Source organism: Schistocerca cancellata, chromosome 6, assembly GCF_023864275.1.
Source record: "Schistocerca cancellata isolate TAMUIC-IGC-003103 chromosome 6, iqSchCanc2.1, whole genome shotgun sequence".
Classification (NCBI taxonomy): Eukaryota; Metazoa; Arthropoda; class Insecta; order Orthoptera; family Acrididae; genus Schistocerca; species Schistocerca cancellata.
The window spans coordinates 708,161,112-708,233,200 of NC_064631.1; positions in this window are offsets into that span (position 1 = coordinate 708,161,112).

A 72,089-nucleotide genomic window follows, 5' to 3' on the forward strand; every position below is an offset into this window, starting at 1 on the left:
TTTACAGTCAAATTTATATTTTTTTTTCTTATTCTGGTACGGATTTTGCGATTTTAGGCGTCTTCGAAAGGAAACGTTCACTTTAAAAATATATGGCTTGCGATGTATTTGTATGAGGTTAATGAAATTTTAATACATGATAGCCAAATATATTGTTAATGTAAATCTCAAGTTACAACATTTTCCGATCACCCAGAAAACCACGATAGTGCAAAATAAATCAATAATCAAAAACTTTGTCATATCGTGGAAATTTCAATAAACAATACAAAATTCTTACTCATTATCTGTGTTACTTCAAAATAGGATCAAATAAGATCAAAATACAGGTATAGTACTGGAATAAACCAAGTTTAAAGGGCAATGTGCCTTCCATTTATTTTATATTGTAAATGGGTGGTGAGTCATGAAAAAGAGCTAATTCATTTCAGGGAGTGAACAGTTCTGATCCAATCTCTGAAAAGAACAGTTTTGCCCATCTCTACTGAGCACTACAGGACTTAACATCTGAGGTCATCAGTCCTCTAGAACTTAGAACTACACTCCTGGAAATGGAAAAAAGAACACATTGACACCGGTGTGTCAGACCCACCATACTTGCTCCGGACACTGCGAGAGGGCTGTACAAGCAATGATCACACGCACGGCACAGCGGACACACCAGGAACCGCGGTGTTGGCCGTCGAATGACGCTAGCTGCGCAGCATTTGTGCACCGCCGCCGTCAGTGTCAGCCAGTTTGCCGTGGCATACGGAGCTCCATCGCAGTCTTTAACACTGGTAGCATGCCGCGACAGCGTGGACGTGAACCGTATGTGCAGTTGACGGACTTTGAGCGAGGGCGTATAGTGGGCATGCGGGAGGCCGGGTGGACGTACCGCCGAATTGCTCAACACGTGGGGCGTGAGGTCTCCACAGTACATCGATGTTGACGCCAGTGGTCGGCGGAAGGTGCACGTGCCCGTCGACCTGGGACCGGACCGCAGCGACGCACGGATGCACGCCAAGACCGTAGGATCCTACGCAGTGCCGTATGGGACCGCACCGCCACTTCCCAGCAAATTAGGGACACTGTTGCTCCTGGGGTATCGGCGAGGACCATTCGCAACCGTCTCCATGAAGCTGGGCTACGGTCCCGCACACCGTTAGGCCGTCTTCCGCTCACGCCCCAACATCGTGCAGCCCGCCTCCAGTGGTGTCACGACAGGCGTGAATGGAGGGACGAATGGAGACGTGTCGTCTTCAGCGATGAGAGTTGCTTCTGCCTTGGTGCCAATGATGGTCGTATGCGTGTTTGGCGCCGTGCAGGTGAGCGCCACAATCAGGACTGCATACGACCGAGGCACACAGGGCCAACACCCGGCATCATGGTGTGGGGAGCGATCTCCTACACTGGCCGTACACCACTGGTGATCGTCGAGGGGACACTGAATAGTGCACGGTACATCCAAACCGTCATCGAACCCATCGTTCTACCATTCCTAGACCGGCAAGGGAACTTGCTGTTCCAACAGGACAATGCACGTCCGCATGTATCGCGTGCCACCCAACGTGCTCTAGAAGGTGTAAGTCAACTACCCTGGCCAGCAAGATCTCCGGATCTGTCCCCCATTGAGCATGTTTGGGACTGGATGAAGCGTCGTCTCACGCGGTCTGCACGTCCAGCACGAACGCTGGTCCAACTGAGGCGCCAGGTGGAAATGGCATGGCAAGCCGTTCCACAGGACTACATCCAGCATCTCTACGATCGTCTCCATGAGAGAATAGCAGCCTGCATTGCTGCAAAAGGTGGATATACACTGTACTAGTGCCGACATTGTGCATGCTCTGTTGCCTGTGTCTATGTGCCTGTGGTTCTGTCAGTGTGATCATGTGATGTATCTGACACCAGGAATGTGTCAATAAAGTTTCCCCTTCCTGGGACAATGAATTCACGGTGTTCTTATTTCAATTTCCAGGAGTGTACTTAAACCTAACTAACCTAAGGACATCACACACATCCATGCCCGAGGCAGGATTCGAACCGGCGACCGTAGCGGTTGCGCGGTTCCAGACTGAAGCGCCTAGAGCCGCTCGGCTACTCCGGTCGGTTTATGTGAGCAGATAAAATAACTTCACAGATGCCGTGTTTACTTAGTGGAGCTACTTTCACCTTATGAAATGAGTACCTATTTGCGGTTGTAAAGTGAGCTTTTATGTAAAAGGAGGTCTTATAAACAGTTTCTGAGAAATGTATGGTTTGTAAGTGCGATGTTGTCAGTGACCTTTGTACCGTGGCGGGAAAGCGACTGGACTGGTAAATGTGGCATCTTCCTGCTGTCTATCTTTTATGGCCACTTGATGGTGAACAAATGAATGATCTGAAAGTTGCTGCACATTAATTGTGTTACTGGTAGACTGCGTATCTCTCTTCCATTCAGGAATTCACGGATTTTGTAGAGAGAGCTGTACTGAGTGGAGTCACTTACCTCATATCAACAGTAGGTCTTTCGAAGTGGGTGTGAAAATATCTGATGGGATGGCATTGACCGTGTTCTAGTCTAGAACAGAAGTGTGTTCTGAAGCATTGCTTAACTGATGTTGAAATGACTGAAGTACCGTAACACTTAGGCGACCTCCTTCTGTTGCAGAGGGTAACAATTTAAGGCTCTGGGCGTCTTCAGATGGTGGAAGAGCCGAGACTGGGGTGATGTATTTGATTACTTTCTTGCTGTGTAAAGTATTCCAGTCGGTGATAGTGGACACAATAAAATGGTCCTAAACGAAGGCATATTGGCAGAATTCTACACTTGGGACGGGTTGGTCGGTGTTCAAAAATGGCTCTGAGCACTATGGGACTTAACAGCTATGGTCAACAGTCCCCTAGAACTTAGAACTGCTTAAACCTAACTAACCTAAGGACATCACACAACACCCAGTCATCACGAGGCAGAGAAAATCCGGGACCCCGCCGGGAATCGAACCCGGGAACCCGGGCGCGGGAAGCGAGAACGCTACCGCACGACCACTTGGTCGGTGTGGTAGATGGTTGATAGCCCCAGCTGTGGAACATTTTAACGCAATAGCTCGTTTAACAACTGCAGATAAGTACTCATTTGATAAACTAGAAATAATTCCAGCATATAAACACGAGCTATGTTATTTTCACTTCTCGGATAAGAGAATTGGCAAGGAAACTCTGGGGGGGTATAGTTTGTCTGGAACATGAAAAGCGTGCAGCGCTCACGGTGGCGTAAGTTGCCTTTCCCAGAACACAACTTCAACTGTCCTACAGGATAAGAATCAATTTCCAGTCTAGCGGTGTAGCAGAGTGCGCAAGGACATACGTACATTCTGTCCACATGCGTTTCTTGCGTTAGGACTATTACTAATTCATATCTCTACTCCATGTACTGTTAACACACTTTGTGGAAAATAAACATCCCTTAGACATGTATGCACACTGCGTCGCTAGTGATTCATAATGCGAAATGTGGAAGTTCGGCATAGCTTTGTGAAACACCATGTTGTAGCTTCTTGTGACATAGTATCCAAATGTAACGTATTGCGAATACACAGACAGAGAGACTCGTAATTGTATGACTACACGATTGCAGAACAATAATTGGGAACAGTCATTTTCGTAAAACTGTAACACCCCATCCGTCACTTATCTGGTTTTGGCGTGTATTCACCCCAGCTAATTGACTAACAGATCAACAGAGAGTGGAAATCTGCCGCAATATCGGATAACGCAAAGAAAGTAATAAGGCCGTGTGACTTCTGATTGAACTGCGGTGGCAGTGTTGACATTAATTGATTCAGAATTGATCCCTTTTAATTAAAAAGGGGTGCACATTGATGTTATATTCAGCTATTGGACACCAGGTGCAAATGTTGAACATTAAATTAATTAAGAAAGTGACTTGGGATTTCAACTACTGATTGGAAACAGATGCAGTCGATTAGCACAAATTTATTTTAACTCTCGACCTTCAGTCATCACATTACATGACTCTCCTAACAGGCAGTGGTAATAAATTGCGTTTACGTGGAGTAAAACACGATAAATCAAAATGAATTCCTATCGACTGACCCAGGCATAATGCGAAGTGGGGGAAGAATTCCACAATACACGGCCCATGAAACCCTCGTGGAAACTTTGCTGACGTGATCCAACAAATTAATCAGTGGCCTAATTCAAGCCAGAGCGGGTGCAATATCACCGAATTCAGCGTGGCGGGGCGGCGTCGTTGTGCGGACGTCGGCCAGCCTCGTGGTGCTGCAAGGCTGCTCTCGTCTATTCATTCCTAGCTATCTTGCTCAGTACATAGCTGAGCCAAAACTTTCTATCTCCAAGCTCAGTCGTTCCGTTTGCTAAGTCCTAAACTGCAGAGATGCTCACTCTCTCTCAGGCAAGCTGAGAGAAGAGCGCCACGTCCGCACTCTAGGCAAGCTGGGAAGAGGAGACCTCTACGGAGACTTCTGCCAGTACGTTCTTTGCCTCGGTTTCCCCTCCAGCAAAATCACTTACGCGAATTGCAGCGCCAGTCTCGTTAATTATGCGTCGCTTCCCAGTGCCGACCAAAACCTGCTCTGGGAAGTGAACATATTCCCACAAAATTTCCCTTCCTCTCAAGTTCTGCTATTTAGCTCCTCCCAGGCCACCCATCAAGGTTAGCGTCTGCACAAAACACCAATTTTTCTGGAATTCTGACTCCCAGGAGAGTACTTCAAATCCCTTGGTCCTACATTCCCATCAGAGGTCGGCGTATTTCATTCTGTCGCTCTTCACCTGATTTACTTCATACTTTGTGGACCGTGAATTGAGCGTGAAGTTGCTATAGTCACGAACACACGTATTTTGGCCTCTGTTGGCCGCTCCACCTTAGCTTTACGCGGCTTTCTCGCATGTTTCACTGAAAACGGGACGACGGACATTTATCGACAGGCTCCGTCTGCTTCCCGGTACACCAGCATGAGGTCAACCACCCCCTAAATACTTCCCTGGGATATAGTAGACTCCAGTAAATCGACGGGTTTCCACAAAGTTTTCACGTGGCGTGAATTACTTTAAAACCATCACCCAACATTAATTATTCCAATACATCCATACTATACCCTCTACAAGATGCATTGTGCCTTGTCAGTCATTTTTGTTCAGCCATACTATTCGCTCACCGTGAGTTCGGTGATCTTTAATGACTTCATGTAAGGGGCATAGTTCTTGCCATCTTACAAAATATGTAGGAGAATGCATACAGGATGGTACTATCACATGAAATTAATTGCGGATAACGCAGATGCCACACTGAGAATTGTTGAAAGAATCCTCAGGTAATGTAGTCCATCAACAGAAGAAGTAGATTACAAAATAGTGGTTCGGCCAATAATTGAATATTGCTCGTCAGGGTGGGATCCGTACCAGTTAGGACTGATAGAGGAAATAGAGAAGTTCCAAAGAAGAGCAGCTCGTTGCGTAACAAGTTCAGTTAATAAGCACGAAAGCGTCAGAGAGGTTATCAAAGAGCTCTAGTGGCAGATGCTGGAACAGAGGCGTTCTGTATCACGGTATGGTTTAATGTTAAAGCTTCGGAAGTGTATGCTCCTAGCAGCGTCAACAAATATGTTGCTTCCTCCTATGTATATCTCGCGGAAAGAACATGAAGATAAAATTAGAGGAATTCGAGCGCACACAGAGGATCATCGGCAATCATTGTTCCATCGAACTGTTCGCGACTAGAATAGGAAAGGAGAGAAGTGGCAGTGGTACCCAAACTACTCTCCGCTACACACTGCGAGGTGGCCTGCGCTGTATAGATGTAGATGTGGTGGGGTGGATAGGGTGAGCAATCACCTGCATGCTCTTCGGTTTGCAGATCTATGAAGGAGGGAACTGCATGACCACAGTCCGGGGAACTACACTCCTGGAAATGGAAAAAAGAACACATTGACACCGGTGTGTCAGACCCACCACACTTGCTCCGGACACTGCGAGAGGGCTGTACAAGCAATGATCACACGCACGGCACAGCGGACACACCAGGAACCGCGGTGTTGGCCGTCGAATGGCGCTAGCTGCGCAGAATTTGTGCACCGCCGCCGTAAGTGTCAGCCAGTTTGTCGTGGCATACGGAGCTCCATCGCAGTCTTTAACACTGGTAGCATGCCGCCACAGCGTGGACGTGAACCGTATGTGCAGTTGACGGACTTTGAGCGAGGGCGTATAGTGGGCATGCGGGAGGCCGGGTGGACGTACCGCCGAATTGCTCAACACGTGGGGCGTGAGGTCTCCACAGTACATCGATGTTGTCGCCAGTGGTCGGCGGAAGGTGCACGTGCCCGTCGACCTGGGACCGGACCGCAGCGACGCACGGATGCACGCCAAGACCGTAGGATCCTACGCAGTGCCGTAGGGGACCGCACCGCCACTTCCCAGCAAATTAGGGACACTGTTGCTCCTGGGGTATCGGTGAGGACCATTCGCAACCGTCTCCATGAAGCTGGGCTACGGTCCCGCACACCGTTAGGCCGTCTTCCGCTCACGCCCCAACATCGTGCAGCCCGCCTCCAGTGGTGTCGCGACAGGCGTGAATGGAGGGACGAATGGAGACGTGTCGTCTTCAGCGATGAGAGTCGCTTCTGCCTTGGTGCCAATGATGGTCGTATGCCTGTTTGGCGCCGTGCAGGTGAGCGCCACAATCAGGACTGCATACGACCGAGGCACACAGGGCCAACACCCGGCATCATGGTGTGGGGAGCGATCTCCTACACTGGCCGTACACCACTGGTGATCGTCGAGGGGACACTGAATAGTACACGGTACATCGAAACCGTCATCGAACCCATCGTTCTACCATTCCTAGACCGGCAAGGGAACTTGCTGTTCCAACAGTACAATGCACGTCCGCATGTATCGCGTGCCACCCAACGTGCTCTAGAAGGTGTAAGTCAACTACCCTAGCCACAAGATCTCCGGATCTGTCCCCCATTGAGCATGTTTGGGACTGGATGAAGCGTCGTCTCACGCGGTCTGCACGTCCAGCACGAACGCTGGTCCAACTGAGGCGCCAGGTGGAAATGGCATGGCAAGGCGTTCCACAGGACTACATCCAGCATCTCTACGATCGTCTCCATGGGAGAATAGCAGCCTGCATTGCTGCGAAAGGTGGATATACACTGTACTAGTGCCGACATTGTGCATGCTCTGTTGCCTGTGTCTATGTGCCTGTGGTTCTGTCAGTGTGATCATGTGATGTATCTGACCCCAGGAATGTGTCAATAAAGTTTCCCCTTCCTGGGACAATGAATTCACGGTGTTCTTATTTCAATTTCCAGGAGTGTACTTTCCCTCGCGCTTCTACACTCCATCCCCGACCCAACCACACTGTTACACTCTCAGAACGCAATTTATCCCTTAATACGGCTCCACTACGCTTAGACGTGCTACAACACATTTAATATTTGAAAATATCCACGGGTGTGCTGCTGGTCTATAGTGTCCAACGGCGGGAATATTTCGGCGATCATACATGTTGCCATCATCAGGTGAACTGACGGACTGAGCTCCTGTGAACGTGCCGGCACCGAGATCCGTACGCTATGGCTGCTCAGAGGGAACTGGGTTCGGTCGCGGCGGCTGCCGAATTACATACCCTCCGCCCGCGGCGCGCTCCCTCCGCCGTCCGCGCCCCGCGCCACGGTCGCGCGGTGGAACAGATTGCGACGGCGTCTGAGATGACGTCGGTGTGATGGCTCTGTCCGCCGTGGTCGTCACAGCTATACGTTTGCTCGATTTACTCTTGATTAACCCAATCGCTGGTTCCCAACCCTTGCTAAGATTATAGCCACAGTCTCGGTTTATGAGGTCGTCATTGGTGCGCATTTCGATGGCCTCTCTAACAACGCTGTCCCAGTATCTCGACGTCTGTACCAGAATCCTCGTGCGGTCGTACTCCATGGCGTGATTTTCCGACAAACAATGTTCAGCGACCGCCGACTTGCTCGGATACATCAGTCGAGTGTCCGCCCCAGTAGCTGAGTGGTCAGCGTGACGGATTGCCGTCCTCCGGGCCCGGGTTCGATTCCCGGCTGGGTCGGAGATTTTCTCCGCTCAGGGACTGGGTGTTGTGTTGTGTTCATCATCATTTCATCCCCATCCGGCGTGCAGGTCGCCCAATGTGGCGCCGAATGTAATAAGACCTGCGCCAAGGCGGCCGGACCTGCCCCGCGAGGGGCCTCCCGGCCAATGACGCCAAACGCTCATCATCATCATCATCAGTCGAGTGTGCCTCTGGTGTTCACGGCATCGATCCTCGACGGTACGCATCGTCTGACGAATATACGACTTGCCACATTGACACGGAATCTGGTACACGCCGGCCTTCCTCAAACCGAGGTCATCTTTGGCGCTCCCCACCAGTGCACCAGTTTTATTTGGAGGACAAAACACAGTTCCGACCTGGTGTTTCTTCAGAATGCGGGCGATTTTCCCCGAGAGTGCGCCTGTGTATTGAATAAATGCAGTGCCTACCTCCTCCCTCGTGACTTCATCCATCTCAACAGGTTGTGCTGCAGTGGTTGGGCGGAGAGCACATTTAATATTTGTTCTTAACCCACTTTATTTAACAGTAAACGGTGACTTTTTACCATTAAAGCATTATTTTTGAATAATGTGCGATATTTCCATCCATTGCGATGCGGAAGCTGTTAGTCCTAGAGGAAAAATGAACAGAAGAGGAGTTTTTTTTTTTTTTTTTTTGTAAAAAACTGAATGAAGTTTAATTTTATGACTGGAAACATTTTCGCTAGAAGCCATAGTTTTGGAGTGATTCAAGGAAAACATACCCCCCCCCCCCTGCCCCTCCCCCCCGCGCTCCAGTGGCAATGATTAGTAAGTTGTTAATGACACTCCCTGGTACCGCTGTACAAAAATTTGCAGTTACACGACTTTTCCCCTGTTTGCCCATTTTGGTTTTCGTTAACTGGACTGTTGGATATTGAGAGGTTGTACAACTAGGTAATACACTCCTGGAAATGGAAAAAAGAACACATTGACACCGGTGTGTCAGACCCACCATACTTGCTACGGACACTGCGAGAGGGCTGTACAAGCAATGATCACACGCACGGCACAGTGGACACACCAGGAACCACGGTGTTGGCCGTCGAATGGCGCTAGCTGCGCAGCATTTGTGCACCGCCGCCGTCAGTGTCAGCCAGTTTGCCGTGGCATACGGAGCTCCATCGCAGTCTTTAACACTGGTAGCATGCCGCGACAGCGTGGACGTGAACCGTATGTGCAGTTGACGGACTTTGAGCGAGAGCATATAGTGGGCATGAGGGAGGCCGGGTGGACGTACCGCCGAATTGCTCAACACGTGGGGCGTGAGGTCTCCACAGTACATCGATGTTGTCGCCAGTGGTCGGCGGAAGGTGCACGTGCCCGTCGACCTGGGACCGGACCGCAGCGACGCACGGATGCACGCCAAGACCGTAGGATCCTACGCAGTGCCGTAGGGGACCGCACCGCCACTTCCCAGCAAATTAGGGACACTGTTGCTCCTGGGGTATCGGCGAGGACCATTCGCAACCGTCTCCATGAAGCTGGGCTACGGTCCCGCACACCGTTAGGCCGTCTTCCGCTCACGCGCCAACATCGTGCAGCCCGCCTCCAGTGGTGTCGCGACAGGCGTGAATGGAGGGACGAATGGAGACGTGTCGTCTTCAGCGATGAGAGTCGCTTCTGCCTTGGTGCCAATGATGGTCGTATGCGTGTTTGGCGCCGTGCAGGTGAGCGCCACAATCAGGACTGCATACGACCGAGGCACACAGGGCCAACACCTGGCATCATGGTGTGGGGAGCGATCTCCTACACTGGCCGTACACCACTGGTGATCGTCGAGGGGACACTGAATAGTGCACAGTACATCCAAACCGTCATTGAACCCATCGTTCTACCATTCCTAGACCGGCAAGGGAACTTGCTGTTCCAACAGGACAATGCACGTCCGCATGTATCCCGTGCCACCCAACGTGCTCTAGAAGGTGTAAGTCAACTACCCTGGCCAGCAAGATCTCCGGATCTGTCCCCCATTGAGCATGTTTGGGACTGGATGAAGCGTCGTCTCACGCGGTCTGCACGTCCAGCACGAACGCTGGTCCAACTGAGGCGCCAGGTGGAAATGGCTTGGCAAGCCGTTCCACAGGACTACATCCAGCATCTCTGCGATCGTCTCCATGGGAGAATAGCAGCCTGCATTGCTGCGAAAGGTGGATATACACTGTACTAGTGCCGACAATGTGCATGCTCTGTTGCCTGTGTCTATGTGCCTGTGGTTCTGTCAGTGTGTTCATGTGATGTATCTGACCCCAGGAATGTGTCAATAAAGTTTCCCCTAACTGGGACAATGAATTCACGGTGTTCTTATTTCAATTTCCAGGAGTGTATTACAGCCAAGAAAGCTGTATAACATTTACATTGTATTTTATTTGTATTCTCGTGCCGGCCGCTGCGGCCGAGCTGTTCTAGGCGCTTCAGTCCGGACCTATGCGGCTGCTACGGTCATACGCTCGAATATTGCCTTGGGCATGGATGTGTGTGCTGTACTTAGGTTAGTTAGGTTTAAGTAGTATAAGTCTAGGAGACTGATGACCTCAGATGTCAAGTTTCATAGTGCTTAGAGTCATTTGAACCATTTTTTTTTTGTATTCTCCTGTTCTTATCGCCACGTAACAGTATTGTGTTCAAGTAGAAAAAATACATGTTACAAAACTGAATTTTTGTCTTTATTTTCTTGCAGGTAAGACGGCAGCGAAGAAATGGCGAAACACCGTATGTGAGTAACACGTATGTGCATTCAAAACGTGAGTGACAAGTCATTTCCTAATAGTGTTGGTAACTATGCACGAACAAGAGCGTCTGGAAAGAGAATACGCTTGAATACCTACAGTAAAGCACATTTAATTCTGCAGATGGATGCATGTGAACATCAACTGCTCTCTCTGAACGCCGACTTGAATGTTGTAAAGTTTTGTAGATAATATCAATCATTACATTCACTAGCATTTCAGACAGTTTTGCTTTTAAAAAGGCTGAAAAATTTCATCATATAAACGAAATATACAGGGTGTAAATTTTAAGTTGACAAACCAGAATAACTCGAAAAATACGCTTCACACGAAAAAATGTGTAAAATCCAAAGTTGATTATTTTCGAGGGGGACATCTGCTGGTGCAAAAATTAGCCCGCCACCCTAGCCCCCTGGGGCTGGGGCGGGAGGTAACTTTAAAATTTCAAATGGGAACCCCCGTTTTTTATTGCAGAATCAGATTCTACATAAAAAACTACGTATATTTTCTCTTAAACATTTTTTTTTCATTCTTGGTAGTTGGCGCTGTAATTCAAGAAAATCCATGTTCTCATTTTTGTGTGGAAAATGGATACGGATAAATAAAAGATGCTTATTTACTTCCTAAATTTTGATTTGCTAAAACTAAAACTCTCCCTCTCTCCCCATAGGGTGGGGTTTGAGAGAGAGGAATTAAGAGTTTTACGCATGTTGACCCAAATATTAATTTTTCCGCAGATTCGGATAAGTTTTATTTGTTTCGTGGTCATGAAGCCACACAACTTTTAATTATCAAACAAATCATCTGACTAGATAACTAACTAACCAAACATCCTATTACTAACGACTGAACTCATTTTTTATACATCCGTAACCATTTTCCACGCAAAAATGAGAACATGGATATTCTTGAATTACTGCGCCAACTACCAAGAATCAAAGCAAATGTTTAAGACAAAATGTACATAGTTTTTTGTGTAGAATCTGATTCTTTCATAAAATAATGGAGTTCCCATTTGAAATTTTAAAGTTGCTTCGTGCCCCACCCCCAGGGGGCTGGGGTGGCGGGCTAATTTTAGCACCAGCAGATGTCCCCCTCGAAAATAATCAACTATGGATTCTTCACATTTTTTCGAGTTATTCTGGTTTGTCAACTTAAAATTTCAACCCTGTATAAAGTCACAATCTGGCGGGATATTTTAATGGCTCGGCGAGGTTACTCTTTTCGAAAATTGCACCTGGTAAGTAACACCTACCGGCGGTGTACGTTACATTGTACAACATTCTCGGCTGTTTTTCCTACTGAACTTTTGGGAATAATCATCATCTTCTTCTTCTACAGTTTCCAGAGTATAGGCCTCTCCATCTTTCCCTGTTCTCCCATCGTGTTTCCTTTTCCACTGTGTTCCACTCTCTCCTCTTTTCCACATTCCTTCACTTCAAATGAACACGTGGTACTTGCGACTGTTAAAGAATCGAAATCTTCGCCGTTTTCATTTGGGTATTTATTTGCCATATTCAGATTACATCTAGAAAAGCAGGTATCTTTGTACAGATTCTGCTTCTAGCTGGGGCAGATTTCTGTGAACTATAGATCCGGAAATACCGGGAGGCAAGTTTATAAACGGAGTACCTGTATTATGTAACTTTCAAAAGCTTCAAGGCTTAGCACCTGTAGGTGCTCGTTAGGCGTTTTAATATTTGTATATACCGGGTAATATGTTCTTGGTGCGCCAGCAGGAACACCAGACGAATGGAAGCATTGTGGCCATCTGCGGTATATTAAAGGAAAACCTCATGTCACTACTCGTAATCGTACATAAGCACATTTCGCAATCTTTGTGTTCAGTGATCTGGAGGAAAGTGTGAATCTCATCGGTTTCTGTTTGAAGCAGCTATTCGTTACGTCTTCTGTGGCATCAAATGTGGGCAGCCCTAGCAAGATTCTTTATTAGTATTCATCTCGTCATTACGCAGCTGTGTGCCACCAAACCAAAGCGTGCTGAAATGATTAAACTTTAAGCCGTTCGTAAATACAGTGGCGCAAAAAAATCGCAGGACCAAAATATTTGATGTAGAATAGCGAAATTTCTGGAATACATTTGTCGAGGTAACGTGCACCGATGAGCCAAAACGCTATGACCACCTGTTTAACAGCGAATTGTTTCCCTTATAAAACAAACTACAACAGAGATTCTGCTCGGCGTGGGTCCTGCAAGTCTCTGCTAGTATTCCAGAAGTATGTGGCACCAGACGTCTACGGACAGGCCAAGCAATTCCCGCAAATTACGGGATGGTGGTTTACGAACACACAGCTGGCACCCAAAATGTGTTCCAGTGGGTACAGATCAGGCACATTTTCTTGCCAGGACATCAATATGAGTTCACTATAACGCCCGTCAAACCACTGTAGCACGATTCTGACCTTGCAACACGGATAGTTACCCTGCTGGAAGATGTCGTCGCTGCAGGGGCGGGGGGGGGGGGGGGGGGGGGGGAAGCTGGGGGGGGGGGGGCGGGACTTCAAGCATGAAGCAATGCAGGTGTTCCGCAGTAATGTATTAGTTCACTGGTGTCATGATGCCTTCTGTTACAACCGCAGATCCTATGGAAGCCCAATTAAATGCACCCCATAGCATAATTCTGCCCTCACCGGCCCGCATCTGTGGCGCTGTGCATGTTTCGTGCAGCCATTCGCCTGAATGACGGCGCGTAAGGACCCAACGATCGATCTGGTGTAACAAGAAATGCGATTTATTCGACAGGCGACTGTAAAAACTCAGAGATAGTGTGTCCACTGCAGTCATAACGGACGATGTCGTTGGGTCAACACAGGACCACGCAAAGGTCGTGTGATATATAGCTCCATTTTCAACAATGGTCTTTGACGGTGTGCTCCGAAACACTTGTGCGAGCACGAGCGTTGTACTCTGTCTTCAGACCTGCCACAGATCGCTGCCTATACTGGATTACGCACTGGGGAATCCTCTGACCTCTACGTTTTGTGGTGAGACGTCGTGTCCAATCCCATACGACCTACTTGTTATTTCACCATCCTTCAGACACTTTCCACAGGTGCTCACGACAGTAGTACGCCAACAGCCGACCAGCTTCGTCGTTTCAGAGATTCTCGTTTCCAGCCGCAACCCCACAACAATGTTCTCTCTGTAATAACCGCTTATGTCCGTGGATTTCCGCTTTTTTGGCGCGTATTTTCGCTATGATGATTGCCCATTCGTCTGTCTTCCGCTGACATTCGTTTCTTACAGCGCCACCTGTCCGCAACGCCATCAGGAGGCATTCAACCTCGCCGTGGATAGTGGTCATAATTTTTTGCCTCATCAGTGTACGCAAGTCATTAACAATGCAAGATAACAGGCTAATGTAAGCGCGAAATAAACCATTGCAAATGTGAAATGTTGGTATATTAATAACCAGCGTAATCGCAAGAATGTTGAATGCAAGCATACATGTTCTAACGGAACATATTAAAGGCTTTACTGTACCGAAGTATGCGATACCCTCCAAATTCAACCAGTTTAACGAGTATTTATGATTATAGCAAAGGTATTGTGTATGTTAACAACGATTGCATAACATGTCTGCATAAACAGTCAACCCATTAAATTATACTGAGTAACTGACCCACACAAAAGTTTATATCACTTGATCACTGATACAGCAAAGGTCATCATGTAAAAACACTAAGTTCATCTTAAATAATTAACATGAAGTACGAAAAATAGTGGACAACTTAGGTATTTTGGATCTCCTTAAATAAAAATCACCCAGTGAAACCTATTTGTTCACTAGGAGCGTTTTCACCCAGTATTCACGTAAGCAATCCTATTTTAGACGAAAACCAATGTAATTCTTAATAATTCATGTTATTTACTTATTTATGCAAATTAGAGAAGTCAATTGACAAACTTCTAAAAAACGGCCTTTTTGTAACAGAGAATTATTCTGTCAAGTCAACAAATCTGTCTGTCATTTTAATAACATGTTAAATTATGTCACTCTATGCAAATTAATAACTTTTCTGCACAAATTATGATAACAGATGTACATGTGACTTGTAAACTATATCTCTTTTTAGTAGTTCTTTGACAATGTTATAAATACGAGCAGCAAGAAGGGTCGGGAAGCAGTCGGAATGTCACTTTGGTAAAGTGTGTTTGTGTGTTATTGTTTGAGTTGGATAAACAATGCAAAGAACATGTAACGGAAGTACTACTTTGTGTTGTGTCATGGTCTTTGGTGGACAGTGGAATTAAGATGGCCACCAGAGTAATAAATATTTGAAGTTTACATATTTGTTGGTTTCGCTCGTTCTTTATCATCAAAAGCACATAAAAAACACGGGACCTCATGTTTTTAACCCTAGACAACCAGATTTAGAGCCAGCATCAGCATCGAGAGACAGCAGCGATCCAGCAAGTAGCAGCGATTTCCACAACACAATGCATTTTAATGGCGCCAACCTAACATCAAGTGCTAACAAGCTCCGTAAATGGGAGTGAAATAGTGCGATTATAGCAATTAGCAATATCTACGACCAGGCGACCATTACAATGTGCATGCACTGCTCTGTGCAGGTGCTGGATGTCAGTTTGTGGTATGGAGTACCATCCCTGTTGCATTTGGTCGTTCAATAGAGGGACGGTCAATGCCGTTTGTGGATAACTCTAGAGTTGTCTTCCAATAATGTCTCGTATATGCTCGATTGGCAACAGGTCTCGTGATTTAGCAGGCCAAGGCAACACGCCGACATGTTGGGTTACAACAGCGGTATGTGGGCGAGCGTTATCCTGTTGGAAAACACCCCCTGGAATGCTGTTCGTGACTGGGAGCAGAACAGGTCGAATTACCAAACTGACGCGCAGATTTACATTCAACATGCGTGGGATGACAACGAGAGTGCTCCTACTGTCATACGAAATCGCATCCAAGACCTCAACTCTAAGTGTAGGTCCAGTGTGTGTAACACGCAGACAGGTTGGTTGAAAGTGACCTCCTTCTAGCGAAGACATGATCATCACTGGCGCCGACCGAGCGAGGTGGCGCAGTGTTTAGACACTGGACTCGCATTCGGGAGGACGACGGTTCAATCCCGCGTCCGGCCATCCTGATTTAGGTTTTCCGTGATTTCCCTAAATCACTCTAGGCAAATGCCGGGATGGTTCCTTTCAAAGGGCACGGCCGACTTCCTTCCCCGTCCTTCCCTAATCCAATGAGACCGATGACCTCGCTGTCTGGTCTCCTTCCCCAAAAAACCAACCAACCAACTGGCGGCGAGGCAGAACCAGCTTTCGTCAGAAAGCACAACAGACCTCCATCCTGCCCTCCGGCGACCTCTCGCTTGACACCACTCAAGTCGCAAATGGCGAAGATTTGGGCTCAGCATGCTACAGGGCGTCTGGCTCGAAGCTGTCTTGAAATAACCCGTTTGTAACAGTTTGTGTGTCACTGTAGTGTCATTCCAACTGCTGCTAAAATTGCTGCTGCAGATGCATACGATGCGCCAGAGCCATCCACCGAACATGACAGTCTACCCTCTCAGTAGGGCCACATGGTCGCACAGAGTCTGGTCTCTTTGCGATCGTAAATTCTCGTGACCACTGCTACCAACGATCTTGTACAGTGGCTATGTTCCTGACAAGTCATTCTGCTCTATCGCAGGAGGAACAACCAGTTTCTGGTAGCCCTGTTACAAGATCTCTTTCAAACTCAATGAGGTGATGATAACGGCGTCTTCGTTGCCCTAAAGACATTCTTGACTATCATCAACTCATCACATGCAAGCTCCAAGATAACCAAAGCTCACGACCGTTACTGCATATACAGGGTGTTACGAAAAAGGTACGGCCAAACTTTCAGAAAACATTCCTCACACACAAAGAAAGAAAATCTGTTATGTGGACATGTGTCCGGAAACGCTTACTTTCCATGTTAGAGCTCATTTCATTACTTCTCTTCAAATCACATTAATCATGGAATGGAAACAAACAGCAACAGAACGTACCAGCGTGACTTCAAACACTTTGTTACAGGAAATGTTCAAAATGTCCTCCGTTAGCGAGGATACATGCATCCATCCTCCGTCGCATGGAATCCCTGATGCACTGATGCAGCCCTGGAGAATGGCGTATTGTATCACAGCCGTCCATAATGCGAGCACGAAGAGTCTCTACATTTGGTATCGGGCTTGCGTAGACAAGAGCTTCCAAATGCCCCCACAGAAATTCAAGAGGGTTGAGGTCAGGAGAGCGTGGAGGCCATGGAATTGGTCCGCCTCTACCAATCCATGGGTCACCGAATCTGCTGTTGAGAAGCGTACGAACACTTCGACTCAAATGTGCAGGAGCTCCATCGTGCATAAACCACATGTTGTGTCGTACTTGTAAAGGAACATGTTCTAGCAGCACAGGTAGAATATCCCGTACGAAATCATGATAACGTGCTCCATTGAGCGTAGGTGGAAGAACATGGGGCCCAATCAAGACATCACCAACAATGCCTGCCCAAACGTTCACAGAAAATCTGTGTTGATGACGTGATTGCACAATTGCGTGCGGATACTCGTCAGCCCACAAATTTACAATTTGATCACGTTGGACTGAAGCCTCATCCGTAAAGAGAACATCTGTACTGAAATGAGGATTGATACATTGTTGGATGAACCATTCGCAGAAGTGTACCCGTGGAGGCCAAACAGCTGCTGTTAGTGCCTGCACACTCTGTACATGGTACGGAAACAACTGGTTCTCCCGTAGCACTCTCCATACAGTGACGTGGTCAACTTCACCTTGTACAGCAGCAACTTCTCTGACGCTGACATTAGGGTTATCGTCAACTGCACGAAGAATTGCCTCGACCATTGCAGATGTCCTCGTCGTTCTAGGTCTTCTCCAGTCGCGAGTCATAGGCTGGAATGATCCGTGCTCCCTAAAACGCCGATCAATTGCTTCGAACGTCTCCCTGTCGGGACACCTTCGTTCTGGAAATCTGTCTCGATACAAACGTACCGCGCCACGGCTATTGCCCCGTACTAATCCATACATCAAATGGGCATCTGCCAACTCCGCATTTGTAAACATTGCACTGACTGCAAAACCACGTTCGTGATGAACACTAACCTGTTGGTGCTACGTACTGATGTGCTTGATGCAATGAGCAATGAGTCGCACGTCAACACAAGCACCGAAGTCAACGTTACCTTCCTTCAATTGGGCCAACTGGCGGTGAATCGAGGAAGTATAGTACATACTGACGAAACTAAAATGAACTCTAACATGGAAATTAAGCGTATCCGGACACATTTCCACATAACATCTTTTCTTTATTTGTGTGTGCCGGCTAGCCTGGATGTAGTTTTTAGGCGGTTTTTCACATCCTACTAGGTGAATACCGGGCTGGTCCCCACGTCCCGACTCAGTTACACGACTCGCAGACATTTGAAACACACTCCCACTACTTCACGGTTTACACTCGACGCAGACAGCTGGGGTACACTACTTCCGTCCTGGGGGGTATGGGGTGCCGGCAGAAAGGGCATCCGGCCACCCCTTCAAATTAACCACGCCAATTCCGTACTTAACCCTGCCGACCCAGCGCACAATGCGGGATAAAGGCAGTAACTAAAGAAACAAAGAAAGTAGTGGCGCTGTAGCACTACTCTTATGCGACTGGCGCAAAATCATCCACAACAGCTGCCATCGTTTGCCCGGAGAGAGAGAGAGAGAGAGAGAGAGAGAAAGAAAGCGAGCGCGGGGGGGGGGGGGGAGGAGGCCATTATTAATTCAGCGCTTTTTTCAATGACTGAGGCCGTCGGCAGTGTCGCTGAGCATCTGCGTAGCTAGGAATTCTTAAATTGAAATGTTGTTCAGATTTAACCACAGCAACCTCAAAAATTTGTGGTTATAACGATACATAACATAAACAAAGTTAGTCTGTAAATTTCTGTGTTGCGTGTTCTTTTCAAGTGTAATTGTGCTTGCAAACGTTTGATAAATAGCAAACTGCGTCACTGTCGTAAATAAAATCTTAATTTCTGAGTGTGCCTGAATCTGATATGAGCTAGGCCATTACAAATTTTTAACAAAAGATTAATAAATATGTTACTGATCTTGAGCATATGACGACGTTTATTAGTAGTTGGAAATTAATATGATGTTATCGACGTACCTATTAAAATTGATTTGTGGTCATCACAAGGAGCTAAAAATAAAGGGTATCTATATTAGCATGAAGCATGATCTTCCACATTGTACGAGAGCGTCAGAACGAGAAAAATAGCTGATCAAGTGTCATCCAAGGAGAAACTTCGCTCTACGGTACAACAAGCAAGGGAAATGTACTAAGGGGAAACATTTCTTTTCTTTTGCTTGGGTTTAATGAACCATACTCCCAACGTCTTTCTGCAAATATGAAATCATGTATACAGAGAAATCAGTAATATAACAATATACAGGGTCTTACAAAAAGGTACGGCCAAACTTTCAGGAAACATTCCTCACACACAAAGAAAGAAAATATGTTATGTGGACATGTGTCCGGAAACGCTTAATTTCCATGTTAGAGTTCATTTTAGTTTCGTCACCTACGCTTCCACCTACGCTCAATGGAGCACGTTATCATGATTTCATACGGCATACTCTACCTGTGCTGCTAGAACATGTGCCTTTACAAGTACGACACAACATGTGGTTCACGCACGATGGAGATCCTGCCCATTTCAGTCGAAGTGTTCGTACGCTTCTCAACAACAGATTCGGTGACAGATGGATTGGTAGAGGCGGACCAATTCCATGGCCTCCACGCTCTCCTGACCTCAACCCTCTTGACTTTCATTTATGAAGGCATTTGAAAGCTCTTGTCTACGCAACCCCGGTACCAAATGTACAGGCTCTTCGTGCTCGTATTGTGGACGGCTGTGATACAATACGCCATTCTCCAGGGCTGCATCAGCGCATCAGGGATTCCATGCGACAGAGGGTCGATGCATGTATCCTCACTAACGGAGGACATTTTGAACATTTCCTGTAACAAAGTGTTTGAAGTCACGCTGATACGTTCTGTTGCTGTGTGTTTCCATTCCATGATTAATGTGATTTGAAGAGAAGTAATAAAATGAGCTCTAACATGGAAAGTAAGCGTTTCCGGACACATGTCCACATAACATATTTTCTTTCTTTGTGTGTGAGGAATGTTTCCTGAAAGTTTGGCCGTACCTTTTTGTAACATCCTGTATAAGTAGTGCGAACGACGATTTAATTTTATAGTGTCCACGTAGGCATAAAGATATAGCGATAGAATCTTGACTTGGTACCAACTATAGGCAGAATAGGATATAAAAAGGACTCAAGAGATTAGCGAGCGTATGTCTGAAGATTGTTGTTTGTGCAGCACAGATAATACACCGAATTTCAAATAAATACATCAATGTCTTGTAAAAAATAAAAAAAGGTTTTCATATTTTAGTACATTCATAACACAATTAAACAGGAACACTTGTTGGAAAGAGCATCTTCAGTTTCACGAATTCTACAGTAAGCAGTTGCTTCGAAGAAACTGCAGGAAAACAGCAAGTGGTTTTCTTCCTTTAGGCAGTTGTACAAAGGGTTACCCTTGATGGCTATCCGATATAAGTGGGAAGGAGTTGAACTATTGTTGGTTCACATTCATTCCAACGTAGTCTTCAGCTTCCTGCTTGTAGTAAGTACTTGAAACCGTGGGAGCTCATAATTACTGTTTGGACTGCAGCGTAGGATAACGATCTACGAATCATTTGGCACCTCGAGCCGACTGCCCGCACGACATAAGGTTAGCTTTGGTTGCCTAACTCTCAGTTAACTTTCGTTTGCAACTCTTGCAGACAAACTGCTGCCACGCTATTAAATGTGTTGCTTAATCTTTAGATCTGTGATGAAAGTAACTATGTTGTCCAGTTTTACAATTTATTTATTCGAATGAACTTACTTGCATTACAGTAAATAAATTAAGAGAACGTTGGTGCATTACAGGCAGGGCGCTTCAACCAGCTCGGGGTTCTGGCAATCTATTACGCTAATTGGACAGAATTTAGCACAATATCGCCCATAAGGACATCTAACGACTGCATCAGTCAATGCCAAGCCGAATAACTGCTAGCATAAGGGACAGAGATGGAAGAACGCATTACCGGCTTGCTCAATTTGTGGGTCTCTTTCTACACATTTATATGAATTTTAGAAAGGCAAGATACATATGTACATTGCTGTGGGTTTCTATCTATATTACAAATATTCCTGTTTATTGGATTCGAGCCCGATTTGTAATTTACGATTATTGTTTGGGCTGGACAGGAAACGTAGCGTAGCGTTTCTTTGTTTGATGAATGTCTGTAGTTGGGGTCTCTGTCTTCCCTGCTCTTAAGAGCCTGAATTAGTACAGGTTATCGAAAGATGAAAAAATGACTTCCGGAGACATACCAACTATCAGTGATCCCTAGCACTCACCAGCTGATATTCTGTCCCAGGCATCGGATTTAGTTTCTTACAGCAGGTGTTTCGTCGGCTAATAAAGGACTGATTAACAAAAACCGGCAGCAATGAAGCTACAGACCAATGAAAGTCAGTACAGTCTGGCGGAGCATCTATTTAGAAATGGATACGTAAATGAGAGGTAGCCCTGCCACAATTTTCCTGGACTATCGCTCACAATATTGCAGCTGCTGGAAGAGCAATGGACTTGCTGAAGGACAAGCGAAAAGAACAAAAGTTCGCACAAACAGTAAACTGTGTAGAATAAATACTATTCCCTGAAGTGGGCACAAAATGAATTCACATTAATGAAAGAAATAGCCATGGGTCAAACAGTAACAGTAAGAGTTACAGGGGTCGGAGTGTAAAGCTTATCGCGCTACGTGTCGGTTTGCATCGCCGGTACCTCGCGGTGGAAACGTAACGACAGCTCAGACGGGAAGTGGCGCCTGGTCCCCGGCACGAATACGCCCGGCCAACCGGGCGGGATGGTACAGATTAGTGAGACACCAAAACACTTTGACCGCTGCCCACTACAATACTTAATTACGCCTGGTAGGCTTGCACGCACGTGTCGACGGAAGGAAACTGTATAATATTTTGACTAAAGTTCAGTCTTGATCACTCATGTAAGGTACAAAGAACATACGTCGGGTACCTCACGAACAAAGTCTGTATTTGGCCATCATATAGCATTCAATAATCATGCTGAGGGGACAGTAGAACAGAATTTACAAGTTCTGCATTATGCAAATAAAGGCTTACTTACGAATATCCTAGAAGAAATCGAGATATATGCTCATTTGAAAACCAAATCATCAGTGCTGCTCAGTGAACAATTAGATTTTCGCGAAAAATATTATTACGACCTTTTTGACGAAATTTTATAGTAAAAGCATCTACTATTTTGTTTTTTATAAAATATAAGACTAGTTATACCCATGGCAAAAGCAATGTATGTAAAATATACTGCACAACATAAAAAAATTATTAAATTGACATTGATTATTATAAAAACTTTTAGATCGATGATTAAAAAATTTAATCAGCAGTCTCATCAGTTATTCAGATATACATAATGTGGAACGTACTCTTGGCTGCTACCCTACAACTATAAAGAATATTGCTATAAAAACTGCAGTTAAAGTAAGACGATTATGCAGCATCCAACAAAGATGCAATTGTCATGCAGGCGACTCGGTATAATCGATATATACCACAACGCCAAAGACTTTCACATCTTTGATGTAACCGGCACTGTAATAGTACTAAGGTTGCCCATAGAGGGCACAACTATTACACATCGTAGTTCACTGTTTTTATCCAAAATATAAATAAGCTGTAGACATACTAACTATCTTTTAATCAGACATTTAAATGAATCAATTTTATGTTATTAGTGTATTTCCTACTTTTATACTTTGACGATGGCGTCATATTATGAACGCTGATTGGCAGTTGTGAAGTAGTGTGACAGGAAGTAGGCGGAGCCTCTGCATATTTAAGCTCGTGCTCAGCACTCATAACCATCAGTTGACTGCGTAGCAGCGAGGAGAGCTCCGCCTACCATCCTAAGGGAGCCATGGGTATAATTAATTTTATCTTATCTTGTTAAATTTTGACATCATTAGACACTTTCATTTTATTTAAAGATTGGTATATAGTATTTCTTAAAATTTATCCACAGGTCTGATGATGTTTCTGTAGAAAGAACCGAAACCGGTTAAAAAAAGACCTATATCATTAAAACATACATGAGTGATCAAGACTGAACTTTAGTCAAAATATAACAATTAATTGATCACTGCTTTCCAAAAATGTTTACCAAAATTGTGAAACTGTATAAGCGGAGCAGAGAGTAATAAGGAGTCACTCTAACGGTGATAGGGGCTGCGCAAACAGTGAAATCCACTGATCTAAGCGACTTTGGTACAGGCCTGATTGTTATGACCCGGCGCTCTGTTCAAGGAGCCCGGAAACGGGGAAGCCGGTCAGCCATTCACGTGCTGCTGTAACGAGTATCTGTGGAAACGTGTTTGATGCCTTTCCCGATGGCAATTTTGTCATTCAGCTGCGTAACTGTGCATGTCACAAGATCAGAATCCTCCTACAATGGTTTAAGAGTCATCATACGGATCTCACTTTGATGCGTTAACACCAAATTCACCTGCCATGAACCCTATGGAACTTACCTTGGCCGGTATCAGGTGACAGCTCCTCGCCGACATACAATCGGTTCATAATTTACGGAAATTGCTCATTTGTGCGAAGACATCTGGTGCCACTTACCTGTGAAGAACTTTTGTCGAATTCATGCCACACAGAATAGCGGCTGTATTGTGTTCCAAAGGTGAGCCAACATGCTTGGGCCTATAAGCAGGTGTCCATGCTGTTTTTCTCTCATCAGTGTATATCGAAAATTAAGTTGTGAAGGAATGCATATTTAAGCTGATTGGAACAGACAGAAGGCCCAAACGTAAAAAAGTTCATGTAGACCCTTTACGGCTAGAATATGACAGAAAACTGCGATAATATATCTTCAAAGAAACATGTATGGAGTTTTTTTATTACTTGCGTAATGGAATTTTTTATTCATCACTGCCTAAACCCTTCAATAAGATTTGCAAAATGGAACTTCGTTATGTCTAATGCTGTTCCAGAATTGCAGGAAATCCAATATTTTTATGTAAATACATGGTGGAGGGGAGGAAAAGAAAAGGGAAGGAACTGTGAAACGTCCCCTTAGAACAATTTATACACGACTGTGCTTAACCTGACGCACAATATTATTTAGCGCAACGCAATCTGACTATCAAAGATCGCTGCAAAAGAATGGCCCTGAGTAACATTAAACTATACCTTTCAGAAATCACTTACCTCACAAAAATCTTCATTACTCGAACTACTGCAATACAGCGAGCGCCACTACTGCCAGCTAAATAAAAGATTCAAACTACTGAAGGCACTAACTACTGATAGGGATAGTTAGCAAATGATTTCTTATTGGCAACGTTACGTAGCGCTCTGTATGAAAATCGCTGGCTGTGCTGTGTGCAGTCTGTGGCTAGTTTGCATTGTTGTCTGCCATTGTAGTGTTGGGCAGCGGCAGCTGGATGTGAACAGCGCGTAGCGTTGGCAGTTGGAGGTGAGCCGCCAGCAGTGGTGGATGTGGGGAGAGAGGTGGCGGAGTTTTGTAATTTGTCATGAACTGCTATATATATTATGACTTGTGATGATATTAAGGTAAATACAGTGTATGTTCTCTATTAAAATCTTTCATTTGCTAACTATCCCTATCAGTAGTTAGTGCCTTCAGTAGTTTGAATCTTTTATTTAGCTGGCAGTAGTGGCGCTCGCTGTATTGCAGTAGTTCCAGTAACGAAGATTTTTGTGGGGTAAGTGATTTGTGAAAGGTATAGTCTAATGTTAGTCAGGGCCATTCTTTGGTAGGGATTTTTGAAAGTCAGATTGCGTTGCGCTAAATAATATTGTGTGTCAGGTTAAGCACAGTCATGTATAAATTGTTCTAAGGGGACGTTTCATATGGCGACCCTGTATCTAAGTAGGCTGTTTAGATTTTTATATTGTTAATGCCACGTAGCGCTCTGTATGGCTGTGCTGTGTGCAGTCTGTGGCTAGTTTGCATTGTTGTCTGCCATTGTATTGTTGGGCAGCTGGATGTTAACAGCGCGTAGCGTTGGGCAGTTGGAGGTGAGCCGCCAGCAGTGGTGGATGTGGGGAGAGAGATGGCGGAGTTTTGTAATTTGTCATGAACTGCTATATATATTATGACTATTAAGGTAAATACATTGTTTGTTCTCTATTAATATCTTTCATTTGCTAACTATCCCTATCAGTAGTTAGTGCCTTCCGTAGTTTGAATCTTTTATTTAGCTGGCGGTAGTGGCGCTCGCTGTATTGCAGTAGTTCGAGTAATGAACATTTTTGTGAGGTAAGTGATTTCTGAAAGGTATAGTTTAATGTTACTCAGGGCCATTCTTTTGCAGGGATCTTTGATAGTCAGATTGCGTTGCGCTAAATAATATTGTGTGTCAGGTTAAGCACAGTCGTGTATAAATTGTTCTAAGGGGACGTTTCAACTGTTGATGTCTGCTGCATCGGCACTTCCTGCGGAATCAGGACTACGAGTGAAAATGCGTGCGGGATGGGGATTCGAACCCAGGATCTCCTGCTTACTAGACAGTTGCGTTAACCAGTGCGCCTTCCCGCCACAGTGTTTATCGCAATGGCGCGGGCTATCTCGCCACGCCTCCCATCTGACACAAACTCCCACCTAGCGTCATCTGTTCGCCGTCCCCCTTCATGTTCTCCATTATCTCTACTTTGAGATTCTCGCAGGAGGTCGAACGTAACTGTGTACTAGCAGTGAAGGTGGCTGAGTCATGACCCATCGAGGCAAATCAGTGACGTGACCGCATGGTGTCTGCTCTTTCGGACATGTCTAAAAGAACGGACACCACGCGTTCACAAAATGCAATATTTGCCAGACAGGCCTAACTAATAGTGGTGAATTAGTCCTTTCTTTTGTTTCCGCAGAATTGTAACATCTGTTTTGTTGAACTTTAATTACAATAGGGAGAAAAACCATAAAAAAGTGAAATATGTCTACCAGATAGTGGTGTCTGAATGAAATGAACAGGTGATTAGCTCAGAAAAAAATCGTACAAAAGCTGTGAGATGATCATAATTTTAGTAATTTCGTGAAAGAGAAATGAACATCTTGACGGATATCTTGCTGCTTCCCTACACGATATATGTTAAGGTAAGTCTTGCAGCATTTCAATGTGGCTAATCTTTTATCAAGACAGCTACGACATTCTCTAGATCTTTCATATTCCATATTCTACAGTACTAGTTTTTTGAAGATTGGAAGTTTACAAAATGATGGTCTGAAGAACCATGGCTTGAACAACATTTGTAAATTATAGATACACTGATAAAAGTACATGGCAGCAGGTTGTGAATATATTTTCTCTACTTTCAGTGTCTCTTGTCAGGCCGCTAAGCGTGCAAATATTTGATGGAGAAAAGTAGAACGAGGTAAAGACTCCACTATCGAATTGATATTTCGTCTTATCACGAAATAATGGGCTAAGATACTTTCACATTACTCATCAGTGTGAGGCTTACTGGCTTTAGAAGATGTTCACGTTTTGTGTCTCAGTCGAATTTGATTTATCAGTTGCAGAATTTCATTTATTTACCAATGTGACGTCACAAAACAGTAATAGCATTCAGGTTTGCTCTGAAGAAATTCGGTTGACTACCTAAGAGTGCCGGCCGCTGTGGCCGAGCGGTTCTAGGCTCTTCAGTCCGGAACCACGCGGCTGCTACGGTCGCAGGTTCGAATCCTGCCGCGTGCACGGATGTGTGTGATGTCCTTAGGTTAGTTAGGTTTAAGTAGTTCTATGTTCTAGGGGACTGGTGACCTCAGATGTTAAGTCCCGTAGTGCTTGGAGCCATTTGAACCTAAGAGTGTGTAGCACCGAATAACAGATTAGATTTTATTTGCTATCGGAAATATGCAGTTAGTACATGTGTGAGTTTTCGATCGTTCGTTTACGGTTGTCTCTGCGGTTATTCCAGTTTCAGTATAATGGCGTACTAGTTCCATTATAAACTGAATCAAAATTGACGAACTGATTACAATCACGAACACAGAATTTCTTACAAAATTGAAGATGCCTATACTCCCATATACGAGTATTATTTATTGTCTGAATCAGAATCCTATTGTAATCGTCCAGCCACCTCTGCCCTCACCGGGGTATCAACAGAAGTCCACTCCGTTGCGTGTCCAGGAGCGTGACGCTGTCTGACGACCTCGTACTCACTGCAGCCGCGAAACACGGGAACCTGGAGACGCGGCAACAGCAGCGGAACACGCAGTCGGCATCCGGGGGCCACTGTGCTGCGAAAACACCGTCGTAGTCTCCGCATCGCCATACAATGATTGTAAAAGACGTGAACGAAGATGCCATTGTAACAACCTTTGGTCCTTCTTAAACTGTACAAGACATCCACACAAGCAGAAAGTGTTACGCTATGAAGCAACAGTCACATAACGAATATTAAGGGGCTCCGGAAAGGCTCAAAATCATGAAAACTTCAATTTTTACTTTTTTGCGTTTTCTGAATCTGCAGACAATTACCTTTTAATAGATATATAATTTATTCAATTCCGAAGACTACAACTATTTTTAAATTTTTTTTTGAAATGTGTTCTACATGGGCGTGACCCACTGTGGCGCTGTTAAACTGCTGTCAAATGGTGTTATTATTAACGTCCGTGTTCATCAGGTACATTTTAGTGATGTGAGATAATGTATGTGTTGTGGCTAACCTATTTTCAGAGACTTAGCAGCACCTGAACTGTTGAAAAAGTGTATTCACGGAAAAACTCAAAACCCCAATGAAAGTGTAAATAGTGTTATATGGTCGAGAATCCCCAAGACTTTATTTGTTGGAAGAGAAACACTTCACTTTGGTGTGTATGATGCTGTTGCGACTTTCAATGATGGCAACATTGTAAGGTGCAAGGTATTTAGAAATATGGGAATGAAGATAGGTTCTAACATGGTACGAGCGATGCTTGCTTTAGACAAGGAACGCCTTCGGGCTGCAGACAGGGCTGTAAAGAGTCTAGAAATACAAGCAAGAGTAAACAGGAGGAGGAACAAGAGGAAGCTGGAGGAGGAGTTTGCAGAGGATGAAGATAATCCATCCTATGGACTTGGAATGCACTAAAAAGTTAATCCAATCTTTGTCGCTCGATTTCCAAAACTTTTATTTTCTCATACTAATTACATGTTTTCTAAGGATCTTCCAAACATATTTGTTTCAAACTTTCAGTAAATGTTACACAGTACCTTCTGCATAATTTAACACAGCCTTTTTCCAAAAAACTGTATATTTTTGAAATAAAAAATTGCAAAAAATGTTGTGAATTTTCATTACAATTGAAAAAAAAATCATCTTTAATAACTGAACTAAAATTTTGTAAAATCCCTGTGTTAAGTTGTAGCCCATATTCCAATAAATAATCTGTAAAAATTTCAACTTCCTACCTCAAATACTTTGTGAGGAAAGATGTAATTTATAAGCGTTATTTTAACATTGCAAGTATAGGGCGTTCCAGAGCCCCTTAAGTATTCATACTTTCATCCATTCGGCGCTGAGGTCCCGTCATCATGAGTATGATGTGTGACCCCAACAGGAACGAATAACAATTTCAAAAGGACGTCAATAATCTCTGCACTAACTCTCCAACCGCATGACTGGTATGGGAGAGTGTTGTGCCTTGGAGAACTTCTCAGACTTCCTACTCTAGCCAGATACGTAACTTCAAATTGGTCTCATTACAACACCTCACTGTTCTTCTGGCCATAAAATCTACAGTGGCGTTAAATCCAAATGCTCCTTAGCGGTTCGTGTCCCGACGTTTTAATTTCACAGAATGGGCATATGGTTAGTGAAACTGAACAGTTCAAATTTCTAGGTGTTCAGATAGGTAGTAAACTGTCGTAGAAAGCCCACGTTCAGGATCTTGTTCAAAGACTTGATGCTGCCATTTTTGCTATTCAAATGGTTCAAATGGCTCTGAGCACTATATGACTTAACTTCTGTGGTCATCAGTCCCCTAGAACTTAGAACTACTTTAACCTAGCGAATCTAAGGACACCACACACATCCATGCCCGAGGCAGGATCGGAACCTGCGACCGTAGCGGTCGCGCGGTTCCAGACTGTAACGCCTAGAACCGCTCGGCCATTTTGCTATTTGACCGGTACCTGAAGTAAGTGATTGACACGAAAACTAGTCTACTTTGCTTGTTTTCATTCGCATTTGTCAAATGGTATTATATTTTGGGGTAACTCTTCCCATTCTAAAAGGATATTTTTGGCTCAGAAACGGGAAGCTCGGGCAATAAGTGGTGTAAGTTCACCAACCTCTTGTCGACCCCTTTTCACTAGTCTGCGTATTTTGACATTGCCCTCTCAATATATATATATATATATATATATATATATATATATATATATATATATATATATGTGTGTGTGTGTGTGTATATTCTTTACTGTAGTTTCTTGTTAACAATATCAGCTTATTGCCAAGAATTAGCAGCTTTCACTCAGTTAATACTGCAGAAATACAAATTGCATTTGGGCCGCAGTTCCTTGACTCTTGTGCAGAAAGGTGTGCAGTATACTGCTGCATCGATTTTCGGTAAGCTACCACAAGAATTCAAAAATCTTAGCACTAAACGACGCGCTTTCAAATTGTAACTGAATTCCTCATGAGTCACTTCTTCTATTCTCTTGAAAAGTTCCTTGAAAAATTAAGCCGATTCTTATGTTATATTGTTGACTGCGTTTACATAAACTTATGACTTGACTTTTTCGGGTTTATAAACTTTTATTTTATCTCTCATCACTTTTATGTTGCAGTTTCATGTACTGACACGTTGCATGACCTTGGAATTCTGCTCCTCAGTTTGGCCCTACGTGAAGTAGACGTGTAAATAAATAAATAAAAGTATCTGCGTAGTAAGCAGGAGACTCAGTTTCAAATCCTGCCACTACTGAAAATTTTAATTCATTGGTTCGTTGTACATCCTTAACGTAGTAACCAAATCAGTTCCGTTGTCAAATTCATTGTCTCTCCATGCCATGATCACAGGTGCTAAGGAGGTACAAGTCTCAAGAATCACTGCTTCTCGTGACTTTTCACAGGTTGCCTGTAGACATTTCGACGTAGACCTGACTACCACAGCTAGAAGTGAGACGCATGGCTGAACACACGAGAATTCCATTGAATGTCCCATACGATTCCGTCTCTGCACCATGCAAGTCCCAGTTATATGTGGTATGGGGTCTGGAGTAAACAACGCATGAGATCTCAACCCAGCTTCCAGTAAACTGTCCCCAATGGTTCAAGTACCACTACCCTGTGAAATAGTGCACCACTTTGGTGTCAGTGCAATTAGCTGCTGGGTCGGAGGGCCAGACTGCAAAAAGTAAACGGATATAATATTTGAAACACCATTCACAATAAAATAGCAAATTTCAAAACATTCATTTTAAAAGATTACTTTACACATTACGTGTAATGGGGTTATTTAGATTTAGATTGTAAAATTTTTCCAAAACAATGCAAAATTAAATTTAGAACAAGAATCTCTAAATATTCGCAGTCGGTCACAACCTGGCGGACCCAGTCGCCATAACAAAGATCTAAGAGGATCCAAAGGCATGGGTAGAAGTGCAGTTACAATGTATTGCAACAGACTAAAAACTAAGATTACATGTCGAATATAAACAGGACCTCAACAGTTTATTTATGTGGAAAGCTAAAATGCTATCAATCTTAAACTATGCCAAAGCAGAAAGGTTATTTAAATATAAAAAAAAAATGTTGGATTCTGAGCTTGGCTTGGCATAAACGGCCACAAATAATTTGACTTTGAAATTTTTAAAATTCACTCTCTTTAAGAAAATTCCAATGTGCTTCCAGAAGCCCTCTAGTTTCAATGGGACTGATCATAATAACTGTATTACAAAGAGTTACAAAAGTTAGCTTGAGAAAAAATATCTGCTTGAGCTTTAGTAACTATAAGAAATTCAAGACAGCAACAGACAGCTGTGCATTAAAATTTACACTGATTTGCTTGACCGCAGCTAAATGAAAAATAGCTGAGTAAGAACCCCCTAGTGGCAACTGCCGTTTGTGAATTAAATTGCTTAATGGAACAGTTATTAAACTCACACCAATATGCAGCGTAATAACTGCAAAATCTGATTCAGCAGCTTTTCAACTTAAGGAACTTTTCTATGCTACAAAGGTGTTCTCATCAGTTTATTCGATATCGGGAAGCCACATATAAGATCCTGATAACAAAGATTGAAACAGCTCTGCTTGTCAAATTAGTGTACGAAAATATATTTCAACTTCTCTTGTTAAATCAATCAATATTACTCACAGTGAAACCTGAAAACAAACATTAAGAAAATTCGCTGAACGGTTTGGCCTCAGCTCACGTTCAAATGTTAGTTATGAAACGCCAAAAACGCAGAAACTGCCATGCATATTGCTTGCGTTTCATTCACCCAATTCCCGCCAGAAGACAAACACGAGTGGAATCTGTTAGTTTTGAAATCTACAAATCAAATGTTCAAATGTGTGTGAATTCCTAAGGGACCAAACTGCTAAGGTCATCGGTCCATAGACTGACACACTACTTAATCTAACTTAACGCAAAGGGCAACACACACACCCATGCCCGAGGCAGGACTCGAGCCTCCGGCGGGAGGGGCCGCGCAATCCGTAACATGGCGTCTTGGACCGTACGGCCACTCCGCGTGGCTGAAATTTGTAGTATTTCCTATTATGCAATAGGAAAAGCTACCACTGCAAGTTTTACATTCAGTGTAAAACTGAGTCGCGTGATAGTAGACCACATAAAAACTGTTTCCCTATGTTACACAAACAACAGAATTGCTCACCAGACGAACTGTAGTCTCGACAAATAGATAGGTGGATTAATACATGCACATTCCCAGTACGAGGTGCATTCAAGTTCTAAGGCCTCCGATTTTTTTTCTCCGGACTGGAAAGAGATAGAAACATGCGCGTTGTTTTAAAATGAGGCCGCGTTCATTGTCAATACGTCCCGGAGATGGCAGCACCGTATGACAGATGGAATTTTACCGCCAGCGGCGAGAATGAGAACTGTTTTAAATACTTACAATGGCGACGTTTTCCGTACTTGAACAGCGTGCATTCATTCGTTTTCTGAATTTGCGTGGTGTGAAACCAATTGAAATTCATCGACAGTTGAAGGAGACATGTGGTGATGGAGTTATGGATGTGTCGAAAGTGCGTTCGTGGGTGCGACAGTTAAATGAAGGCAGAACATCGTGTGACAACAAACCGAAACAACCTCGGGCTCGCACAAGCCGGTCTGACGACATGATCGAGAAAGTGGAGAGAATTGTTTTGGGGGATCACCGAATGACTGTTGAACAGATCACCTCCAGAGTTGGCATTTCTGTGGGTTCTGTGCACACAATCCTGCATGACGACCTGAAAATGCGAAAAGTGTCATCCAGGTGGGTGCCACGAATGCTGACGGACGACCACACGGCTGCCCGTGTGGCATGTTGCTTAGCAATGTTGACGCGCAACGACAACACGAATGGGACTTTCTTTTCGTCGGTTGTGACAATGGATGAGACGTGGATGCCATTTTTCAATCCAGAAACAAAGCGCCTGTCAGCTCAGTGGAAGCACACAGATTCACCGCCACCAAAAAAATTTCGGGTAACCGCCAGTGCTGAAAAAATGATGGTGTCCATGTTCTGGGACAGCGAGGGCGTAAACCTTACCCATTGCGTTCCAAATGGCACTACGGTAACAGGTGCATCCTACGAAAATGTTTTGAAGAACATATTCCTTCCTGCACTGCAACAAAAACGTCCGGGAAGGGCTGCGCGTGTGCTGTTTTACCAAGACAACGCACCCGCACATCGAGCTAACGTTACGCAACAGTTTCTTCGTGATAACTTTGAGGTGATTCCTCATGCTCACTACTCACCTGACCTGGCTCCTAGTGACTTTTGGCTTTTTCCAACAATGAAAGACACTCTCCGTGGCCGCACATTCACCAGCCGTGCTGCTATTGCCTCAGCGATTTTCCAGTGGTCAAAACAGACTCCTAAAGAAGCCTTCGCCGCTGCCATGGAATCATGGCGTCAGCGTTGTGAAAAATGTGTACGTCTGCAGGGCGATTACGTCGAGAAGTAATGCCAGATTCATCGATTTCGGGTGAGTAGTTAATCAGAAAAAAAATCGGAGGGCTTAGAACTTGAATGCACCTCGTACAAGCAATTGAAATCAAAGTGCATGAAATCCGGAGAAAAACCTTCCACCGACGAGGGTCGGACGCTAAATCCCAAAAACCGTGCAGGTGACTTGGTGGGCGACCCCAGACGACGAACCGCCTAAAATCCGCTCTCACAGCCACGCCACGACTGGCCGCAGATCGCCACACTGGGTATCGTCGCTCATTTCCTGGTTCCTGGCCGAGCCGTCACTCACAACAGCCACTGTCGGTCCTCAGACTGTCTGCCTACGGCACCTTCCACTCTCTGCGCACGCGCTCTGGGTCTCCTTGACACGGGTAATGACTCTGGTGGGGAAAAGAGATCGAGAGGAGCCCGCGAAGCTCACCTGCCTTTCAGTTGTTTTCTAAATATTTGTCAGAGCCAGTCAAACATTCGTACTATCTTCTTTCGTTGTCGAAGCAACTGCTCCTAATGAATGTCTCTGACAAGGGAACCTCCCCATCGCACCCCCCTTAGATTTAGTTATAAGTTGGCACACTGGATAGGCCTTGAAAAACTGAACACGGATCAATCGAGAAAACGAGAAGAAGTTGTGTGGAACTATGAAAAAAATTAGCAAAATATACAAACTGACAACAGGTGGGCGGTTTCAAGTACTTAGGAAGCATATTCTCACAGGATGGCAACATAGTGAAAGAACTGGAAGCGAGGTGTAGCAAAGCTAATGCAGTGAGCGCTCAGCTACGATCTACTCTCTTCTGTAAGAAGGAAGTCAGTACCAAGACTAGGTTATCTGTGCACCGTTCAATCTTTCGACCAACTTTGTTGTATGGGAGCGAAAGCTGGGCGGATTCAGGTTACCTTATCAACAAGGTTGAGGTTACGGATATGAAAGTAGCTAGGATGATTGCAGGTACTAGTAGATGGGAACAATGGCAGCAGGGTGTCCACAATGAGGAAATCAAAGAAAAACTGGGAATGAACTCTATAGATGTAGCAGTCAGGGCGAACAGGCTTAGATGGTGGGGTCATGTTACACGCATGGGAGAAGTAAGGTTACCCAAGAGACTAATGGATTCAGCAGTAGAGGGTAGGAGGAGTCGGCGCAGACCGAGGAGAAGGTACCTGGATTCGGTTAAGAATGATTTTGAAGTAATAGGTTTAACATCAGAAGAGGCACCAATGTTAGCACTGAATAGGGGATCATGGAGGAACTGTATAAAAGGGGCTATGCTCCAGACTGAACGCTGAAAGGCATAATCAGTCTTAAATGATGATGATGATGATGATGATGACACAAACTGAGTAGTCCATGCGCAAGATATGCAACATCACAGCAAATTGTGAGCTCATAAGCGCCGTGGTCCCGTGGATAGCGTGAGCAACTGTGGTACGAGAAGTCTTTGGTTCAAGTCTTCCTTTGAGTGAAAAATTTTTCTTTCTTTATTTTCGCAAAGTTATGATCTGTCCGTTCGTTCATTGACGTCTCTGTTCACTGTAATAAGTTTAGTGTCTGTGTTTTGCGAACGCACCGCAAAACCGTGCGATTAGTAGTCCAAAGGACATGCCTCTCCAATGGGAACAGAAAATATTTGATCGCAAGGTCATAGGTCAACCGATTCCTCCACGGGAAAACGCGTCTGATACAGGGTGTTTCAAAAATGACCGGTATATTTGAAACGGCAATAAAAACTAAACGAGCAGCGATAGAAATACACCGTTTGTTGCAATATGCTTGGGACAACAGTACATTTTCAGGCAGACAAACGTTCGAAATTACAGTAGTTACAATTTTCAACAACAGATGGCGCTGCGGTCTGGGAAACTCTATAGTACGATATTTTCCACATATCCACCATGCGTAGCAATAATATGGCGTAGTCTCTGAATGAAATTACCCGAAACCTTTGACAACGTGTCTGGCGGAATGGCTTCACATGCAGATGAGATGTACTGCTTCAGCTGTTCAATTGTTTCTGGATTCTGGCGGTACACCTGGTCTTTCAAGTGTCCCCACAGAAAGAAGTCACAGGGGTTCATGTCTGGCGAATAGGGAGGCCAATCCACGCCGCCTCCTGTATGTTTCGGATAGCCCAAAGCAATCACACGATCATCGAAATATTCATTCAGGAAATTAAAGACGTCGGTCGTGCGATGTGGCCGGGCACCATCTTGCATAAACCACGAGGTGTTCGCAGTGTCGTCTAAGGCAGTTTGTACCGCCACAAATTCACGAAGAATGTCCAGATAGCGTGATGCAGTAACCGTTTTGGATCTGAAAAATGGGCCAATGATTCCTCTGGAAGAAATGGCGGCCCAGACCAGTACTTTTTGAGGATGCAGGGACGATGGGACTGCAACATGGGGCTTTTCGGTTCCCCATATGCGCCAGTTCTGTTTATTGACGAAGCCGTCCAGATAAAAATAAGCTTCGTCAGTAAACCAAATGCTGCCCACATGCATATCGCCGTCATCAATCCTGTGCACTATATCGTTAGCGAATGTCTCTCGTGCAGCAATGGTAGCGGCACTGAGGGGTTGCCGCGTTTGAATTTTGTATGGATAGAGGTGTAAACTCTGGCGCATGAGACGATACGTGGACGTTGGCGTCATTTGGACCGCAGCTGCAACACGGCGAACGGAAACCCGAAGCCGCTGTCGGATCACCTGCTGCACTAGCTGCGCGTTGCCCTCTGTGGTTGCCGTACGCGGTCGCCCTACCTTTCCAGCACGTTCATCCGTCACGTTCCCAGTCCGTTGAAATTTTTCAAACAGATCCTTTATTGTATCGCTTTTCGGTCCTTTGGTTACATTAAACCTCCGTGAAAACGTCGTCTTGTTGCAACAACACTGTGTTCTAGGCGGTGGAATTCCAACACCAGAAAAATCGTCTGTTCTAAGGAATAAACCATGTTGTCTACAGCACACTTGCACGTTGTGAACAGCACACGCTTACAGCAGAAAGACGATGTACAGAATGGCGCACCCACAGACTGCGTTGTCTTCTATATCTTTCACATCACTTGCAGCGCCATCTGTTGTTGAAAATTGTAACTATTGTAATTTCGAAAGTTTGTCCGTCTGAAAATGTACTGTTGTCCCAAGCATATTGCAACAAACGGTGTATTTCTATCGCTGCTCCTTTAGTTTTTATTGCCGTTTCAAATATACCGGTCATTTTTGAAACACCCTGTATATTCTATACGACACTGGTGACGGCGTGTGCGTCACATGACAGGAATATGTTGTCGACCCACCTAACTTGTACACTTGGCGAATGGGTAAAAAGATTCTTCTACCTTGCCCGATTTAGGTTTTTTTGTGTAAAAAAAGTGATGAAAACATAAGAGTTTGTCACATAAACTGCAACAAATGAATGCAACAGTTTCACAGCCGCACAGTTTTCTCTGGGTTCTGTCAAAACATATGTTTTTAACGTTTTCAAATTTTTCCGTGCGTAGACCGTCAAATTCTGCATATGTCCAAGCAAATCTGAACATGTCCTGGAATTTTGGAGAGCGAATTTGATTATGTGTGAGTGCCTGAACTTTGATAATTGTCTGAAAATAAAGCATTAAACTTTTCACTAGAGGGAAGACTTTAACCAAGGATCTCTCGTACCGCAGTTGCTCACCCTAACCACGGGACCACGGTGCTCCTGAGCTCAAACTGTCCTTGATGTTGCCTATCTTCCCCATGGACTACTCAGTTTGTATATTTTGCTTATTTTTTTCATAGTTCCACACAACTTTTTCCCGTTTTCTCGATTGATCTGTGTTCAGTTTTTCAAGGCCCATCCACTGTGCCAACTTATAACTAAATCTGAGGGGGGTGCGATGGGAAGGTTCCCTTGTGAGCACTATGGGACTTAACTTCTGAGGTCATCAATCCCCTAGAACGTAGAACTACTTAAACCTAACTAACCTAAGGACACCACATACATCCATGCCTGAGGCGGGATTCAAACCTGCGACCGTAGCGGTCACGCGGTTCCGGACTGTAGCACCTAGAACCACTCGGCCACACCGGCCGGCCCTGCTCCTAATCTTGCCGCACTATTGTGCGTTAAGCTCATTGGAACTGTCATTGCAATATAGCCAACTGACTGAATATCAACATGATGCTCCCATTCCCTGACACTAATGATCCCACCTTCCTTACAAGCCGAAAGATGGCGAAAAGCTGCACTTGTAGTGTAACGACGCAGGTTTTGTATAAATGATTTTCTTTTGACATATGACCATGTGCAGACTTCGTCACCTCCGTCAGTTACAACACACTTTAAAATTATTTAAATTCTTTTTAAATTGTCTCTGAATGGTTCTTGAACGAAACTGTGAAACATCATCATTTGAGTCGTATGCGCAGAATTTTGTCACCCAGTCCAATTTGTTTTGTGCAAACTTTTTCCAATTTAGATGTCGTTTTGTTTCTTCTCAGAAATTATATTAATGCAAGTTATTTGATTTAACAAATATTAGAACCACATTGAATAAACTTTCCAGATTGAAACTCGCGATGAACGTTGTCAAAATTAATAATCAATTCATTCACATAATTCTTCATAAATAAATTCTCGGAACACGTATTATATATAAACGTGAACTGGAGCCTTGACAAGATAGGACTGAACATTTACAACATGATTAAACTTTCTATGACATCATTCTTGTTGTAACATTACAAAATTACAAAATCTTATTTTTTCAGTTTTTAGAAGCACGACGCAACATCTCGGTTTCAGGATCTTCTGTTGCTCTCTGGCTGTCGACCCGCGACGTATAGTGGCCAGCAATTTTCTCTCTGGTCCCGGCAGTGAAGATGCTGTCTCCGTTCGTTGCGCCGCCCTCTCCGTACTTGAAACACAAAAAAATAAATACAAAACTTTAGATTATTCACAACAATTACAAAGATTACAAAAATACATAAACAAAACACTAAATTAAATTTATGTTCGCCTGCAAACTGGGCTGACACTGGTGGATCACTTTGACGTCTTCTGGGCATTCCGTCATGCGACATACACGCGAAAAGTGCAGTAAAGACAGACACCGTCAGTAGCCGCCAAACACACCATTCTTTATGTGTAGGTATGCCTGAACGGTGCTCCGGCTCGCCTTGGTGCCATTGACAGGTTTGCGTCGTGTATTGGGATTGTCACCTCTCGTTTTCTTAGTCTGTTCACTGGCGTCACTACGTTTGTTCGCTTTGTCTGTCCGTCGGTGGCAGTAGCAGCGCTTATCGATAGCAAGTACTGCGGTACTATCTTTGGAGCGACCTCTAGTATTTCCAGGTCGTCGTGTGTCAGGCAGTTGGCTTTAGGACGGAGGAGCAGCGAGGTCCGCACAGCGCCAGTACTCGCCAGGACAGCTGGTGATACACGCACTGCCCGATGGAAGGATGTGGTCGCGAGAGTGCACGACCACGTCAAGGTCCGGATTCAGCGATTTTAAGTTGGATGGATCGTTACATTCGTGTAGTGCAACATTCACTTGTGTGTGTGTGTGTCCGTGGAAGTGACCTCATGGCGATAAGCTGTCAGTCGACGATTCTTACTGGCACCTTTCCCTTGCTTGATCGGAGACGACCGTGCATGGGGGCTTACTTATATTTTAGTGCAAATAATTTTCATGTTTTGGTAGCTGACTGTCCGGTTACGCAGCCTCGTAACCGGTTGGCCCTGAGTAGTATTAGTACGCAATCTGACTGCTTAGAATAACAACAAGGAATGAAACAAAACTTCCGTTAACACAATTAATTAATTAAGTCCCCAGCAACTATAAGACCTACGAAACAACAAAACACAAATGTAACTGTTCTGTGTGTGGGAGTGTGATTCAACGTACTCATCTGGCACGGTTCTTCCTCAATAAGACAAGATATTTTAAATACCATTTACACTGAATTAATCAAATAAAACTGAAATACTATAATTGCACATAGAAACCAGAAATACAGTCTAATACAAGAACACGAGCCAGATGCTTTGTTGACTGAACCTGTGACCAAGAGGCATTATTGTTTAAGACATTGAAATAATAAAAAAAAGGAATTTTTTACCTTCATATATATTGACGAAAAGCACATTACAGCATCCGTAATCCAACAACATCTGGTGTCTAGCCCATCAAAACCATATGTCACATCTGAACAAGCACTTTCCATGACGACTTCACGACAAGCACTGCCTACCACCGCTTCTGAACAACTACTGCCTGTGGAGGCGGCTAAATAATACTCTCTGGCGCAATCTCTGGCGCTGTGACTCAGTGTAGCCACCTTTCAACCGTTGGTTGGTCGTTCGGTGGATCGCCTCATCGGACGACGTGTGTTGGGTCTTCTGACCGCTTCTGGGCCCTCTGTGTTTGTGTCGATTCGTGCTTGTTGTTCCACAGTGACTGGTTTTAGCATCGTTTGAGTTGTTGGTGGAATTGTTTTCGCTGGTCCGTGTGTATCTAGTGTGTTTGAATGAGCAGTTATTTTGACGCTGTCTGCGTACTGCATTGGTGGAGGCCCTGTCTGTGTTTTAAGAGCCGGATTCTGCAGACGCAGTGCTGTCTGTCACTTCGCCCTCGCCTGAATTATTCAAATGGTTCAAATGGCTCTAACCACTATGGGACTTACCATCTGAGGTCATCAGTCGCCTAGAACTACAGGGTTATTACAAATGATTGAAGCGATTTCACAGCTCTACAATAACTTTATTATTTGAGATATTTTCACAATGCTTTGCACACACATACAAAAACTCAAAAAGTTTTTTTAGGCATTCACAAATGTTCGATATGTGCCCCTTTAGTGATTCGGCAGACATCAAGCCGATAGTCAAGTTCCTCCCACACTCGGCGCAGCATCTCCCCATCAATGAGTTCGAAAGCATCGTTGATGCGAGCTCGCAGTTCTGGCACGTTTCTTGGTAGAGGAGGTTTAAACACTGAATCTTTCACATAACCCCACAGAAAGAAATCGCATGGGGTTAAGTCGGGAGATCGTAATGACATGAATTGCTGATCGTGATCTCCACCACGACCGATCCATCGGTTTTCCAATCTCCTGTTTAAGAAATGCCGAACATCATGATGGAAGTGCGGTGGAGTACCATCCTGTTGAAAGATGAAGTCGGCGCTGTCGGTCTCCAGTTGTGGCACGAGCCAATTTTCCGCGGGCTACGCGTGAAACTTGCCCGCACGCGTTCAACCGTTTTTCTTCTCTCACTGCAGGCTGACCCGTTGATTTCCCCTTACAGAGGCATCCAGAAGCTTTAAACTGCGCATACCATCGCCGAATGGAGTTAGCAGTTGGTGGATCTTTGTTGAACTTCGTCCTGAAGTGTCGTTGCACTGTTATGACTGATTGATGTGAGTGCATTTCAAGCACGACATACGCTTTCTCGGCTCCTGTCGCCATTTTGTCTCACTGCGCTCTCGAGCGCTCTGGCGGCAGAAACCTGAAGTGCGGCTTCAGGCGAACAAAACTTTATGAGTTTTTCTACGTATCTGTAGTGTGTCGTGACGATATGTCAATGAATGGAGCTACAGTCAATTTATGAGATCGCTTCAATCATTTGTAATAGCCCTGTACTTAAATGTAACTAACCTAAGGACATCGCCACATCCATGACCGAAGCAGCATTCGAACCTGCGACCATAGCAGCAGCGCGGTTCCGGACTGAAGCGCCTAGAACCGCTCGGCCACAGCGACCGGCCTGAACTATTCAGTCGTCGTACTGATTATCAGATGTTAGTTGCATTTGGTAAGAGGGTTGGGTTGGGTTGGGTTGGGTTGTTTTGTGGGAAGAGACCAAACTGGGAGGTCATCGGTCTTGTCGGATCAGGGAAGGAAGGGCAAAGAAGCCGGCTGTGCCCTTTGAAAGGAACCATCCCGGCATTTGCCTGGATCCATCCATCATCTTGGACAGTTTCCAGCCACTGGCTGGGTCTGTCGGGAACACAAGCCTCTCCATCGTGTTCTGTCTTTCCACCATTCCCCCTCTTCCACCTTCGTCCAGTTTTCTCCTCTTCTCGTCACACATTCCTTCACTCCCTTCACCCATCTATCTCTTGGTCTTCCTCTGGGCCTCTTCCCCTCCAGTTGCAGATCAAACATCCTCTTAGGAATTCTTCCCTCATCCATTCTCTTCATGTGTCCATACCACTGCAGTCTTGATTTTTCTATCCTGTCCTGTACTGGTTCCTCCTTTAGTCTTTCCCTCACATACTCATTTCGCAATCTGTCTCGTCTTGTTACACCCAACCTGCTCCTCTGGAACTTCATTTCGCTAGCCTGTATTCTACTTTTGTCGCTTTTGTGCATTACCCATGTCTCACTTCCGTATGCCAATATGGGGACAAAGTAGGTTCGGTATATAATTCCCTTGGATTTCTGTGGCACCTCCTTGCCTGGATCGATTTAGGGAAATCACGGAAAACCTAAGTCAGGATGGCCGGACGCGGGATTGAACCGTCGTCCTCCCGAATGCGAGTCCAGTGGTAAGAGGGTTAGTCGGCGTTTAAACTGTCCCTAGTTTGAGTTCCCATCCCGTTAGGTGATCATAACGCTTGGCTGCCTGTCTCACCGCTTACTCAGCTGTAGGGACTTTTCTCAGGTCGATCCTTGGAGCACTGTCTGTGGTTCACTCCCTTCTTTATTTGGTCTCATTGTGTCAGTTGTTTAAAAATAATATTTTTGTTGTGGGTTGGCAAGAGAGCCAACCCGGTACTACTAGAGGAAGCCGAAAGGCACGCGTTTTAGCTCACGGAGGCTGGCGTGAGGTCTGGAACAGGACAAGGAAATTAGACTTAGAAAAAACTGACGTAGCTGGAGGAATACTTAACTTTAATCCATAAATGGTGAACGTCGCTCTTGACGGTACATGTTTTACAGTATCAATAGTAACTGGTAATGGCGCCTTGCTAGGTCGTAGCAAATGACGTAGCTGAAGGCTATGCTAACTATCGTCTCGGCAAATGAGAGCGTATTTTGTCAGTGAACCATCGCTAGCAAAGTCGGTTGAACAATTGGGGCGAGTGCTAGTAAGTCTCTCTAGACCTGCCGTGTGGCGGCGCTCGGTCTGCAATCACTGATAGTGGCGACACGCGGGTCCGACGTATACTAACGGACCGCGGCCGATTTAAAGGCTACCACCTAGCAAGTGTGGTGTCTGGCGGTGACACCACAATTTTGTTTAAATTATTGCTATTGCTTGTGGCCTTCAGCAAACAAATCATTTGAATTCTTCTTAATAACGCCTTCAGCCGCCAGTGTAGCTTGTGTTACAGTCAATTTTTTAAAATGATTGTTTTAAAAAATGATTTTAGTATTTTCCTCATTTGTATTTGAGGCCTTCAGCCGTTAATTGTTCTGAAGTATTGCTCGTGGCCTTCAGCCGACAAATAATTTGAATTCTTTCTTACTAAGACCTTCAGCCTTCAGTGTAGCGTGTGTTACAGCCATTTTTTTTTTAAATGATTGTTTTTAAAAAAATTGTTTCCTTAAATAAAGTGTACGTGTTTACTGTGCAACCAACGGTAACTGATTAGGCCCTGTCCACACCTTATCCTGCCTTCGCTTAGTCCCACGCCTCAATTCCCTTTCAAAATGAGATCACATAAGTATGAAATTTAAGTCAAGAAAGGCTCTCAAGCATGGGAAGTGAGAGTGAGAGTGAGAGTTCGGTTTGTCGCGTAACAGTTTCCGTTTCCGTGAGTGTAGTTCTAGCGCGCATGCTGCGGTTCGAGGCTTCACGTTTCCGCCGCGACGTCTGGGCGCACTGCACCGCGCCGCGCCGCGCCGCATGTTTGTTTATTTATTTATCCTAGCGCGACGGGGAGGTGCGAGGTGTGGGCGCCTGGAACCGGCCCCCGCCCATAAAAATACGCGGTGACTGGCGCCTTTGTCTCCTAACGAGAGGCGGCAGGCGCTAATGGCCGCTGGAGCGCACGCCGCCACCTGTCGACAGCGCCGCGGCACGCTTCATTAGCGGCTGACTCCCCGGCGCCCGGAAACAGTCGCTGCTTGTGCCTACGAAAACACGTCTGCCCGCTGTCCCCTCCCCGAGTACACTCTGGCTGTCTGGGCATCAAGTAGTATTCCCAGAAGACGTTAGGCCTACTTCTTACGTGTATGCTGTCTACCTTACGGTATGTCGCGATGGACACATCTGATCCCACAATCACTCCCCCGATATCCTGTACCGTTCGCGAATGGTGCGTGGGAGCTCTGATTTCTCTGCTTTTCTTGTCGTGATCATTTAGCGAGTAGTGCGTATCCGTAGACGAGTGATCAACGTGGCTGAATGCCATGTGGGAGACTGTGGTTCGACTCCCGATACTGAAGACAGAGCTTGGATTGCTGGCGAGCGTTTTACGCCATTTATATTCGTAAAATTTATACGCATACAAAGTATTATACATCAGAACTCTGTCTTCATCTCATTTACGAGCACTTAAGTCAATGTGAGAGATTGTTAACAGATAACACATGTATTATCCCCTATTTTGTTATAAATAAACATTCCCATCCTATCCTACTGCCCATTACAATCATAGCACTATTTAGCAAGCTGTATGATGTCGACAGACGAAAAGACTATACGATATAAAGCTTATAAGTTGTATCTTTGGTGTGCACTATTTTTGCTACGTGCACAGGCAGTATCTGTAGTAAATATATCTTCGCGCCAACTGATTTAGCTCCACATGTTGTCAGTGCACCTGAACTTGTACAGGGTGTTTCAAAAATGACCGGTATATTTGAAACGGCAATAAAAACTAAACGAGCAGCGATAGAAATACACCGTTTGTTGCAATATGCTTGGGACAACAGTACATTTTCAGGCAGACAAACTTTCGAAATTACAATAGTTACAATTTTCAACAACAGATGGCGCTGCGGTCTGGGAAACTCTATAGTACGATATTTTCCACATATCCACCATGCGTAGCAATAATATGGCGTAGTCTCTGAATGAAATTACCCGAAACCTTTGACAACGTGTCTGGAGGAATGGCTTCACATGCAGATGAGATGTACTGCTTCAGCTGTTCAATTGTTTCTGGATTCTGGTGGTACACCTGGTCTTTCAAGTGTCCCCACAGAAAGAAGTCACAGGGGTTCATGTGTGGCGAATAGGGAGGCCAATCCACGCCGCCTTCTGTATGTTTCGGATAGCCCAAAGCAATCACACGATCATCGAAATATTCATTCAGGAAATTAAAGACGTCGGCCGTGCGATGTGGCCGGGCACCATCTTGCATAAACCACGAGGTGTTCGCAGTGTCGTCTAAGGCAGTTTGTACCGCCACAAATTCACGAAGAATGTCCAGATAGCGTGATGCAGTAATCGTTTCGGATCTGAAAAATGGGCCGATGATTCCTTTGGAAGAAATGGCGGCCCAGACCAGTACTTTTTGAGGCTGCAGGGACGATGGGACTGCAACATGGGGCTTTTCGGTTCCCCATATGCGCCACTTCTGTTTCTTGACGAAGCCGTCCAGGTAAAAATAAGCTTCGTCAGTAAACCAAATGCTGCCCACTTGCATATCGCCGTCATCAATCCTGTGCACTATATCGTTAGCGAATGTCTCTCGTGCAGCAATGGTAGCGGCGCTGAGGGGTTGCCGCATTTGAATTTTGTATGGATAGAGGTGTAAACTCTGGCGCATGAGACGAGACGTGAACGTTGGCGTCATTTGGACCGCAGCTGCAACACGGCGAACGGAAACCCGAGGCCGCTGTCGGATCACCTGCTGCACTAGCTGCGCGTTGCCCTCTGTGGTTGCCGTATGCGGTCGCCCTACCTTTCCAGCACGTTCATCCGTCACGTTCCCAGTCCGTTGAAATTTTTCAAACAGATCCGTTATTGTATCGCTTTTCGGTCCTTTGGTTACATTAAACCTCCGTTGAAAACTTCGTCTTGTTGCAACAACACTGTGTTCTAGGCGGTGGAATTCCAACACCAGAAAAATCCTCTGTTCTAAGGAATAAACCATGTTGTCTACAGCACACTTGCACGTTGTGAACAGCACACGCTTACAGCAGAAAGACGACGTACAGAATGGCGCACCCACAGACTGCGTTGTCTTCTATATCTTTCACATCACTTGCAGCGCCATCTGTTGTTGAAAATTGTAACTACTGTAATTTCGAAAGTTTGTCCGCCTGAAAATGTACTGTTGTCCCAAGCATATTGCAACAAACGGTGTATTTCTATCGCTGCTCGTTTAGTTTTTATTGCCGTTTCAAATATACCGGTCATTTTTGAAACACCCCGTATGTGTGGTAGATTACTAGAACGATGGTAACATCGACAGTTCAGTATATATTTAACAACATATTACGATGTAACAAGTGTCTCACTCATCGGATCTTGTGGGACTCTCAAAGTCAAAAGGCTGCATTTTGACGACGACATGTACTCATGTCAGATAGTTTTATAGTCTGACAGAATGTAAGTAATGTACATGTATCTCCAATTTTTATAACTGAGCTACTTTCTTAATGAAATGTTTGCTTGGTTATGAATATACACCCTGTGCTTCACTTTTGTATTTTTGTGTTTAGGTAACTTTGCAGTGTTGCTTGAAAATGACCATAAGGCCGAAATTGCAATAGTAACATTGAATATTTTATACAGTCAACGGCGACTATGATGTCTTTTAAGAAATATTAAATGACTGTGAATCCCAACCATGAGAAGTTAATCAGATTTTTCCTTGGCGAGAGGACCGGAACGGGGTGTATTGAGCCTCTTAGTGCCATTCGGGGAGCGGCTTGGCCGAGCAGGAGAGGCACCGGGTCTGTTAAACCTAAAGCGGCCGGGAGTGCGGTCTGCTGACTCACGTCCCCCCATACCGCATCCAAATGACGCCATTAGCTAAGTGGGGATGACGCGCGGTCGGTCGGTCCGTCCCGATTGTCCCGTGTGTGGCCAGAACGGCGGTGCTCGTGGTTACTACTATCTTTGCGGCCGCTCCTTCGCTCGTGTAGACTGTACGGCCTTACAGAGAATTTTTGTTTTTAATTAATCGAATTTTTACTTTGTTCACAAATTGCAACACCTTCTCACCTTTTCACGTTAGTTAAAACCATGGTGTTGTTTTATTTTATTTATTTATTTATTTATTTATTGTTCCGTGGAACCAAATTAAGGAGAAGTCTCCATGGTCATGGAACGAGTCAATACATGAAATTATAACACGATATTAGAAACAGATAAAATGAAATATAAAAACAACATATTCAGGTGACAAGTCGTAAATTTAAATAAAGAAAATCAACAATGTAGCACTGGAATTTGCTTAATTTTTTAGCTCTTACAGGAGCTCCTCGACAGAATAGAAGGGGTGAGCCATGAGGAAACTCTTCAGTTTAGACTAAAAAGTGTTTGGGATACTGCTAAGATTTTTGAGTTCTTGTGGTAGCTTATTGAAAATGGATGCAGCACAATACTGCACTCCTTTCTGCACAAGAGTCAAGGAAGTGCATTCCACATGCAGATTGGATTTCTGCCTAGTATTAACTGAGTGAAAGCTGCTAACTCTTGGGAATAGGCTAATATTGCTAACAACAAACGACATTAATGAAAATATATACTGTGAGGGCAGTGTCAGAATTCCCAGACTATTGAACAGAGGTCGACAAGAGGTTCTCGAACTTACACCACATATAGCTCGAACAGCCCGTTTTTGAGCAAAAAATACCCTTTTTGAATCAGAAGAATTACCCCAAAAAATAATACCATACGACATAAGCGTATGGAAATATGCGAAGTAGACTACTTTTCGTGTTGAAGTGTCACTTATTTCAGATACTGTTCTAATGGTAAATAAAGCAGCATTTAGTTTCTGAACAAGATCCTGAACATAGGCTTTACACAACAGCTTACTATCTATCCGAACTCCTAGGAACTTGAACTGTTCCGTCTCGCTTATAATTTGCCCATTCTGTCTGATCAAAATATCGGTTCTCGTTGAATTGTGTGTTAGAAACTGTAAAAACTGAGTCTTACTGTGATTTAGCATCAAATTATTTTCCACAAGCTACGAACTTATTTAATGAACTACGTTATTTGATACTGTTTCAATATTACACACAAGATCCTTCACTATCAAGCTGATGTCATCAGCAAACAGAAATATTTTTGAATCACCTGTAATACTAGAAGGCATATCATTTATATAAATAAGAAACAGCAGTGGCCCCAGCACCGACCCTTGGGGAACGCCCCACTTAACAGTGCCCCATTGGGACTGAACATCACTACCACTCAATATTGCGGAGAATTACCTTCTGCTTTCTGTTCTTAAGGTAAGAGGCGAACCACTTGTAAGCTACTCCCCTTACTCCATAATGGTCCAACTTCTGCAGTAACATTTTGTGGTCAACACAGTCAAAAGCCTTCGTTAAATCAAAGAAAACACCTAGCATTCGCAACCTTTTATTTAATCCGTCCAAAACCTCACAGAGAAAAGAGAATATAGCATTTTCAGTTGTTAAACCATTTCTAAAACCAAACTGAACATTTGACAGCAAATTATGTGAATTTAAATGCTCCAGTAACCTTGCATATACAACCTTCTCGATAACTTTAGAAAACACCGATGGCATAGAAATAGGTCTATAATTGTCAACATTATCCCTGTCTCCCTTTTTATAAAGTGGCTTCACTACCGAGTACTTTAATCGGTCAGGAAACCGACCACTCCTAAAGGAAAAGTTACATATATGGCTAAGTACTTGTGACCAAAACGCGATTCTGGTAGCCGGAGACCAAAGTTTTTGTTAATCATGCCTTTTGCCTTCTAGTGGAGATATTTCCGTAACAACTTTCATCCCCAAACAAATACTTCTTTATATCACAATAAATCCTGCAACTGTTTTTGGCTGTCATCCTTTATTGTGAAGAATTTTAACAGTTGCTGCCACAGCCATGTTTAAAATCATGAAACTTCTTTATATCTAACCAAGAAGTGAAATACCAGTTTTCATAAACTTAGCTTTAAAATTTTTTTAATGCAACGAAATATTTTCTTGAAAGTTTTTATTCCATATTGCACTCCCTTAGGGGTGAATTTCCAGAAACACTGAAACACGTATTTTTTTATTTCTAACGGAGAACTCAAATATAAATAGTCATAGACGTAGCCTTTAAAATCCTTTACTAGTTCTTTACTAATTATTTATTTTTGAAAAGGCTTTCATCCATAGGGTTAAATTTCCAAAAATGCTGAAACATCTATTTCACCTATTTGTTTATTTCTGACCGAGAAACCAAAAACCAGTTTTCGAGGTCTAGCTTCAAAATTGCCTTAACACAGACATTTTTCAGAGACATAAAAAGCCTTAAGCCCCTATTTCACTTCCTCAGGATTGGAATTGATTGCGTAACAGATTATTGGGAGTTGGAACATTCCTGGCTGATTAAAACTGGGTGCCGGACCGAGACTCGAGCTCGGACCTTTGCCTTTTGAGGGCAAGTGCTCTGCCATCTGAGCTACCCAAGCACCACTCACGACCCGCCCTCACAGCGTCAATTCTGCCAGTACCTCGTATCCTACCTTTCAAACTTCACAGAAGCTTTTCTGCGAACCTTGCAGAACTAGCTAAGCCATGTCTCCGGAATATCCTTTCTTCCAGGAGTGCTAGTTCTGCAATGTTCGCAGAAGAACTTCTGTGAAGTTTGAAAGGTAGGATACGAGGTACTGGCAGAATTGAGGCTGTGAGGGCGGGTCGTGAGTCGTGCTTGCGTAGCCGAGCGCAGGCCGGTGTGGCCGAGCGGTTCTAGGCGCCTCAGTCTGTAACCGGGCGACCGCTACGCTTTCAGGTTCGAATCCTGCTTCGGGCATGGATGTATGTGATATCCTTAGCTTAGTTAGGTTTAAGTAGTTCTTCAATCAGTATATTGAGCAAGCAGTGAAGGAAACAAAAGAAAAATTCTGAGTTGGAATTAAAATCCATGGAGAAGAAATAAAAACTTTGAGGTTCGCCGATGACATTGTAATTCTGTCAGAGACAGCAGAGGACCTGGAAGAGCATCTGAAGGAATGGACAGTGTCTTGAAAAAAGGATATAAGATGAACATCAACAAAAACAAAACTAGGATAATGGAATGTAGTCGAATTAAGTCGGGTGATGCTTAGGGAATTAGATTAGGAAATGAGACACTTAAAGTAGTAAAGGAGTTTTGCTATTTGGGGAGCAAAATAACTGATGATGGTCGAAGTAGAGAGGATATAAAATGTAGACTGGAAATGGCAAGGAAAGCGTTTCTGAAGAAGAAAAATTTGTTAACATCCAGTATAGACTGAAGTGTCAGGAAGTCGTTTCTGAAAGTATTTGTATGGAGTGTAGCCATGTATGAAAGTGAATATGACGATAAATAGTCTGGACAAGAAGAGAATAGAAGCTTTCGAAATATGGTGCTACAAAAGATTGCTGAAGATTAGATGGGTAGATCACATAACTAATGAGGAGGTATTGAATAGGATCGGGGATAAGAGGAGTTTGTGGCACAACTTGACAAGAAGAAGTGATCGGTTGGTAGGACGTGTTCTGAGACATAAATGGATCACCAATTTAGTATTGGAGGGCAGCGCGGAGGGTAAAAACCGTAGAGGGAGACCAAGAGATGAATACACTAAGCAGATTCAGAAGGATGTAGGCTGCACAAGGTACTGGGAGATGAAGAAGCTTGCACAGGACAGAGTAGCATGGAGAGCTGCATCAAACCAGTCTCTGGACTGAAGACCACAACAACTACAATAAAGTATAGGGGATTGTTGACCTCAGATGTGCTCAGAGCCATTTTTTAACGCTTGCCGACGAATGTCAAAGGTCCCGAGTTCGAGTCTCGGTCCGGCACTCAGCTGCAGAGTGAAAAATCTCATTCTGGAACTGGGATTTATTTTGATAACTTCTTCAGTCAATCTCCCAACACTCTTCTGGTTGAACAGGCCGTCAGTATCTGGTAAATCTTAATATGTCACATACGTCTGGTTTACACTCTAATCACACCTTTCTTTAGCACGTCTCCACTTGGAAATAAGGATAAGTAATCCATGATTAATTCAGTGTTAGTCGTTTTAAAAAGCACATTTTCTTAAGAAGTTTATAACTTATAGTTACTGAAAAGCCTACCGTCTTCCCTTCGCCAGTCCAGCGGAACAATATACAACACTGCAACAGCATTTACGTAGCTTGTACAATCAGACACCAAATTTGGCTTATTATGTATTATACCACAACAGAACAAATAGTCCTGTCACGGAAAAGCCACATATAACACTACTGTATGCTACTGCTGTAACATAACCTTGTGAAATAATCTTATTAGAGCAATTATGGTGTAAAGCAACAGAGCAGTGTTACCCTCTGAGAGGAAATTCGTTATGTTGACCGTGTTGTACCTAACGGAGGTGGCTTATCGGAAATGAAAGTCAGAATTACGTAAATATTCAAACAGTAACAAGTAATGTTTTACCTAGCTACTCCGTTTAAAGAATAAGGAAAACGATCGCCAGCCTAATCAGGGAAGAGAAAGATTAACGTTCTTGTTTAAGAAAGTAGGTATGAGTAACTTTAACGGACAAACACAACCTATATTTTGCCACATGCGAGTCCAATGAACTCTGATACCTGCATATGTTCATGGTTAAGATTGGAAGCTAACAGAGCAGAACAAACTATTTGCGTAAATATAACAGGTATCTAAACACACTATTACTTTCAGGGCTTATTCAAACTAAATGGTCTTTATAACATTACTGTTAATGTTTACTGCAGAATCATAAATTGGACATAGGTTAAGTATTATTTTTCAAACACTTTCCTAATTGACATAGAATTATAAATGTTGTTCACTGCAAAATTATGAACTGGTCACAGGTTAAGTCTCTCTCAGTTAAATACTTTACTATTTAAAATGAAAATTAATTAGAATTTACTAACAGGTTACTTCTCACTAACTTTTGAATAAAGAAATTATTGTTTTCATAAACAGTGGTAAAGGATAACCTGTGGATCTTATTACACTACTAATACGCACTTTCAGTACCCGAAAGAAACAAATGCTTAGCAAGCAAATATAACTTTCCACAACGGCAATTCACGACTTTTGCTGCAGTGAGACACAATGTTGACAAATTTACAAGAAACTGACTCACATTTTAAAATTTACTACAGGCAGCAATGAGATCGTATACCAAGGAAAACTTTATAAGCCTCAGTCTTAAGAAGTTTTAATTTTTAAAAGAAACACCAAATTGTCTTTATTACCACAGTCTTCTAGTTTCAAGTAAATGATTAAATAGGTGACTTCGAAACTTCACAAACTACATTTACTACCTCCCACAACTTCACTAAATCCACAGTACATCTGAATATTCCCTTCTTACCAAAGATCAAACAACATTATTTAATGTTTTGAGGCTTTCATTTTTTCCACAAACTAGGACACTCGGTAATCATAGTTCAAATGGAGAGGAACCTGAGTGGTGTTGTAATAGGAAAAAAATCATGGTAGCTACATGTATTCAGTTATAAGTTACCTTATATTTGAGCACACTAAAACATCCAATAAGCTGATCATTCACTGTACATTATTATAGTATTCCGTTACAGTGATTGAGCAATGTGGTGGCAACTGCATGTTGGTAGATGGATTTGCAGGCAGAATTGCTGGACTCTGTCCCTTCTTGGTGGTGATGATGCATACCAATTCCAGAATCGTTCCAGCTATTTATCCATCCATGCGAGGCATTGGAAAGAGGCAGAAAAAGCCTCTCTCGGAACCAGCACAGTATACAACTTTTACATGGCAGTGCACAGTTTGGTAGCTCGTCCCCAACTGACTCTTGTTCCACCTTTTCTACCTAGGCCAACCACAATTTACGTGCGCTACACAGTTCCGTTCCCGAGGAGAACCACTACACCTTTTATATATTAAAGAACAAAGAACCCTAAGTGAAGGTCAGCAGTTTACATAACAGCAAACAAACATTTTAAATAAAACAGAACATTTGCGCATATTAGTATTTCTACAAAAAAATTATTCACCCAAATTGCAAATGTATACAGTAAGTTTTCTCCCTCCAATTGAGACAGAATTTAAATGACAGATATACTACATTGCATAGAATCAGTCCATGACATCCAAAGTTTTTACAGAGAAAGGAGTATACAATTTTGTGTTATCGATTCAATCAAACAACATTTACAGAAGCTCATCGATGTAACATTAAATGAAACTGTTGTGTACATAGTTCCACGTAGCCAGCGCGTACTCAACTTTCCCACTAGAGTGCGCCCCGCTAAGCACAACAGCGCAGGCACAGCGCTCGTCCGTCTCAGCACTACGAGATGGCGCTGCCATAGAGACGGACTAAATTCTGCTTCCGCCGATCCGCGTATTAATATGTAACGCAGCCAATGAGATTGCTGCTAAAGTAGAACCTTTTCTCCTCTCGGATCACACTCTTGCAGTGATACCTGAACGCGCGAGGTATTATAACGAGTGTAGAGACCTCCGATTAGCTAGTCTGCATTAGTCTGCAGTCAAGTTTCAGTCTGCGCCTAATACGATTACCATATTCCTGTACATAGCCATGAAGATAAATGACTAGACACTTTGTCAAGTATCAGAGATATGTGAGAATAAGATTAACGTATCAAGACTCTTTCACAGGATTTGTCGACCTGGAAAAAGCGTTCGACAATATAAAATGGTGCAAGCTGTTCGAGATTCTGAAAAAAGTAGGGGTAAGCTATAGGGAGAGACGGGTCATATACAATATTTACAACAACCAAGAGGGAATAATAAGAGTGTACGATCAAGAACGAAGTGCTCGTATTAAGAAGGGGGTAAGACAAGGCTGTAGCCTTTCGCCCCTACTCTTCAATTTGTACATCGAGGGAGCAATGATGGAAATAAAAGAAAGGTTCAGGAGTGGAATTAAAATACAAGGTGAAAGGATATCAATGATACGATTCGCTGATGACATTGCTATCCTGAGTGAAAGTGAAGAAGAATTAAATGATCTGCTGAACGGAATGAACAGTCTAATGAGTACACAGTATGGTTTGAGAGTAAATCGGAGAAAGACGAAGGTAATGAGAAGTAGTAGAAATGAGAACAGCGAGAAACTTAACATCAGGATTGATGGTCACGAAGTCAATGAAGTTAAGGAATTCTGATACCTAGGCAGTAAAATAACCAATGACGGACGAAGCAAGGAGGACATTAAAAGCAGACTCGCTATGGCAAAAAAGGCATTTCTGGCCAAGAGAAGTCTACTAATATCAAATACCGGCCTTAATTTGAGGAAGAAATTTCTGAGGATGTACGTCTGGAGTACAGCATTGTATGGTAGTGAAACATGGACTGTGGGAAAACCGGAACAGAAGAGAATCGAAGCATCTGAGATGTGGTGCTATAGACGAATGTTGAAAATTAGGTGGACTGATAAGGCAAGGAATGAGGAGGTTCTACGCAGAATCAGAGAGGAAAGGAATATGTGGAAAACACTGATAAGGAGAAGGGACAGGAGGATAGGACATCTGCTAAGACATGAGGGAATGACTTCCATGGTACTAGAGGGAGCTGTAGAGGGCAAAAACTGTAGGGGAAGACAGAGATTGGAATACGTCAAGCAAATAATTGAGGACGTAGGTTGCAAGTGCTACTCTGAGATGAAGAGGTTATCACAGGAAAGGAATTCGTGGCGGGCCGCATCAAACCAGTCAGTAGACTGATGACAAAAAAAAAAAAAAAAAAAAAAAAAAAAAAACCGAGACCAAAGGAACTTCAGATTGTCAATTGTAAATAGCATCCAAAACCAAGTTAAGTCATTTTTATGCTTGTTATTATTTTAATAAATGTATGTGAAAATTAATCAAGTTCTGTTTAAAGTTGGTCACCGTCAATCTGCTACTCTAAGCGTGCAAGTGGCATTTCTATCGTCTGACCTAACGGCAGAAGATAAACACGCCACGATAAGACCACGAGACATATTGCTGACACTCGCCTACTTCGCTAGAGCGACAAGTCAGATAATCTGATGGTGTGTGTACCGAAGGTCTTACAGTACGCACACCACAGAAACAAAAGCAAAGTAAATGAGTAGAGCACTAGAGTTATGGTGTCCCTTCTGGAAGGGATTCAGTGTCAGGCAGCAACAGCGGCAATAGGCACCAGGGGCAGGCCGCTGTGACGCAGCGCCGCCTCTATCTGGCACGCAGGCCGGCCGGTTCCACAGAGCGGTCGTGGGCGCAGACCGCCCTAGCCGCAGGCGACTCAACTTCCAGTTCCAGCTCCAGCTACGACGCCGGCCGCCGTGTGGGCGGTGCTTTCTCCAGCGTGCCCTGCCGCCACCCTGGCCACTAATTAGGGAGGAGCGTGGCCGATCTGGGGCAGCACGACTGCCACCGCACGCTTCCTATTTATCAGCTCCGAGAACCTCCCCTCTGTCTAAAGGGCGCGTAGTTGATAAGGAGTCTTAAAGAACATTCCTGCATGTCCGTAGTTTGTAAGGACAGTGGGGCCACATTGATATCATCATATTACTTTATTAAATTAAAAGGGAGGTCAGCGCTGGCCGTAATATTGATAGTTTATTGATAGTAAAATCGATTTTCAATCACATAGTGATCATCTTCAGTGGTGAAAGTTAAAAATAGCGATAAGTGAATAAAAACAAAAAACCACAAATACACCTGAGTATAAACCAATTGGTCGAAAGAACATACCTGTGGTGTACAAATTAAACCCATAGACACTGGTATCAAGTAGTTGTTGTTGTTGTTTTCAGTCCTGAGACTGGTTTGATGCAGCTCTCCATGCTACTCTATCCTGTGCAAGCTTCTTCATCTCCCAGTATCTACTGCAGCCTACATTCTCCTGAATCTGCTTAGTATATTCATCTCTTGGTCTCCCTCTACGATTTTTGCCCTCCACGCTGCCCTACAATACTAAATTGGTAATCCCTCGATGTCTCAGAACATGTCCTACCAACCGGTCCCTTCTTCTTCTCAAGTTGGGCCACAAGCTCCTCTTCTCCCCAATTCTATTCAGTACCTCAAAAAATGGTTCAAATGGCTCTGAGCACTATGGGACTTAACATCTATGGTCATCAGTCCCCTAGAACTTAGAACTACTTAAACCTAACTAACCTAAGGACATCACACAACACCCAGTCATCACGAGGCAGAGAAAATACCTGACCCCGTCGGGAATCGAACCCGGGAACCCGGGCGCGGGAAGCGAGAACGCTACCGCACGGCCACGAGCTGCGGACTTCAATATCTCCTCATTAGTGATGTGATCTACCCATCTAATCTTCAGCATTCTTCTGTAGCACCACATTTCGAAAGCTTCTATTCTCTTCTTGTCTAAACTATTTATCGTCCACGCTTCACTTCCATCCATGGCTACACTCCGTACAAATACTTTCAGAAGCCACTTCCTGACATTTAAATCTATACTCGATGTTAACAAACTTCTCTTCTTCAGAAACGTTTTCCTTGCCATTGCCAGTCTACATTTTATATCCTCTCTACTTCGACCATCATCAGTTATTTTGCTCCCCAAACAGCAAAACTCCTTTACTACTTTAAGTGTCTCATTTCATAATCTAATTCCCTCAGCATCACCCGACTTAATTCGACTACATTCCAATATCCTCGTTTTGCTTTTGTTGATGTTCGTCTTATACCATCCTTTCAAGACACTGTCCATTCCGTTCAACTGCTCTTCCAAGTCCTTTTCTCTCTCTGACAGAATTACAGTGTCATCGGCGAACCCAAAGTATCAAGTTGTCAGTGACAAAAACTGAGAAGCGATCACAATAACTGAAGCCGCTGTTTACGTTCACCTATACAGCAGACGGTGTGACAAGGTCTTGGAACGCCCTCTATGTAGCGTGTGTCACGAAAAGACTTCACAATTCTTTATTTTCCAAGAGATTACAACAAAATACCAAAGTGAACTTGCAAATCATTAATTGAATATTTCATTTTTAAAATTGTATATTAAAAAACGCATAGCAAGGAAGACATGGGGGAAATGCACATCTTGCCAACATACGCTGGCGTGTTATTCTCAAACAGCTTAAAAAAAAGGCAGAATAAAAATCAACAGGTGAAGTTATATGGTGTCAGATTACAGGACTAGAAAAGAAGAAAAATATGCAAATAACATGACATAAAATATAACAGAATTTGTTATAACACAGTAACCGCCATCTGGCGTTGGGGGTCATAGATAGAAAGTTCTTAATTAACGTAAAATATTATATTGAAACCAAGAAGTCAAATACATAAATAGTGGTAATTATACAATGTATATCACAATATAGCAGGTCAAAATGCCATGAAATTCATTACATAAAAAAAATTTAAGGGTGCACACAAACAATTTTTTATCGTATTTAACGACGTGATGAAACACACATCTCATTCATCGCGTTTGGACATGCGAACACGTTATATAAATTTAAAAAATCATCGTAATTACGAAAGCAGAATGTTTTAAAAGCACATTGTGGATGCAGAGATCATTTAGCGCATTCGTGAGTGAAAACTACTGTTACAAATTGCAGAGAATAAATTATATGTTGGATAGAGACAAGTGTACGAAATACGCTAGCTTAGTAGATACCTCCACTATCACACCCATTACTTATAGAAAAATTTATCATATGATACAAACAGAACTTTGGTATAAGGAAACAGTGTTGTCTTTAAATTATAAAGGATTTGTAACAAATAAATACATCGTACTCAAGTTATACCCTTTTTCAGAAGCACTGGCTCAGAACCCATCATACCTTTACAGTTGATAAAACACTAATGAAAACTGTCAAGCAAACGGTTTTGGATACTCATATAAAGGAGATAATTTTATTACATGTCTTATAGCAGCAGTGGGACCCCTTATAACATAAATGCTGATTTTGGTTGGTTGGTCGGTTTGGGGAAGGAGACCAGACAGCGTGGTCATCGGTCTCATCGGATTAGGGAAGGATTGGGAAGGAAGTCGGCCGTGCCCTTTCAGAGGAACCATCCCGGCATTTGCCTGGAGTGATTTAGGGAAATCACGGAAAACCTAAATCAAGATGGCCGGACGCGGGATTGAACCGTCGTCCTCCCGAATGCGAGTCCAGTGTCTAACCACTGCACCACCCCACTCGGTGCTGATTTTGAAAATACCATATATCCAAAGTAGGACATAACAATTAATCTAAAATGCAAGTTGTGGATAAATGGTAATATACATCGTACATCCAGAAAAAAGGTCGTAAGGTTTATGTTTCCATTGCTTGAAGGTCATGAAGTATGCCACTTGGTGGGAAATGGACTGGTACGGAATGAGTTGCCTGCAAATTTATCTCACATTGCAAATGGGGAAACAACAGCAGATTTACCCGACTTTCAGGGAAATGTGACAACTGGGTTGCGGCAGGTCGATGACAATAGTCTCGACCCTAACTGCTCCATTTTGATGGAAAAACTGCAGGCATCTTTGAATATCATATTCGCTCTGTTGATTCGCCCCCAATCCACTCCAGCAGCTGCGGCATGCACCCCGGACAGCACAGGTCCAGATGTCCGTTCATCTACGTCTAGGCCTGCATGGATACTCTGCAAATACATCTAAGTGCCTCGCAGACGCTTCATCGAAGCACCTTCACAACAATTCTCTATTATTCCAATCTCGAACTGCGCGTGGAAAAAAACTATTTATTTCGTGAGCGCTCTGATTTCCCTTATTTTATTATGATGATTGTTTCACCCTATGTAGGCTGGCGTGAACAAAATATTTTCGCATTCGGAGGAGAAGGTTGGTGAATGAAATTCAGTGAGAAGGTTCCGCCGCAACGAAAAACTACTTTCTCTTAATGATGTCTACTCCAAATTCTGTATCATGTCAGCGACACTCTCTCCCCTGGTAGGCGATAATACAAAAAGTGTTTCTCTTCTCTGAACTTTCTTGATGTACTCCTTTTATGATATCTGGGAAGGATCCTAACGGCGCTGCAGTACTCCAAAAGAGGACAGACAAGCGTAGTTACGTCTTATGTTCGTGTTACTGTCTCACGTATAGTCCACTGAGCTACTGGTGATATTCTAAAGAGTTTTCATTTCAGTGCCACCACAGCTTCTTATGGTCACGAGGATATGAAGGCCAAACAGAATGTAAGTTAGATGCTGAAATTAGATCAGCTACATCATTCTCTTATTACTTTAAATCGTTTAATTAGTTCCTTATCCCATAGATCATATTCACGATAAACATTATGATGTCGGATGCGTCAGCAGTAAATACGTACATGAGCACAGTCATATCTAAAAAGAAAAAGAACGAAAATGGAAAAGAATGTTTCTATGGCTGAATGATACCAGTTTAAAGTTTTTCTTCTATAAAAATGACTATTTCTCATCAAGAACTCCTTTCTCTTATAGATAGAGTTGGAAGGAAATATCTTTAATCTTCATTTGTAAATACTTCCGTTATCTGTCCGATTTTTGACTTCCACGAGTTGAAGGTAAAACAGATTTATAGCTGCACATTTCAGCTCCTTCTGTGCCAATGTTAACTTCCTTATAGGGTAATGCAGATTATTTTTCCTTCTAGTGTTGTATTTTTGAATACTTAAAATCAAATGTTCAAATGTCTGTGAATTCGTAAGGTACCAAACTGCAGAGGTCATCGGTCCCTAGGCTTACACACTACTTACACTAACTTATGCTAAGAACAACACAAACACCCATGCCCGAGGGTGGACTCGAACCTCCAGCGGGAGGGGCTTTGAATATCTCTATTAACGTCATATACAGATATATTGTTGATAAATTTCGTAAGTGAACAATATACTGAGAAGTTTTGGTTAATATTCTCAGTCGCAAAATGTATGCGTGTGAACCCCACCCAGTTCTAATAACTTTCTTGAGAGTAATGAATAGTTTTTGCCTAAGTGAGGAATTACCCCAGCATGATAACCCATTAGACATCAGTGAATGATAATATGGAAAACAAGTTAAGTTACTGTCACGTGTATGCTTATGGGAAAAGTTGGCAAACTTAAACGTTATAGCAAATTTACTAAATGGTTTTTCCAGTTTCAGTTTACATCAATTTGCACCCCGAAGAACTTATAGTTTTCTAGGCTCTTCTTTACTTCTTGTTTATATATTACGTTAATGGAAAGTTGGATACTTTTTGACAGTACAAAAGTGACTGACTTCTTTTTTTCAAAACTGAAAGCTATCTCATTTGTACAAATCCAGTCAGTAACTTACACAGAAACATCATTTACAGTTTTCTCTTCTGATGCTTCTTTGCTCGCTCTCGGGACAACGCTTGTGTCATTTACAACAGTGGTCCACAGCCTCTCTGCAACCGTTACCTCCTAATGCAATCTGATATGAGCTAGTACCCCTCCAACCACGATAATCAACGTTAGTCCCTAACTAAAGTTTAGAACTAAAAAAGAATTTTCCTTGAACTCATTCGTTTCTAAGGTGGCGGAAAGTAAATGATAGTTTTTGAAGGTGTTTTATTAAACCACGAACTAATGAGTCAACGATCGAAGTGGTACTGCTTATTCGTAACATCCTTTTTTATCTAATATTGAAGCAGTTTTGAGTGCACCGCGAGTGCTGCCTACAACATAATACGGTATACGCCCAGCAGTATGCCAGGCATTATGTAGTGTAAGTAGGCTGTTTATGTTTTCTATGTAAGTAGGCTGTTTATGTTTTCTTATTGGTAACGCCACGTAGCGCTCTCTGTATGAAAATCGCTGGCTGTGCTGTGTGCAGTCTGTGGCTAGTTTGCATTGTTGTCTGCCATTGTAGTGTTGGGCAGCGGCAGCTGGATGTGAACAGCGCGTAGCGTTGCGCAGTTGGAGGCACTACTTCCGTGTGCAATTTCTTTTACTAATGAGACTTTGTGAAAAAAAACCTGTAATTACTATTATGATGAATGATCAGGACTATCTTTATGGACTGTGAGAAAATTTTAGCTTTTGACCAACATTGTATCAATAAGTGTGTGCATTTGATTTATTTGTTATTGTAATTACGATTATGAAAAATTTTAACAAATATGTATTGCTCAGTGCCCAAAACAATTTGTAAAATTTTTTGTGGGGAGCATGGGGGCTATGTAAGTAGGCTGTTTATGTTTTCTATGTAAGTAGGCTGTTTATTTTTTCTTATTGGTAACGCCACGTAGCGCTCTCTGTATGAAAATCGCTGGCTGTGCTGTGTGCAGTCTGTGGCTAGTTTGCATTGTTGTCTGCCATTGTAGTGTTGGGCAGCGGCAGCTGGTTGTGAACAGCGCGTAGCATTGCGTTGTTGGAGGTGAGCCGCCAGCAGTGGTGGATGTGGGGGAGAGAGATGGAGGAGTTTTGAAATTTGTTGTAACACTGGATGGCATATATATTATGATTATTAAGGTAAATACATTGTTTGTTCTCTATTAAAATCTTTCATTTGCTAACTATCCCTATCAGTAGTTAGTGCCTTCCGTAGTTTGAATCTTTTATTTAGCTGGCAGTAGTGACGCCCGCTGTATTGCAGTAGTTCGAGTAACCAAGATTTTTGTGAGGTAAGCGATTTGTGAAACGCATAGGTTAATGTTAGTCAGGGCCACTCCTTTGTAGGGATTTCTGAAAGTCAGATTGCGTTGCGCTAAAAATATTGTGTGTCAGTTTAAGCACAGTCTTGTATAATTGTTGAAAGGGGGACGTTTCATAGTAGTTACTGTTGAGTTGTACTGTGCTGTCAACTAGTTCTTTTATCTGTTGCGAAATTAATGAGAAGTGAATAATGAAGCACTTTCTGAATCATTGATGCAACTGTTTACACCTCAGAGAGGGGACTTTCATGAGCTATTGAAGCACATTTGAAATATATGTCTTAATTATACTGCCGTAGATGCGTGGTACAGGGTACAGATTGTGTGTTTAGTGGGTGAACTGTGCGAGGAAGATGATACCATTCGTTCCACAAGCTGTAACCTTCACCACATTGGACATAAAAGTTTTCTGGGTGTGGTACTGCGTCGTAAAGTATAAAACTACTGCTGGTGGACAAAAACCAACGTTTCGGCCCCGGTTGCAGCGGCCTTCTTCTGGGTCTACTGGTGACTAGTAGAACAGTCAAGGGTCTACTGGTGACTAGTAGAACAGTCAAGGGTCTACTGGTGACAAGTAGAACAGTCAAGGGTCTACTGGTGACTGGTAGACCCAGAAGAAGGCCGCTGCAACCGGGGCCGAAACGTTGGTTTTTGTCCAGCAGCAGTAGTTTTATATATTATAACGCGGTAGATCACGTAACTAATGAGGAGGTATTGAATAGGATTGGGGAGAAGAGAAGTTTGTGGCACAACTTGACAAGAAGAAGGGACCGGTTGGTAGGACATGTTCTGAGGCATCAAGGGATCACAAATTTAGCTTTGGAGGGCAGCGTGGAGGGTAAAAATCGTAGAGGGAGACCAAGAGATCAATACACTAAGCAGATTCAGAAGGATGTAGGTTGCAGTAGGTACTGGTAGATGAAGAAGCTTGCACAGGATAGAGTAGCATGGAGAGCTGCATCAAACCAGTCTCAGGACTGAAGACCACAACAACAACAAGGCAGTACCGTACCCAGAAAACTATTATGTCGACTGACTCTGGACGCGGAAGCCTACGCAATTACTGCACCACATTCTGTGACGAGTTACCACAAGTATATGAAAACAGACGTAATTATTGGTAACTTTTGTAATCTGTGTTGCAGTCGTACGAATTAGCGCTGTTAGCAGCGCCCTTTTAAAAGTAATTTAATTTCACGACTGAAATACAATCGAACTCTTGCTTTTACCCACGAGAAAATTTCTTCCTCTCGGGGGTAATTACCCAAGTTGGGAACCAGTGATGTACAAAACAGGGTTAGTTCTATCTCCTATTCAAATAAAACGGGAAAAGGATAGATCATTGACATAAATGCGGAACATTAATTGCCCAATGGTCGAGCCCTGTGGAACCGCCATTGTAATTTCTGCCCTTGACGATGTTTCGGCAGCCCTCTCTATATGATTCTAACAGCGTGGGATAACTTTCTGCATTCTGCTGCTTAAATAAGAACTGACCAAACATGTGCTGAACCGTGTATTCAATAAAAACGTAACTTCTCTAATAGAATATTATGACTGACATAATCACATGTCTTCGGTAAGGCACAGCAGATTTGAACTAGTGTATTTTGTCATTTAAAGTTTTTTATTAGGTGGTCAGTTAATGTATAAACAGCTGACGCTGTAGATTTGTCCTTTTGAAACCCAAACTAGTACCCCATTGTTACACAAGAGGGTGACAACGGTGGAGCGCTTTAAACTCTCAAAAATTTTAGAAAATGGAACAATAACTGGAAATGGCGCTAGTTATTGACATCTGTGAAGCCATCCTTCAGCATGACAACGGCATAATTTAGCCCCTCTATGGAAACACCCTGAATTATACATCACTCCAGCATCGCTTAAGTCACTAAGTATTTTTTTTTTCTTTATTGAGATTCGAAGGGGGCGGGCTGGCAGCAGTTTAGTATGCCGCTCTTCAGCCTACAGAATTTTTTTTAAAAAAAGTGAAGATAATAAATAATAAAAGCAGGCAATAAAATCGGTGAGTTAAATGGTAAAATGGCGGAAAATTGTGGAACTTAAAACATAAAACAAAGGGTTGGCGATGCTATTAGAATACAGAGGAAGCAGACAGGTAAAATAATAGACAGACAATTCAAAAACACAGAGACAGTCTGGTTTCTGTTAGCAAGAGATATAAAAATCACACCCAGCGACAGCATGATTTCTGTTCGAAACACTTTGGAAAAGACGTACAACACTGAACACTGCATGGGGGCTTAATTGTAAATATTAATGAATAAATGCAATAATTTTAGTAGCTGTGTGACCGGTTACGAAGTCTCGTAACCGGTTGGCCCTGACTAGTATTAGCACGCAATCTGACTGAATAAAATAAAAATAAAGAATGACAAGGAATTTCCATTAACACAATTGATTAATTAAGTCACCTGCAACTATAAAAGCTACGAAACAACAAAACACAAGTGTATCTGTTCTGTGTGTGGTAGTGTGTCTCAACGTACATGTATCTGGCTCAGTTCTTTCTCAATACGACAAAATATTTTTAACACCATTTACAATGAACTAATTGAAAAACCAGAAATACTATAATTGCACATAGAAACCAGAATTACAAGTCTAATAAATGAACACGAGCCAGATGCTTTGTTAACTGTACCTGTGAGCAAGAGGCATTGTCATTAAAGAAAACTGTAACACCTTTTTGCCTCATTATGTATTGACGAAAATTTTCCATTACACCAGCATCATAAATCAAAAGCCTTTCTCAAATACACTCTGACAATTGCAATTTCTTCCATCTATACATTACATCAGCCGAACAGCATCTACTCTCTCGCCCAACAGAACAACAACTGACCTCGACATCCTCTGAACTACTACTGCACCAGTGGAGGCGGAGGAATAATAATCTTTGGCGCAATCTCTGGCGCTGTGACTCAGTGTAGCCACCGTTCAACACTCACTTGAACACTACACTAAAAAGTTGATACAAATATGACACACCACAGCTGAGGGCACATGGGCGGAACCTGGACAGATGAAGGGAAAGGAAAGGGGGAAGGAGGAGAAAAACGAAGTGTGGGGGGGAGGGGGCAAGGAGCTGACAGAAGATGAGGACTCATAAGAGGGGGGCAGACACGAGAGGGAATGGGGAAAGGTAGAGGAGGGGAATGCAAAAGGACTCGGGGGGGGGGGGGGGGAGAGGGAGCCCAGGGAAAGGACAGATGAAGGGAGGGGGAGGTGAGGATCAGAGTTGAGGGATAAATGGAGGGAGAGAGGGCATCATCCGCAGGGGGGAGTTGACAGAAAACACCTTGAGGAAAGGAGATGAAGGATGTAGAGATGGAGGGTAGGGGGGACACAACAGTGAAGACGTGGCAGAGGGCGGGGGTTGGAGAGGAGAGGAGGAACCAGGGGGTGAGGGGGATCAAGGCGGCAGGAGGTGTAGAGTATGTGGATATGTTCGAGGAGTAGGAGTAGATGGGGGGAAGGGATCAGGTCATAGAGGATCTGCGTGAAGTCACTAAGAACATTACATGTTGCATGTTGTTGTTGTTGTTGTTGTGGTCTTCAGTCATGAGACTGGTTTGATGCAGCTCTCCATGCTACTCTATCCTATGCAAGCTTTTTCATCTCCCAGTACCTACTGCAGCCTACATCCCTCTGAATCTGCTTAGTGTATTCATCTTTTGGTCATATTTGGTCTGCCCTCCAGTACTAAATTGGTGATCCCTTGATGCCTCTGAACATGTCTTACCAACCGATCCCTTCTTCTAGTCAAGTTGTGCTACAAACTCCTCTTCTCCCCAATCCTATTCAGTACGTCCTCATTAGTTATGTGATCTAACCATCTAATCTTCAGCATTCTTCTGTAGCACCACATTTCGAAAGCTTCTATTCTCTTTTTGTCTAAACTATTTATCGTCCACGTTTCACTTCCGTACATGGCTACATTCCATACAAATACTTTCAGAAACGACTTCCTGACAAATCAATACTCGATGTTAACAAATTTCTCTTCTTCAGAAACGCTTTCCTTGCCATTGCCAATCTTCATTTTATATTCTCTCTACTTCGGCCATCATGAGTTATTTAGCTCCCCAAATAGCAAAACTCCTTTACTACTTTAAGTGTCTTATTTCTTAATTTAATTCCCTCAGCATCACGCGACAGAATTCGACTACATTCCAATATCCTCGTTTTGCTTCTGTTGATGTTCATCATATAGCCTCCATTCAAGAGACTGTCCATTCCGTTCAACTGTTCTTCCAAGTCCTTTGCTGTCTCTGACAGAATTACAATGTCATCGGCGAACCTCAAAGTTTCTATTTCTTCTCCATGTTTTCTAATTCCTACTCCGAATGTTTCTTTTGTTTCCTTTACTGCTTGCTCAATATACAGATTGAATAACCTCGGGGAGAGGCTACAACCCTGTCTCACTCCCTTCACAACAACTGCTTCCCTTTCATGCCCCTCGACTCTTATAACTGCCATCTGGTTTCTGTACAAATTGTAAATAGCCTTTCGCCCCCTGTATTTTACCCCCGCCACCTTCAGAAACAGAGTATTCCAGTCAACATTGTAAGAACATTACATAGTATAAATAAAGTTTCACGCATCGCGTAAACCGCGAGACATTTCTCGATACTGTCCGCGTGCCGATATTTATTCAGAAGCAGGCTCCGTTCCTCATCGCTTCCGTTCTTGTTGATGCCGTGGTGTCGTCGTCCATCACTTGTTTTTGACAGCTGACGCGCGGCAGCGCGCGTGGCCGACGTGTGCAGCGGAGGTGCAGGCGGCGCCATTTGCGCTGTGGCTGATGTCTCGACTGCGGCAGATCGGCCGCTGCCGGCCGAGTGGGTTCGCGCTCGCTGTGCTGGAAAGCGTCGCTCACAATGGGCCGAGCGGACCGGACGGGAAGCCGGCTCTGCGCCGTGTGCTCTAATAAATTGCTAACACGTCGCACAATGGCGGTTCGTTACTCGGACGCGCTTACGCGCTGTTGGCGGCACAATGGGGCGGCACAAAGCGTCGGAAACCGCGCTTAGGAAGGCTCGGACCTGATAGGACGCAGCGCCTCGCTACGGTGGACGTGTTATCTGGTTTAATTACCACCGCGTACCTTCGTCGAAGACTGTCGTAATAATATTACGACCGTTAAAAATTAAAAGGTCTGTTCTTTACGTGCGCAACATAATTTTAGAAGTTTTATTTGATCTAATAAAAATGGCCGATAGAAGCAGGCGACTGTAGAAACAACGAGGTTCGTTTGTTATAAAATAACAGAAATATTCGTGATCTGAGCAACTTACATGTGACGTTTCTGAGGTGTGACCTGCTGCATTATTCTGTTATTATAATACACAGTGTGTCCCAGCTATCTTGTCCACCCAAAATATCTCTGCAACAATAACAGCTATTGGAAAACGACTTTCACCGGTATCAATGTAGGGCTGGGGGCGATGAATGTACATATTTAGAAACATTCTAAAACGAAAGCATATGTGTTTTTTAATACAAACTTATGTTTTTTTAAATGGACCTCCTATATTTTTTCTTCAGCAATCCATAGCATGACAAAGCACATACACAACGGCGTTGATTGCATCGCAATATTCCCATTACATCCCGAGATATTGAGACGCGAAGTTGACGCTTGAAACACCCGACATGCGCTGCTAGCGCACGTCCTGAGGCTCAGGCGTGAACCCCATGCCGCCCGTAATCGCGATGTGATTGACATGCGTAATCACACTTCCATACATCAAGAGGTCTGAAACGAATAATACGGTCTGCTGCCATCCTGCATTAACCATTAACGTCGTACATTCCAGCAGGTATTTATCCCTTAGGCTAGGGGTGATGCGGTTCTGTAACATATCTGTGTACCGCAACGTTAGTCCCAAAGTTAACTTCGCTTGTCGTTAATCCGTTACTAAAAAGGTAATGACGTTCAATGTTAAAACTTTACTTTACTGTAGATCTAGCGCAAGTGACAGTTAATCATTCACTCGTAATAGTAAAATTCATGTTGATGGTTTTAGTGAAACGAGCAAGTGGACTAAAAGTTTTACCGTAGTTTAGGTAAAAATATTTTGATTTGGGAAGTTCAGGTAGGACATAGAAGATGAATGTAAACATGTTTAACCAATTAGTTTTATTATCACATAATTATCAATGTTACGTTTATCTAATGCGTTAAATGACAAATTGTTGCAAACAAATGTTTTTTAACATCACTGGGTAAAATGGCCCTTTGCATCAATAATGCGTTGCTTCATGTCCTCTGGTGTTGTTGGTTCATGTTGGTAAACAGCATCCTTCACTGCTCCCCAAAGAAAATAATCCAGCGGTGTAAGGTCCGGAGATCGGGCAGGCCACCTAACTGGACCACCTCGTCCAATCCACCTACCGGAGAACTTAGGGTTCAGAAGTCGTCGTGCTCGTAAGGCGTTATGTGCAGGACATCCGTCGTGCTGATACCACATGACCATTCTCCGGTTCAGAGGTACGGTGTCCAAGAGAACAGGAAGATTGTGTCGTATAAATCTGGAGTATTGTCTGCCATTTTGGATGCCATTTATAAAGAAAAGTCCGATAATGGTACTCCAATAATCCCACACCAAACATTAACTTTCCACGGACGTTGATGCTCTACCTGACGGAGCCATTTTGGATTGTTTGCGGACCAATAATGCATATTCCTCATATTGACAATTCCTTTGTTGGAGAATGATGCCTCGTCGGTAAAGAGAACATCTATTGCGGAAGTCATTTCCATGAAGATCCTGGTGTAAATGAACATGGTAAGGATGAAATTTATGACGTTTAAGAATACGCTGTGCACTTGATTTCGACACACCAACTTCAATTTCAATTTGATGTGTGCTGATTTGAGGATTCACAGCTATGGTAGCGAGCACAGTAACTTCAGCACGTTCATCTGTGCGTGTTCTAGGACGATGTCGAGGTCTTGGATTTAAGCTTCCCGTTTCACGCAGACGAGATGTGAGACGACCAAACAGCCGGCACGGAGGCGATGGCTTGTCAGGGAATCGTCTTCTGTACAGTCGTTCTGCCTGAAAAGCATTTCGTCCACCTACAACAGGGTACAGTACAGATATGTAGAGTAGGGTAGAAAACAGACATATTAACGTAATAATCATAATGTTCGCTAACAGTACTATCAACAAACAAGCAATCTCATATCGTATTTCCCGTCGACGTACATTCTCCATAGATCAGCAGCATTTCTACCATATCTTCATGTGTGTACATTATACTGTACAGTATAAGTTCCACAACACAACGTTTATTCACAATGTGTACTACCTCCGTGCCGTCACTAGATTACTCTGATGCACGACTACACTGGCAAGCGGTGTACTGCACGCCAAAGCAACAACAAATGGGATGCTGGGAGGGTGGTGGAGTACAGGAGTTTGCATGGGTCGCAAATCATAAACAAGGCGAAGTGGTAACTGTGGCAGTAGTGGGAACTACGTTGGACACTTGACTAGGTAGAGCCAGGCTGTGCGCGACAGGCACAATGGGTCGTATAACGCATTAGGTAAACCTTGTTTTGGGTGTGCAGGGTAAATAAGACAACCTGACGGGTGTACACCGATCGGTACTGGTTAATATTGTGTACGTAGATACGTAAAACGTGCAAGAGGGAAACCATTATGTGCTTATGAGAGTTGATGGCAGCAGACCGTATTATTCGTTTCGGACCTCTTGATAAGTATGGAGGTGTGATTACACATGTCAATCACATCGCGATTACGGGCAGCATGGGGTTCACGCCAGAGCCTCAGGACGTGCGCTAGCAGCGCATGTCGGGTGTTTCAAGTGTCAACTTCGCGTCTCAATATCTCGGGATGTAATGGGAATATTGCGATGCAATCAACGCCATTGTGTATGTGCTTTGTCATGCTATGGATTGATGAACCAAAAATGTAGGAGGTCTATTTAAAAAATCATAACTTCGTGTTAAAAAACACATATGCTTTCGTTTTAGAATGTTTCCAAATATGTACGTTCATGGGCCCCAGACCTACATTGATACTGGTGAAAGTCGTTTTCCAATAGCTGTTATTGTTCCAGAGATATTTTGGGTGGACAAGATAGCTGGGAACCCTGTATAAACACGCAGTGTTGTAATTTATGGCGGATAATAACAAACAGTTACAACTATAGAGTGAGATTTTCACTCTGCAGCGGAGTGCGCGCTGATATGAAACTACCTGGCAGATTAAAACTGTGTGCCGGACCGAGACTCGAACTCGGGACCTTTGCCTTTCGCGGGCAAGTGCTCTACCAACTGAGCTACCCAAGCACGACTCATGCCCCGTCCTCACAGCTTTACTTCTGCCAGTACCTCGTCTCCTACCTTCCAAACTTTACAGAAGCTCTTCTGCGAACCTTGCAGAACTAGCACTCCTGAAAGAAAGGATATTGCGGAGACATGGCTTAGCCACAGCCTAGGGGATGTTTCCACAGTGAGATTTTCACTCTGCAGCGAAGTGTGCGCTGATATGAAACTTCCTGGCAGATTAAAACTGTGTGCCGGACCGAGACTCGAACTCGGGACCTTTGCCTTTCGCGGGCAAGTGATCTGCCAGGCTTTACAGGTTCGCAGGAGAGCTTCTGTAAAGTTTGGAAGGTAGGAGACGAGGTACTGGCAGAAGTAAAGCTGTGAGGACCGTGCGTGAGTCGTGCTTGGGTAGCTCAGTTCGCCGGCACGGTAGCTCGGCGTGTTCGGTCAGAGGGTTTAGCTGCCCTCTGTAATAAAAAAAAACTGAGTTAATGGATCAACAACGAACTTAAACGGATGTCTTACGACGTCCGCCCCGAGCAGACGCAACGAAAAAAAAATAGTTGGTAGAGCACTTGTCCGCGAAAGGCAAAGGTCCCGAGTTCGAGTCTCGGTCCGGCACACAGTTTTAATCTGCCACGAAGTTTCAGTTACAACTATATTTTACTTATTGTCAACAAAGGTATGATGCTACATCAGATCGTCCGCAGAATACGTATGCTGTCCTTGAGTGCAGAAGGTAAATACATCTCCAGGTCCTCCAACATATCAATTTTATGACCGTTACCGATCTGTTGCTAGAACTGGAGAGGTATTTACAGCACAAACTAATATGAAGACAAAATGTTTAGTGAGAAACTTGAAAGTGACTCAGTGAATTTATTCAGAAGCTTCGGTACTATCCTTAAATAAATCAAATAGCGATTTATAAAAATAACTACCCTTGTAACCAATATACGAGAAAATAATGGTTGAGATTACACAAGAAAAATACGATCTGCGCTAAAGAATAATATACATACCCTATGGACGATCTGTGGTATCATATCGGCGGACAATAAGTAAAATGTCGTTGTGACTGTTTGTTGCTGTACCTTTCTCTGTGTTAAGTGTCTAGCGTGCAGTGTTAATTGTGAACACAATGTGTATCTGCAAAACAGGTCTACAAGGAAACCTAAGGTGAAAGTTTTTTTCCAGTTCTTCCATTTACTATACTGGGAGTAACAATAACTGTTTCCAACGTACAATGGTAGTGTAGGTGAAGTCGAGACGAATAAATTTATACACGACACTTGCGGTTTATTTAGCCGGGAAACAACTGGAAATTGACGTACAAATGTCACCCTAGCTACGCATCTTTTCAACATGTGCTCACTCTCTTACGCCATTGGCTTAAGCGGCTATTTCGTTAACGTTATTTACTTACAATTTCAAGTGTGTCTAATGAAAGAAAAAGGAATTTTGTTAACGCTGTGCAAAGACTAATTACGTTCACAATTTGATCTGAAACTCTGTACAAGCAAAATAGCTTCGTAGTAAGAGGGCCAGGCCGGCCGGAGTGGCCGAGCGGTTAAAGGCGCTACAGTCTGGAACCGCACGACCGCTACGGTCGCAGGTTCGAATCCTGCCTCGGGCATGGATGTGTGTGATGTCCTTAGGTTAGTTAGGTTTAAGTAGTTCTAAGTTCTAGGGGACTTATGACCTCAGCAGTTGAGTCCCATAGTGCTCAGAGCCATAGTAAGAGGGCCAGACAAACAAAACGATTACACCGTTAATTTTAACAGTATTCTAGGTATGATTTACGTGCAGGTCATTTTTACATTTTGTAACATCAAGGACACAGTGTTTCTAATATTGAAAGACCACTTTAGACAAACTTTCGTGCAACGTGCAAGCGCAGTAGTGTATGTAGCTTTTGTAGATATTGGAGGTATGAATTAAACAACCCCCCTGTGGGTCCTTCGTCAGGTGTAATTTGCCTTAATACATGTTTGATTTCTTCTCTCGAATGAGGTTTAATGTTAGATTATGAATTTCGTAAGTCAAACGCGGAAAATATGTGCAAAATAGTGGAAAATGAACAGTGTAAACTTACCACAAAATCCAAGGAAAGCATTTTTAACGCTTTAGCACTGGCATACATTCTTTTCTCCGTCGTTTTAGCACATGTTACTTTATTCAAGACGCACATTTGCGTATATGGTGTTATCAAAGATGAATTTATTTGTAGGGCTAAAGATATAACTATTAATCAGTTGACATATGCAAGAAATAACTTTAGAATAGGTCTTTAAAATTACTGAAATTACTGAAAAACAACACATTTGTATAACAGCTCACGCTCAAGACTCCATCTTTTCCCTGTACGCGAAGTTTTCGTTCTACAATTAAAACAGCATCACAAAGCTAATCAAACTGCTACACTTGTAACTGATGCTCACATAACCTTGCAAGATGTGACCGCTAGAGATGCACACTATTCAGGAACTTTTCACCAGGGAAAACAGAATATCGCCGTGTTTGAGGCTTTAAATGTTGCATGCAAGCAGAATTACCCTTCCAAGGACAAAGCTCGAAACATTTTGCCGAAACTAGTGGGAAATTCTGATATTGCTTGAGAGCAACAGTGACAAATAAGGGGTCAAATAAACAGTAGCGCCGCCCTCGGTGGCCGTGCGGTTCTAGGCGCTGCAGTCCGGAACCGCGCGACTGCTACGGTCGCAGGTTCGAATCCTGCCTCGGGCATGGATGTGTGTGATGTCCTTAGCTTAGTTAGGTTTAAGTAGTTCTAAGTTCTAGGGGACTGATGACCTAAGATGTGAAGTCCCATAGTGCTCAGAGCCATTTTTAAACAGTAGCGGCCACTAACCTAAGCCCAATCTACTAGAGAGATCACTCATAACGTAATGTC